Here is a 65,552-nt window from a genome sequence, read left to right as displayed (position 1 = left end):
GTGCGCATATACACATGTTTGCAACCCTTATGGTGTGTAGATTTCATGTCATCTAAACAAATCAGGCAAGGTTATTTTCCTTTAGTCTTATACCCAGATAAGTTCCCATAAGTTGGATAATCGTTCATAGTACAAAAAGCATGGCACGCAGAGTGAAAATCTCATTAACATACGCATCAAATACTAACACTCCTTCATTCCACATCTTCTGTAAATCTTCAACAAGCGGCTGAAGGTATACATCTATGTCATTTCCAGGTTGTTTGGGCCCTGATATAAGAATCGACAGCATCATGTACTTGCATTTCATGCACAAGCAATGAGGCAAGTTGTAAACCACTAAAACTACTGGCCATGTACTATGCTGCGAGGTGAGATTTCCAAAAGGGTTCATGCCATCCGTACATAATCCAAGCCTCAGATTCCTATCCTCATTACCAAATGACTTATGCACCCTGTTGATAGTTTTCCACTCAGGCGAATCAGCCGGATGCTTGAGCAGACCGTCTTTCTTCCTACGATCTGCATGCCACCTCAAATTCTTCGCATCTCCTTTAATTGAGAACATGCGCTTAAATCTAGGTATTATGGGTAGATACCACAACACCTTAGCTGGTGGTCCTTCACTACCTCCAGCTCCTTCACGCTTGTACCTCGACAATCCACAACGTCGACACTCATGTAAATGCTCATACTCATTACGATAAAGCACACAATCGTTAGGACAAGCATGTATCCGCTCGTACTCTAAACCGAAAGGACACATCAGCTTCTTCGCATAATAGTACAACTTTGGCAGTTCATTTCCATCAGGGAGAATCTCAGCTAAAACTTCCAACAACGATGTGAAACTAGAGTCCTTCCAACCAGCGTTCGACTTAATGTTGAACAGTGTTACCACCGCGGAAAGTTTGGTGTACTTTGTACAACCTGGATACAACGGCTTTGCAGCAGCCTGAGACATAGACTCAAAAATACGAGGTCGTCTACACGACTGATCTTCAACCTCGTGTATCATCTCGTCTATCCGATCCCTATCGTCATCTCCAAATTCATCATCCAAATTCTCATCCCCTAACTCCCTTCTTTTCTTCACATACATCATTCTTTACTCCAGAGCTTCCCATATACCTCCCCTGCTCACCATGCCAAACCCATACGTGGTATTGAGGCCTAAACCCACGGCGAAAGACATGCTCCCTAACCACATGTATACTACTAACCTTGCTCACATTTCTACAATCGAAAAAGGACAATAAAAGTCGACTGCTCCAGAGGATGTTTGATATTCTAATGTAGTTGTACAGAATTCTGAGACCCCATTCACAAACTCAATCGATTCACGACTACCATAACATCCAAGTACGATCCATCTCATTCAAAAGACACCTTAATAATTAAACACATCATTCATTATAATGCATCATCATTAAAGTACATACACTCACATATTCAAATCACACACGTATACAGCAAGCTAAGATAGTGACATGTTCAATTGTATGCATGCAGCCGAAGATCCTTATCACTCCAACCTAACCCATCATTGGACGTCTAATCTCACTAGTGAATATATGCCAACTTATCAATTCTAAGGAAAATCCGACAGCATTTCCGTACAGTTCTCCAAGTACACAATGTAGATAATTGCTTATCTACATATGTACCCAGAGAACAATGTAGAGAAACGATAAGCCAAGAATTTCCTCAGAATTGAAAAGAAGACACATATTCATCACCTAAGTGAGATCAAACGTCCAAGAACAGTCCCAAACGGGGGACTATTCAAGACTTACTCCTAAAGAGTAAGTCTTGAACGGGTATCTGGGCATATGATGATGATTCAAACAACTTGTAGATTTCATATATAGCTAAATCACATTGCATTTTCATACAATCTCATATCAATAAATTATGATATAGATTATAAGAAATACATATATACATCAATAAATTATCATAACTTAATTAATTCGAAGCACATGACAACTTTGTCTACATGTTAAACTAGTTATTACCTCTTAACACCAACGACGAGCAATGAAGAGAGAAGAGATTGTTGGACCTTTAATCAGCCTTCCTAAGCCTCTTCTTCCTAGTATTAACAAAACCCACATTGCACATTAATCATTAATTAAGAAAAAAAAGTAACTTAAAAACAAAATTAATTCATACCTAATTAACCACTCAAATGGTGGAGAAGAGAAGAGAAGGGTAGTGATGGGTGGCGCAAGGTGGTGGGCAGCAGTGGTGGAGCAATGTGGTGCGCAAGGTGGTGGGCAGCAGGGGCAGTGGAGTTAGGTTGCGCAAACCCAGTGGTGGTGGGTTTTGTTGGTGGAGCAATGTGGTCGTGGTCGTGGTGGTGGGCAGCAGTTAGGTCGCGCAAATTTCTCGTCGTAATTCTTTAAGGGAGGGAAAGAGGAAATAGAATTGCAAGGAATTCTCTATTGTACATGCGCATACTAATTTCATACCAAAAAAAAAATTTAATGTAGGGCTGCGCTTGTAAACAAAAGCGCAGCCCTACAAAGTAGAAGGGCTGCGCTTGTGAACAGTCAGAAGGGCTGCGCTTTTTTAAAAAGTGCAGCCCTTTGCTTAGTAGGGCTGCGCTTGTAGAAATAGCGCAGCCCTTCTGTATGTAAGAAGGGCTGTGCTTTTCCTAAAAGCGCAGCCCTTCACTAGTAGGGCTGCGCTTTTATGAAAAGCGCAGCCGTTGATGCGTCGCCCTTCCTTTTTTTTTCCCCTAGTGTTGTTATGTTGCTTTCATTTCGTTTCAAAAATTTGCTTTTCAACTTCTTAATTGTGTGATATGAGTGAAGTTTGTTTGTTGATGTGGGTCGATTCAGGAATTTGCTACTGCCTCGAAGGTGATGGAGCAATGTAATGGGGAAAAGCGGGGTCGTCCCTCCTACAAGATAATAGAGTTTAGCATTGTGTGGGTGCTGCCTACCAATTCAATGATCAGTGAGTTACTGAGGCAAACGTGATCTTACATGGGCTTTAACTGGCTTTTGAGCGTGCGTCTAGAAAAGTGATTCTGGGGAGTGATTGCAAGTATGTTATAAACACAAATTGTTTAAGAGAGTTTGAGAAGATTGCTTTTCATTTAATTTTGGATGTCGATGATTGTAACACTTCTTTTTTGCATTTAAGCTTTTATTAGGAACACATAACCTTTTCTTTTACTAAGATTTGTGTTTCTACAGACCACTCTAATCATGTGTCAATTTTCCTTTTAAATGCTAATTTTTGTTTCATGGTAAACAAGTACAAATTTGTAATATTTTTGGTTTAATAATGCTTAGGTGTATAACCTTTTTACAAAATTTCACTGTATACTTTTTCTATGAAGTCATAAGTTATTAAGTTAGTTGGACTATTATTAAGTTAGGAATCATAGTTTGTAAGAATATATTTGAAAAGTCAAGCAAAGACATTATTTGACAACATCTTGCTGACAATGGCAAAAATAGTTTTATGATGGATGCGCAAATAAACAAGAAAGGGTCAAATCAGGTTGTTGTTTCAATAGGCAAATAGTGTGATATATTTGACATTTCACCGTGTCACTGTCTTTTCATATATTAAAAAAAAACTAATATGAAGAGTGTGCACCCAATCTATTTTACAGAGTTGTAATGATTACAACTCTCATTTTTTTGTCGCGTTCATTCTTCCACTCTTTCTTCTCTCTCCTCTAATAATTTATCTCTCCTTCTTTCTCATTTGATAACTATTTCTAACTTCGTTCTCTTATAACTTTTACATTTTCCCTCTCATAAATTAATACTCCCTCTGCTTTTATTTATTTGCTACATTTTCAAAAAATGGTTGCTTTTTTTTTTTTTTATTTGCTACATTTTCTTATTAGGAGACTTGGCCCACCAAAAAATAATAGTATTATATTTGTTTCCCCTCTTCTTCCACCAAAAAGTACTACTCCCTCCGTTCCATAATATAGTGCCCACTTCTCATTTTTCACAAGAATTAAGGAAAATGGAAAGAGTTTTAGGATTTCACAAAAATATATATTTAAGTAAATATTTATTGGGTATTTTTGTCTTGGAACTAGTTTTTTTTATTCTTTTTCCTTAAAAATAAAATGAAAGAGCAATAAATATACCTTGGAATGGTGTAAAACAATAATAATGTGGTAGAAGGTATTTTGGAAAGTTTTATGTAGAAATGAAGGATAATTTTGTCCAAACAAATTGATAGAAAAGAAATAGGCACAACATTTTGGGACACCCAAAGAGGAATGCAAGCACTAATGCACTATATTATGGGACGGAGATCATGGAGGGAGTACTTTTTTCGCTTTTCCCACCCTATTTAATGCTAAAGGTGTCAAAAAATACACTAAAAAAGAATGAAAAGGACATCTCCTAAATTCTTGTGTAAACCAAAATGTAGCAAATAAATAAAAGCGGAGGGAGTATCTTCATTTCTCTCTCATAACTTCTTCATTTCCTCTCTGTTCAAGTTTGTAATATGTCTTTCAGTTTTTTCTCTCGTTTCTCTTATAAGTTCTTCATTTTGAAATAATATAGTGTATTTTGAAATAATACAATGTATTTCAAAATAATATAATGTATTTTGACATGATAGTGTTTTGCTGAGTTTTTCGGCTTTTGTTTTGCATGATATATTGTATATTGACATAATATAGTGTATATTGACATGATCTAGCGTGTTTTGACATGATAATATTTTGTTGTTTTTGTTGGCATTATAATATTCCATGATATAGTGAACATGAACATGATATAATGTGTTTTGACATGATATAGTGTATTTATTCTTTCCTTAATTCCCGTGCCCAAAGTGAAATGGAAACTATAAAATGAAACGAATTAGTTTATCATGTGGATAGAGTGCAACAGTCAAACAGGTATTTGACATCGAATTCAACATAATTCTACAACATAAGGTGCTCAATGCTCATCCTACATCATGTTCAATGCTCATCCTACATCTGATGTAGACAGAATTAACTGCTACTTTTTCCCAGTATATACTGGAGTAAACCACCCCTACCAAGTGAACAGGTTCTTAGAACTTACATTTCTAGATCATACAAGATAAGGTGCTCATCCTACATCTTCGCTTCCTCTTCCTTTTCACCCTCTTCCATCATCTAAGTTGCTGATGATACAAACTGAAAAGAAAAGGAAATGAAGAGAATAAATTTCTTCTCCAAGTCAACTCTATTCAATCTAACTTTGTTTCTCCAGTTACTTCCACTTCTCTGTTTATCTGAAAATCATTTTGGGGATTGTTTGCCAAAGAAATGCGGCAACCACAGTATAACATATCCATTCCATATTATAAACCAGCAAGAATCTTATTGTGGGTATCCTGATTTTGAGGTGTCCTGTAATAATGATAGAATTCCTTTGTTGAATATATCAGGGAATACTTATGTGATAAAGAATATTTGGTATGAGAGCATGAAGTTTCAAATCATAAATTCTGCTTTGGTTGATAGTATTGCAAACACAAGTGATTGTTTTGATTCGCTTAAGAATATGTCATTCAGGGACGAAAGATTCAAGTTCGCAACGAATCACAGTGATATATATGTGCTCCCAAATTGCTCAGAAAAAGTGTTGGAAGAGAATAAGGAAAAAAGGGTGAAATGTGGGAGTTTAGCAGTGTATAGGAATGATTCAAAACTGCAGGATTTGGTGGGACAGTGTAATGGTGTTGTTATTGAAGTTCCATATAATGATGAGGATATGAAAGATGGGAGGATAACAGATATGTTAGAAAGGGAAGTGTTGCTGAACTGGAAGACTTATAACTGCACAGCTTGTTTGGAAAGTAACGGGCAGTGTGGATATGATGCAGATAATAATCAATTCAATTGTTACTGCCCTGATAGAACTCATGCTCTTCGATGTGCTCTACCACATGTTCCTAGTAAGTCTCACTCTCCGTGCATGCAATAAGTTTCTAAGTAATTGTCTGCTTAGACATACAATATTGCTCTACCTGCGATTTTGTTGTTTTCTTTCCATTTTTTGATGTGCAGTTTGTGGTCTTCATACTGGCATCTGTATGAGAGATACTTTCCTAGATTTCGTTGACTTGTTTAATTGCGTATTAAACTTGGCATTTCTTTGATACAAAATGATTCATTGTACATTCGAGTGTTAGATCCCCGTAAACAAGCAGACAGTGTCACCTAATTCATCGATCCTCTCACGAACTGCTACCCAACCAAGGCGAATTCGTAAATCGAAGTGTAATTTAACAAACCTAGATAGCTAATTCCCCGTACCATTCAAAAGTCAGTTCAGAATTAATCCTTTGATGATCATTTTTTTGAATTAGCTCTTGTTTGTTCCTTTGATCCTCAATATTGCGGACAATAAAACATTTAGGCTCGTTTTTAGAGAGTCTGGGGTTGGATCTTCAACAAAAAGAGGTATTCCTAATATCCTCTGTTTGGATTGTATGGCACATTGTTGTCCTGACAGTAGAGAATAATTCTCCCAAGGGTAAGGAATGCGACGTTTTTCTTCCTATTCTTCACTTCCGCCTCCTTTCCTCCCATCCATCCTCTTTCGCTCCATTCCATTTTTCATTTCTTCTCTTATGTTTCTGGTAAGGAACCAAAGAATTTTCCCTTGGGAAATATGTTCGTGGAAAATCTATACTATACTGAAAATTGTTTTCCGTCAAACCAAAATAAACCTTAATCACAACAATTTGATCCTTTAACCCCGCAAATGCACAAAAGATATAATGTAGAGGTTCCCTGGGAAGGATAAGGAGACTTCCACTAACAGCCCGTCGTCTAGGATAACTTCTATTTCTTTTTAGCTAGACTATGCTTGCAGATGTGTCTGATACCTCTGGGAGTGAAGTTCTGGTGCCATTTAAAGGTCAGAATAACTATGTTGAATTCAAATGCTAGTTAGTAAATTTGGTTCCTACTGGAGCATTAGATTGGTGCTAGATGAATTAGTGAAGAGCATTCATCATGCTTGCTTATTCGCTCCTGATTGACTTAAGAGATTGTGTAGCTTGAAAGAGACCAATTCTCTTTTGTTTTTTTATATATTTTATTTTTTGCGAGTTGACCTGTTAGAGGCGCTGAAGTCATATCGCATATATAAATGAGGATATGATTAATTGTAAATTATACTAGTTAGAATATTCCTGTAAGTTTAAAACCAGTTATTGACCTTAGAGGCTTAGACCAGATTAATCTTATCATAGCTTATTGTGGTAGATTTCTATTACTGATAGGCTTTGCCAATAAAGACCTTTGTTTATTGAGATATCCATCAGTTATATATGTCCTACTATTATTTTTATTTTCTGATCCACATTTAAGAGCTTTTACATGACAGCATTGATGTGATAACATGAAGCGTCTTCCTTAAACTAGTCCAAAGTATAAGCTGTTCATACCAAAAATTCTATTTTTTTTTTTTAGCCAGAAAGAAAGAAACTAGGGAGGAACCCAATTGACAGGCCACCCTAAAGCATCCTTACGGATGATCTTGGAAAAAGCAATATCAGGAGATTCAACACCAATAACAGAGATTAGTAGTGGAATGGCCATAATGTGCCATCCAATCGGCAGCAAAATTAGATTCTCTAAAAACATGCTGAATATTATAATTATCAAATTTTCTCAAATCATCAGCTGCATCATTAATGAGAGCATTAATAGACCACGGAATTTTCCAGATTCTTTTGATAGCTTGAATAACTGAAAGATTATCACCCTCAATTGTAATATTATTAGCCCCCAGATAGAGAGCTCCCCTAATACCTTCTCTTAGACCCCAGGCCTCGGCAACTAAAATAGAATTATTATCAGCTATGGCGTTAGCACCACTAAGCAAAAGCTTTCCCACAGAATCGCTAATAACAAAGCCATAAGCTGTACTTCCATTCTGTAACTTGGAACCATCAAAATTAAGTTTAACAAAATCAAGAGGAGGGGGGGACCAAATAATATTCGGCCTAGGCTTTTTAGTTGCTTTAACAACATGCTGACTATAATCTAAAGTGGAACAATTAAACAAGGAACAATCTAGATTATGCATATAGGCTTTAATCAAAACCCCTAGTTTGGCTGGAGAAAAGCTTTCCTGACGAAAAATGATACTATTTCTAGCATACCAAATGAACCACCATACAATTGCATAGAAATTGAGGTTCTTCAGAGTCAAACAAGACTTAAGATTGCAAAAGTGCTCAATAAAAGAAAGATCACTATTATCAATAGGAAGGGGAGAAAAAAACCCATTGACATTAAAAATTTCTAAAACATCATGAACAAAAGGGCAGTCAAGAAATAAGTGATGGTCATCTTCTGAGTGGTAGTTACAAAAAACACACTCTAAAGGAAGGAAAATATGACTCATTTCTAACCTCTTTTTAGTAGGGAGACCATTCTGACAAATTTTCCACAGAAAGAATTTAATCTTGGGCGGATCTAAGCCATACCCTTGAAGTAGAGCAACACCCGATTTAACCGAATATTCTCCATCTGCAGTAAGGCCCCAAAAAATCCTATCTGCCATTTTATTATAAGGAATAAAGATTTTTAAAATATCTTCCACTACATTAATCGGAACATAGTTTAAGAGAAGTTCTTTATTCCATTTAGCAGCATCTGTAATGAAAAAATTAACCATCAAATCCTCTGACCCAATAATAGGGGAGTACTTCTTTTTAAGAGGGTAATTAAACACCCAATTGTCATTCCAAAATGAGATAGACTCCCCATTCCCCACCATCCATCTAAGACCTTGCTTAAAAGGTGTACGAAGCGTCATTAGTTTACGCCATTGCCAAGATACATTAGCTTTAGTTTTATAAGTGAATAAGGTGTCTTGTTTTAAATATTTCTGCTTAACGAGTTTGACCCATAAATTGTTAGGCATCCTAATTATTTTCCAAAGAAGTTTGAACTGAAGAGCTAAGTTATTAACTTTAGCTTTCTTCAACCCCAATCCTCCAAATTTTTTTGGTGTACAAATCTTATCCCAACCTATCAAGTTAGGAGCTTTAGAGTTCTGATCTTTATTCCAAAGAAAATTCCTATAGTTTTTATCTAAAGAGAGAGGATAGAAGGAGGGAGAATAAAACTTTGCATTTGGAAGCTAGCTTTAGAAGCCAGATTAGACTGGATTAAAATAGCTCTACCTGCTTGAGATAGTGAATTGGCTCTCCACTTGGTAAGTTGAGAGGAGACTTTTTCTTGAATAGAACTAAAAGTTGCATTTGTAACCTTGCTACTAATGATTGGGCAACCCAAATAGTAACCTAGTGATAGAGAATCATCCATCTGGAGAATATTCTGAAAAACACTTAATAATTCTGCTGGGGTATTTGTTGTACATTGAAAAGCAGACTTATGAAAATTGACAAGTTGGCCTGGCATCGAGCAGTATTTGTTAAGAATAGATTTTATAGCATGACAGTTTTCTACCTTAGCTTTTGCCAAAATCATTGTATCATCCGCAAAAGTTAAAAAAGGAATGTTAATTCTAGAATGACCAAGAGTAACCCCTATCAATCGAGAATCTATAGTACTAGCTTGAAACAATTGACGAGCTAAAATTTCTGCACATAGAATAAAAATATACGGGGAAAGAGGATCTCCTTGACGAATACCTCTAGAGGGGAAGAACATATCTCCAGGAATACCATTTACCAGAACGGAAAATGACACAGTTGTAATGCATTGACGGAGCCAATTAATCCATTTCTCACAAAAACCCAATTTTTTAAATGTTGCAAAGATAAAGCTCCATTCTAGTCTATCATAAGCTTTTTCCATATCTAATTTAATAGCTAACCACCCTTCTCTTCCTTTTTTATTCTTAAAAGAATGGAACACTTCATGAGCTAATAAATATTATCTTGAATTTGTCTTTCAGGGACAAAAGCCCCTTGTAAAGGATGAATAATCCGACCCAACACGACTTTCAATCTATTAGCCATAATTTTTGAAATAATTTTATAAATAGTTGAGCACAGGCTTATAGGTCGAAAATGATTTGGGTTAGATGGAGCTTCTATTTTAGGAATAAGAGTTATAAAAGTATGATTAATTTCTTTTAAGATTTTTCCTGAATGAAAAAAAAGCCTTAATAGCCCTATACACTGAGTTTCCCACAAGAGTCCAATACTTTTGATAGAAGAAAGGAGTAAAACCATCTGGACCCGGAGATTTATCCGGTGCTAGATCAAACAGGGCAGATTTGACTTCGTCTATCGATATATCAGCGCATAGGTCTATGTTGTCATTTTCAGAAATTATACACTCCAATAAAGATAGATCGGAATCATAATCAAAACAACAATCCATATTCTTAGAAAATCTCTTCTTAAACGCATTAGTAAAACATTCTTCTACTAATTTTGGTTGAGTAACTAAACGGTCTGACGGATCTTTAATAGAAGTAATTAAATTACGATTTCGTCTAATCGAGGCACATGCATGATAATACTTTGTGTTTTGCATCCCCAAATTTTAAATTATTAGACTTAGCCTTGATTTTCCAATAGGAGTCTTGAAAATCTAACAACTTTGTTTGCTTAGCTAAAAGCAAGTTTTGTTGTCTAATTAGATGAGGGCAATCATTATGTTCAAGTAGTTGATTTTGAATTCTACCCAACTTTCCCTCAACACTACTTAGTTGTCTAGATATATTGCCAAATCTGGTAGTGACCCAAGTTTTAACTTTCTCCTTTAAAAGTTTGCACTTTTTTGTTAAGCAATACATATTCGAACCTTGAAACCTTTGACACCAAGTTTTCTTGATTAAAACATCAAAATCTTTCGAGTTGTCCATACTTTATCAAATTTAAAAGGGGGCTTTTAGATTACTATGGTTTTGATTTCCAAGGATATAGGACAGTGATCTGAAGAAGAAAAAAGATGATGAATAATTTTTGCATTTGGGAAAGCATTTAACCAACTTATACTCGCAACCCCCTTATCTAACCTTTCCAAAATATTATTTGGACCACTTCTGATTTTCGCCAAGTATACGGGTTCCCTTCAAAAGGAAATTCTATGCAGTCGATAGCAGAGTAAAAATAATTCATAATAGCTAATCTGGAAAATCTAAATTCAGCCCCACCTAGTTTATCTAAATGGAACTTAACTCATTGAATCCCCTATATAATGAAAGGGCTTTCGAGCCTTCTAATAAAATCAATTAGTTCATCCCAAAATTCATACTTCAAATTATAATTGGAGGAGCATAGATGAAAATAGCAATAAAGCTAAAATTAATGGCTAATAGCTCAATTTTACAAGCCCAAAAACGAGAAGATTTACTAATGGATGATAGAACAAACGGATTACAATTATCATTCTTCCACATGATCCACATACCCCTGCTAACCCCATTGACGGAAGGAAGTCAAAATGAGTGAAGCCACAGTACCTAACACATCCCTCAGAAGGAGGAGTTGGCACTTTAGTCTCACATAGCATCATGATTTTTACTTTCTTGGATTTACAAAAAACTTTTACTTCTTCCATAGCTAAATGCCTCCTCGAACCTCTTATATTCCAACTACTTATAATCATAAAACATAGACTTTTGGAATACAAGACTTACCTAAGTCTTGCCCCTCGACAGACCTGATAACAATTATTTTCTCCGCACAAATACTACATGAGCAACAATGCAGATTGGCAAGCTCTCTGACATTAAAAACCATCGACAATGCAGTGACCAGAACTGGATGAGCACCATTACAAAAAAAATTTGATTTTGCTAATTTGATGCACGAAACAGCAACTTTAAAGACCCAAAGATGGAGAGAAACCAACTGGTTCAAACTCGCCTTTGCAATAGAGATTGACATTAAAAAGAAGGCTATCTTCGCAAGCATTACTGAACATTGAAATATTAGAGCATACGAGAAGATGCTAAAGACTAAATCAGGCCAACAATTCTTATCAATTAGAATTCTAATCCCCAAATAGGAATGACAGAGCCTAAAATAAAGATTTTGTATAGCAAACTTAACCAACTTCATAACCATCCACAAAAACTTCTGAGAAATAGAGCAATAATAACAATCAGACAACAGGAATACATATAATGCCAATTTGATAACAACAATCACATTCTCAATGACATTTTTCTTGACATAGATTTGGCTTAAGCAATAGCCAAAGCCTTCTATAGGCAAAAGAAAAGAAGAACAATCTTCTCCATTCCAATAGCTTCTGGGGCCTAGAATGGAGTAAATGAAGAAATTCTTGAAAGAGATAAACAAAAGTAACATTGTATCATACCAAAAAACCTTGATTACCAGTCTAAAAGTATTGAATAAATGGATTATAACATATAAGGTCAGATGTGAACAACACCATACCTTTGAAATGGAAGAGAGAAACTTGTAGAATAAGAACAAGAGGAAGATATAGAGAAGTATCTTCTCACTAACTGAAAAAGGAAGTGCTGTAATGAAGAGATGCAAAATGCCCACCCACGCCAGAGCATTAACAACCAGAAGCACCAAATGAACACCATTGACGAAAGACCCACTCGCAATAGAAGGCGTATAAAACACCCCAATTAGACCAAGCCTACAGCAAGAACCCACTCGCAACAAAAAAACCGACACCATTGACGAAAGAAATAGACCCACACCAGGAACTGAAAGAGGAACCCGAAGCGAGACACTTCGAAAAACCCTAGCCATTAATCGAACTTTGAATTTGAATGGAAGGAAAAAAAAACCTTTAATCCAATCAAAGGCTTGGACTTGAAATCCAACAATAGAAGAGAAATACTTGAATTGCACTATGACAAACACAGGAGGTGAACTTTTCTCATGAAAGGAGAAATTTTTTTGAACTTTATCAACCTTAATTTGGGGGAAATTTCTAGGCTGATTTGAGGAATTTGTTGAGGTTTGGGTTCTGAAAATTACTACTAGTATTATTAATAGCAAATTGATAACAGAAACTAAGAACAATTTGGCATTTTTGATGGTTTCAAGATTGAATTGAGATAATTTTGGGTGGCTAGGGTTATGAGATAGTGAATTGGGGCTTTTTCCTTCTCTCTTTTCTCTTTCTCTCTCTACTTCTTTCTCCCTCATCTTTTTTCTGTTTTTCTTGTTTCTTGTGAAATGTATACCAAAAATTCTATAAAAAGAAAAGAATCAAGGAAATCAGAGAAATATAGTATACAGCTGGTTTTGAATAGAATTTTTTACCAAAAACCAAGTCTTAAGAACTGGGATTTAGCTTTTAGAAACTCCCATTTTATAGTAAAGCTCATGTACTTTTCTGGTCCTCCTATCAATTCCACTCATTATTCTTTCCGAAATAATCCAATTTAAAAGCAATAAGCCGATCTTTCTCACTCCTCTGCTTTTCCTGATGTACCGTTCTTTGGCCTTGGATCAATACTTTAAAGACTGTGAACCTAGAGAGTTTCGCCACCCGATCGGGCCCGTGACAATTTCCTTGGCAGCTGTTTTCGTTGTTCGCCCAATGCCGTCAGGCAGGCTCGCTCGATCGGGCGCCTTTAGCGAAGAACGGCAGGGCAAGTTTCGCCCGACCGGGCCCCTAACGCATCTAAGGATTAGTAATTACCGCCCGATCGGGCGGATGTCCCCAACCCCAATCGGGCGGGAGCCCGGTTAACGCAGAAACGCGTGGACGTAGCCAAATTGGTGAACCACATAAATCTGTTGTTTGTTTTTCATTGTTTTACATTCATTATTTGTTTCTCTCTCACATTTGTTATAACAAATTGGTATCAAGAGCTTTGTGTTCGATATGTGTGAGAAAAGATGTCTGAGATGAATGTGAAGATTGATAAATTCACTAGGAAGAATAGTTTCAATCTGAGGCAAATCAAGATGCGGGCTTTATTGAAGCAACAAGGGTTGTGGGCGCCGTTGACAAAAAAGTCAACAGATTCAGTTACCGCTGAGATGACCACTCTAGAGGAGAAGGCTCATTCAACGATTATGTTGTGTCTGACTGATGACATAATCACTGAAGTCGCGGAGGATGGAACCGCATTTGGTCTGTGGTTGAAATTAGAGAGTTTATAAAAGACAAAATCTCTAACCAACAAGTTGCTTTTGAAGCAACGTCTGTTCAGACTGCGAATGCAGGAAGGTATGCCTCTTAGATATCACCTAGATCAATTAAATACAATTTTGCTAGAATTTGCGTAATATTGATGTTAAGTGGAGGATGAGGATGGCGCTTTAATTCTGCTTGTTTCTTTACCGTTATCGTATGAAAATTTTGTGCAATCTTTCATTGTTGGTAGAGATTATGTGTCCCTAGAAGAAGTTAGATCATCTCTGCATACTAGGGAATTGCGCCATAAGGCATCTGGTGGTAGTACAGGTACAAATAATCAGTCTTCTGGATTAGTGGCCAGTAGTAGTGGTAAGGGACATGGTAAAGAGAATTTAAAGAAACTGGAAATTCTTAAGGGAGTTTTAAACCTAATGATGTCTGTAATTACTGTAAGGAGAAGGGGCATTAGAAAAAGGAATGTCCTAAAAAGAAGCATCAAGAGAATAAATCTGGATCTGGTTCTACTGTTGTTGCAGCAGAAAATTCGAATTTTGAGGATGACCTTGCTCTAGTTGCTAATGAGCAAACATATTGTAGTAATGTGTGGGTTATTGATTCTGGAGCGTCGTATCATATGATTCCTTGTAGGGAGTGGTTTACTACTTATGAGCAGGTAGATGGGGTAATATTTCAATGGCTAACAGTGTAGTCTATAAGACAGTTGGAATAGGCTTTATCAAGATCCGGACACATGATGATACTTTATGCACTTTGAACAATTCCAGGCATGTTCCATAGATGACTAAGAATCTGATTTCGCTTAGTCTATTAGACAGTAAGGGGTTCAGTTACAGAGGTTGGGGTGGAGTTGTGAATGTCTGCAAGGGTTCAAAGGATGTTTTGAAGGGGATCAAGTGTGGTACCTTGTATGTTCTGCAGGGTTCTGCTCTCTCAGGTTCAATTGTTGTTGCGTCGTCTGAAATTCAGAAGGAGGATATGACCAAGCTATCGCACATGAGACTTGGGCATATGAGTGAGAGAGGGATGCAAATCCTCTCCAAGGCTGATCTTTTGGGTGGCCATAAGGTCACAAGCCTGGAGTTTTGTGAGCATTGTGTTTTTGGGAAACTACATCGTAGCAAGTTTCCTAAGGGCATTTATAGAACAAAAGGTACTCTGGATTATATCCACTCTGATTGTTGGGGTCCTTCATGCGTGGAGTCTTTGGAAGGTCACATGTACTTTGCTTCTTTCATATATAGATGATTATTCAAGAATGACTTGGTTAATTGTCCTGAAGTTAAAAGGTGAAACTTTCAAGAATTATGCAGTGGAAGGCATTGGTGGCAAATCAAACTGGAAAGAAGATCAAAAGGCTACGAACTAATAATGGTTTGGAATTTTGTCTGTTTGAATTCGAAGAGTTCTGTAAGAATGAAGGGATTACTAGACATCACACTGTCAGAAATACACCACATCCGAATGGTGTAGCAGAACGAATGAATCATACACTTCTAAAGAGAGCTCGGTGCATGCCCTCTAATGCTGGTATTACTAGAAGGTTTTGGGCAGAAGCCGTCAGTACATCATGTTATCTGATCAATCGTGGACCTCACTCTGGGATCAATCTCAAAATACCATATGAGATGTGGTCAGGTAAGCTTGTAGATTACTCAGATATGCGAGTTTTTGGTTGTAATGTTTACTATCATGTAAACGAGGGTAAGTTAGAACGAAGGGCTAAAAAGGGAGTGTTTGTGGGTTATGGGGATGGAGTAAAGGGCTATAGAATTTTGTCTCCGTCTAAGGGTAGTGTTATAGTTAGTAGAAATGTTCTCTTTGATGGAAAATCTATGTTTAATCCTACTGTGGAGTCCATTGTTGTGTTAGATAGTGGTAGTGCTGATAAGCAGGTGGAGCAGCAAGTCACTCATGATGAGAGTGATGACTATCAACACATTGTTTCTGAAGAACCATCATCTTCAATACCAAGTGAAGAGGCGCCTAGCCTGGCTCGGGAGCGTCCTGTAAGGGCAAATTTTGAGAAACCTCCAAACATATATGATTTTGAAGATATTAGCTTATGCACTGCAGGTTGCTGAAGAGGTGGATGTCTATGAGCCATCAACCTATAGGGAAGCAGTTACATGTACGGAGTCTACCCATTGGCTTGCTGCAATGGGGGAAGAGATGGAGTCACTTCATAAGAACGAGACTTGGGAGCTTGTGCCTAAGCCTTCAGGGAGAAAAATTGTACTTGTAAATGGGTTTTCAAGAAAAAGGAGGGGAACATCTGAAGAAGGGGTCAAGTATAAGGCTCGACTGGTTGCAAGAGGGTTCACACAAAGGGAGGGTGTAGACTATAATGAGATTTTTTCGCCTGTAGTCAGACATACTTCCATCAGGGTGCTACTAGCAGTAGTTGCACATCAGGATTTTGAGCTTGAGCAGCTAGATGTAAAAACAGCTTTCTTACATGGAGAGTTGGAGGAGGAAGTATAATATGGCTCAACCAGATGGGTTTCAGGTTCCGGGAAGAAAACAGTGTTTGCAAGTTGAAGAAGTCTCTTATATGGGCTAAAGCAGTCTCCAAGGCAATGGTACAAGAAGTTTGATAGCTATATGATGAAGCTAGGCTACAACAGGAGCTCATATGATTGTTGTGTGTATCAAACAAGCTGACAGATGGGTCTTTATCTACTTAGTGCTATATGTGGATGATATGTTGATAGCTGCCAGGAACAAGTCAATGTTCAGATTGAAGGAACTTCTCAGTGCTGAATTTGAATGAAGGATTTGGGTGCAGCAAGGAAGATTTTGGGATGGAATTTATAGGGAAGGCTCAAGAAAGCTTTTCTTGTCACATAAAGGCTATATTGAGAAGATATTGTCAAGGTTTGGCATGTCAACAGCAAAACCTATAGATACTCCAAGTGCTTCAGATAGTCACTTGTCTGTTGCATTTGCACATAAGTCTGTGAGGAGAGGAGTACATGAGTGGTTCTTATGCTAGTATAGTAGGGAGCTTGATGTATGTATGGTTTGCATAGGCGGATCTTGCACATGAGTCAGCAGTGTGGTTATAGGTTCATGGTGATCCTAGTAAGGAGCATTGGCAGGCAGTCAAGAGGATCTTTCGATATCTAGAGGTACGTCAGATGTTGGTCTCATTTACGGAGGTGATATGGCATGTTTAGTTGTAGGATATTCTTTTTCTGATTGTGCTGGAGATGTGGATGGGAAGAGATTTATGACTGGTTATGTGTTCACTCTTGGTGGTCCTACGGTAAGTTGGAAAGCAACTTTGCAGTCTACAGTAACTTTGTCTACTATTGAGGCAGAGTATATGGCCTTGACAGAAGCAGCTAAGGAGGAAATCTGGTTAAAGGGGCTAGTTAGTGATTTGGGTCTACATCATGATCATGCAACTGTGTATTGTGACAGCTTAAGTGCATATGCTTGGCAAGGATCAAGTCCATCATGAGAGGAATAAACACATTGATGTCAAGTATCATTTTCTGAGAAGTGAGAGAAGGATTAAGGTGAAGAAGGTAGGAACTGCTAATAATCCTGCTGATATGCTCACCAAGGCGGTTCTGTAGAGTAGTAAGTTTCAACATTGTTTGGACTTACTCAATGTTTGTGATTGTTAGTTGCCCTCTTGGGGCAATTCTGGGGTCTTAGGGACATATTATGCTCTGGTTGTCTTTTGGGACAAGTCTGTTTGTAGGGAGATTTTGGGCGTTGTGATCAATGCATCTGTTTTCTTGTTTATTGTGGGAGGATTCAAGTCAAGTTGGAGATTTGTAAGAATAAGTGCCTTGAATGTGTTCGACGAAATGCTTCAAAAGGTGGTTTTGGAGTACCGCTGATCGGGCCCGAGACAATTTCGTTGGTAGCTGTTATCGTTGTTCGCTCGATGCCGTTGGGCGCCTTTAGCGAACAACGGTAGGGCATGTTTTGCCCGACCGGGCCCGCAATGCATTTGAGGATTAGTAATTACCGCCTGATCGGGCGAATGTCGCCCGACCCGATCGGGCGGGTGCCCGGTTAACTCGGAAACGCGTTTTTCTGACGGGAGTATAAATAGGTTATTAAACTAATTGATTTATACGACGAATAAAGTCTAATTCTATCTGTAATCAAGTTTTCCTCACATAATAAATATTCTATCTCTTTGCCCATGGACGTAGCCAAATTGGTGAATCACGTAAATCTGTTGTCTGTTTTTCATTGTTTTACATTCATTATTTGTTTATCTCTCACGTGTGTCATAACAATTCCATTACTTACCCTTTTATATTCAAGGCCAACATAATTGTTCTGTGGCTACGGAGGCTTCCATGTCAATTGTAAGTTGTAACAGCAAATCAGCCAATCACGGTTCACTCTCAAGATACTTATGCCATAGAGGAAATTTCTTATAGAGATCAATCAGTGCGTATTATCAACACCACCTTCATTAATGCTACTTTCAATTGCATTTCTCCTATTCATATACTTTACCTTAGATGAGAAAAGATTCAGGTTTGCTGGTAATTCCAGTGAAGTATTTTTGTAGGGATTGTTAGTTGCCCTCTTGGGGCAATTCTGGGGTCTTAGGGACATATTATGCTCTGGTTGTCTTTTGGGACAAGTCTGTTTGTAGGGAGATTTTGGGCGTTGTGATCAATGCATCTGTTTTCTTGTTTATTGTGGGAGGATTCAAGTCAAGTTGGAGATTTGTAAGAATAAGTGCCTTGAATGTGTTCGACGAAATGCTTCAAAAGGTGGTTTTGGAGTACCGCTGATCGGGCCCGAGACAATTCGTTGGTAGCTGTTATCGTTGTTCGCTCGATGCCGTTGGGCGCCTTTAGCGAACAACGGTAGGGCATGTTTTGCCCGACCGGGCCCGCAATGCATTTGAGGATTAGTAATTACCGCCTGATCGGGCGAATGTCGCCCGACCCGATCGGGCGGGTGCCCGGTTAACTCGGAAACGCGTTTTTCTGACGGGAGTATAAATAGGTTATTAAACTAATTGATTTATACGACGAATAAAGTCTAATTCTATCTGTAATCAAGTTTTCCTCACATAATAAAATATTCTATCTCTTTGCCCATGGACGTAGCCAAATTGGTGAATCACGTAAATCTGTTGTCTGTTTTTCATTGTTTTACATTCATTATTTGTTTATCTCTCACGTGTGTCATAACAATTCCATTACTTACCCTTTTTATATTCAAGGCCAACATAAATTGTTCTGTGGCTACGGAGGCTTCCATGTCAATTGTAAGTTGTAACAGCAAATCAGCCAATCACGGTTCACTCTCAAGATACTTATGCCATAGAGGAAATTTCTTATAGAGATCAATCAGTGCGTATTATCAACACCACCTTCATTAATGCTACTTTCAATTGCATTTCTCCTATTCATATACTTTACCTTAGATGAGAAAAGATTCAGGTTTGCTGGTAATTCCAGTGAAGTATTTTTGTTGCAAAATTGCACTGAGGAAGCTAGAAATAGTACTGTACGATATAACATGTTTTGATGGTAACAAAAGTACCAATGTTCTTGCCATAAATGCACAACATATGAATTCGAGCAATTCCTGAAGAGTGTAACAACAGATTTGTCCCAAAAGATAACCACGCCAGATTAGCCCCTAAGGACCCTAGACTTTCCCCACGAGGGCAACTAACAATCACGAACATTGAGTAAGTTCAAACAATGTTGAAACTTACTTTGTGGAACCGGCTTGTTTAACATATCAGCAGGATTATCAGTTGTACCTACCTTCTCCACCTTAACCCTTGTCTCACTCCTCAGAAAATGATATCTCATACCAATATGCATAGTCCTCTTATGATGGACTTGATCCTTGGCTAAGCATATTGCACTCAAACTATCACAATGCACAATAGCTTGATCGTGATGTAAACCAAGATAACCGACTAGCCCTTTTAACCATATACCCTCTTTAGTAGCTTCTGTCAACACCATTTACTCTACTTCAGTAGCAGACAAAGTGAATGTAGCCTGCAAAGTTGCCTTCTAACTAACAACAGAGCCACCAAGAGTAAATACATAACTAGTCATGGACCTCCTACCGTCAACATCTCCAACATAATTAGAATGAGAATAACCACTTACTAAACATTGAGTATCATTCCCATGAATAAGACCAATATCAGACGTACTTCTAAGGTAACAGAAAATCCTCTTGACTGCTTGTCAGTGCTCCTTACCAGGATCACCCATGAACCTACTAACAACACTAATTGCATGTGCAAGATTCGGCTTAGCCCAAACCATAGCATACATGAAGCTCCCTACTGCACTAGCCTAAGGAACTTGACTCATGTACTCCTTCTCCTTAGCAAACTTGGGTGCAAAAGCAACAGACAAATGATTATTGGACGTACTTGGAGTATCTATAGGTTTGGCTGTTGACATGCCAAACCTTGACAAAATCTTTTGAATGTAACCTTTCTATGACAAGAAAAGCTTCCCCTCATCTCTTTCCCTATAAATCTCCACCCCCAAAATCTTTTTTCGCAATTCAGAGGTTCAAGGGTCTTCTTAGTGCCGAGTTTGAGATGAAGGATCTGGGTGCTATGAGCATATCATCTACATACAGAATCAGATAAATCAATGATCCATCATCCAGCTTGTTGTGATACACACAACAATCATACAAACTCTTGTTGTAGCCTAACTTAATCATATAAATATCAAACCGTTTGTACCACTGCCTAGGAGACTACTTTAGTCCATATAAGGAATTCTTCAACTTGCAAACATAATCTTCTTTTTCAGGAACTTGGAACCCATCATGTAGGAAAGTTGTTTTCACATCTAATTGCTCAAGTTCAAGATCCTGATGTGCAACTATTATTGCTAGTAACACCCTGATTGAAGTATTTCTGACTATTGGTGACAAAATCTCATTATAACCAACTTCTTCCCTCTGTGTGAACCCTCTTGCCAAAACCCGAGCTTTATACTTGGCTCTCTTAGAAGGCGAGGTCCCTTCCTTCTTCTTGAAAATCCATTTGCACGTGACAATCTTTCTCTCCTTAGGATGTTTGACTGGCTCCCAAGTCTTATTCTTATCTAGAGACTCCATCTCGTCTCCCATTGCAGCGGGCCATTGAGCAAACTCGCTACCGGAAACAAATTCTTTATAGGTGGATGGATCATGATTGTCCACCTCTACCTCTTCAGCAACTTGCAGTTCATAAGCAACCATATCCTTAAAACCATACCTCCTTCGAGGTCCCACACCAACTCTTTTAGCTCTATCAAGTTCTATGCTCGATCGATGTGCTTCTGATGAGGTTGACTGATGACTAGAAGATTCAGTAGTACCATGTTGATCTTCTCCACCTTGGTGTTGTGATTCACTCTCACCATGAGTGACTTGCAGCTCCACCTGTTTATCAACATTGCTACTAACAAACACCATAGTAGACTTCACAAGAGAGTTAAGCAGACTTCAGAGGAGAGTTAAGCAGACTTCAGAGGAGAGTTAAGCATATAATTTTCATCAAATGTTACACTTCTACTGAGTATAACTCGACTCTCCGAAGGTGACTAGATTATATAGTCCTTAACTCCACTCCCAAAACCCACAAATACACCCTTCTTAGCTCTAGGTTCTAATTTACCCTCACTTACATGATAATAAACAGTAGAACAAAAAACTCTTAACAAAGGATAATCTGCATGCAGCCTCACCAGACCACACCTCATAAGGTGTTTTACAATCAAAAACCTGTGTGAGGTCCACGATTGATCGAATAACAAGTTGTACTTACAGCTTTTGCCCAAAGTCTTCTAGCTAACCCAGCATTAGAGAGCATGCACCTCGCTCTCTCCAACAATGTCTGATTCCTGCGTTCTGCTACTCCGTTTCTATTGTGGCGTATTCCTAACAGTATGATGGCGAGCAATCCCTTTATTTTTGCAGAACTCATTAAACTCAGACCAACAAAATTCCAGATCAGTATCAGTACGCAACCTTTTTGATCTTCCTTTCAGCTTGATTTACCACTAAAGCCTTCCACTGCTTGAAATTCTTGAAAGCCTCACTTTTATACTTCATCATAACTACCCAAGTCATTCTTGAATAATCATCTATCATCGACAAAAAGTACTTGTGACCTCCAATAGATTCAACTCGGGAAGGACTCCAACAGTCAGAATGGATATAATCAAGTGTACCCTTTGTTGTATGAACAACCTTTGGAAAACTTACTTCGATGAAGCTTCCTAAAAAACCAATGTTCGCATAACTCTAGATCCGCACTGTGTGCCCACATAAAAGATCCATTTTTGACAGAATTTGCATCCCCCTTTCACCCATATGTCCAAGTCTCATATGCCACAACTTGGTCATATCCTCCTTGTGAATCTCAGATGACGCAACATCAGCAGAACATGTCATAGTATAACCTTGAATAAAATATAAGGTACCATTTTAATACTTTTCATATCCAGCTTCATACCTTTGTAGACACTCATAACACCACCTTCACCTTGAAAACTGAAATCCTTGCTATCAAGAAGACTCGAAGATATCAGATTCTTTGTCATCAGAGGAACATGCCTAACTCTGCTCAAGGTGCATAATATACCATCATAAGTCCTCAACCTGATGGAGCCTATTCTAACTACTTTGCAGGCAGCACTGTTGCCATAGAAACATTGCCCCCATCTATCTGCTCATAAGTCGAAAACCACTCCCTGCATGGACCAATATGATATGATGCTCCACAATCAAGAACCTACACATCCCTACAATGTTACTGGTTATTAGCAACTAGGGTCAGGTCTTCCTCAGAGTTACCTTCAGAATCTGCCAGAGCAACATAACCCTCATTCTTTTCCTGCTGCTTATTTTTTTTACGACATTCATTTTTCCAATGCCCTTTTCTTACAGTAATTACAGACATCAGTAGTTTTAGGGCCCTTAGAATTCGATTTTTATGGTTGGTTTTCTTTTTACTAGATTTTCTTTGTCCCTTACCGCCAGTAAAAACTAAACCCGATGCCTGATTTTTTGTACTAGAATCAGATGCCTGATGACGTACCTTGCTAGTATGAAGAACATATTTTATTCTCATAATGACAGAATATCTTTCCCAACAATAAAAGAATCCAAACAATTCTCATACGATAAAGCAATAATACTAACAAAATTAAAGCACCAACTCAATCATTTACTTTAACATCAATATTACGAAGATCTAATAAGATAATATTCAGTTTATCTAGATGGTCCCTCAGAGACGTACCTTTCTACATACGAAGGCTGAACAGACGTTGCTTCATGACCAACTTGCTGGTTAGAGATTCCGTCATGTATAGACTCTCTAACTTCAACCAGAGACCGGCGGCGGTTTCCTGCTCCTCGGCTTCAGTAATTATGTCGTCTGAAAGACACAACATAATTGTTGAAGCCTTTTCCTCTAGAATTTCCATCTCAACGGTAAGTGAATCCGTTGACTTCTTTGCCAACGGTGCCCACAATCCGTGTTGCTTCAGTAAAGCCCACATCTTGATTTGCCACAGATTGAAACTATTTCTCCTAGTAAATTTATCAATTTTCACAATTATCCCAGACATCTTTCTTACACAGATCGAACACAAAACTCTTGCTACCAATTTTTTATAACGGACGTGAGAAAGAAACAAATAATCGAATGTAAAACAATGAAAAACACACAACAGATTTACGTAGTTCACCAATTTGGCTACGTCCACAGGTCGAGAGAAAATATTTTATTATGTGAGGAAAACCAGACGATAGAGACAATTATACTTAATTCGTAGTCTAAAACAATTAGGTTAATAAACTATTTATACCCCCGGGTCAAAAACGCTTTTCCGCATTAAACGAGCCACTACCGATCGGGTCGGGCGATATTCGCCCAATCAGGAGGGAACTTTTTCCCAAACCCCAGACTGACGCGGGCTCGATCGGGCGACCACACCCGATCGTTGTTCACTGAGGAGCCCGATCATTGTTTGTTGACACGCCCCATCACGCCTGACGCCATTGGGTGCCCTACAAAACTACCATCGCTGAGACGTTTGTTTCAGGCCCGATCGGGAGGCTCTACCTGACCCGATTGGCCGAACCTCCATATTAGCTATTTCTACGCATTTCGTCGAACACATTCAACGTATTCTTACATAAATTATATTGGAAACTAATCCCAATAGTCCCCCTCGCGCGTGAGGGTTACAAATGACCAACTTGCCCAATGAAGAAGAAAACTATGTAGGTGCATCACCAAGAGCTTTAGTAAACAAATCAGCCAACTCCAAAGATGTGCGAATATACGAGCAACTCTAGAATAAAATGACAAGCAATGTCAATATGCTTTATTGGTCCACTCATGAAAAATGGGGTTAGCGGCAATATGAAAGGCGGCTTGGTTATCACAATAAAGACGGAATGGAGAAAAGTGAAAAACCCCAAGGGAGGCAAGAGCAAATCGCAACCATTTAATTTCAGCACGACAAAACGCCATGGCCCAATATTCGGCTTTAGCGGAAGAGCGTGAGATAGTGCCTTGCTTCTTACCCTTCCAATAAACAAAGAGGAACTAGACATACTAAAATATCCTGAAACAAAAACAATTATATATTGGTCACAAATTTGTGGTCAGAATTTCTGTATCTCTCAGCGTAGCCTAAGGCGATTTGCCCAAGTTATGTTGGTGCCATGGCAAGGGGGAGGGGAGCTAAGAAAAGCGCTCAGAAGGGGAAGGGAAACGCTAAAGCATCTGGACCGTCCTCATTGCCGGTAAAGAAAACAAAAAGTGTCTATGAAGTTACAGGGGTTACAGTTTTAAATGTGCCTAGTCCTATATTGGAGAAGACGATTATTGAGGAGATCAAGTTGGATAAGGTGACTGAAGTAATTCTGGGGCATCTACGGAGGACTGTGTTCAGCAATCAATGGAGAAAACTAACCCTAGGCATGGGACGTCCCGAGCCTGTTCACGGGCTCAGCCCGCGGGCTTGGGGAAATGGCAGGCCGTGCCGGGCCGGGCTTGAAATTTTAAAAAAAATTTCATGGGCCCGCGGTCTGGGCTCGTGCCTCCTGCGTGCCTGGCCCGTGTTTTGTGTTGTTTTTTTTATATATTTTTGATAGTTTTAGCCAAAAAAAAAGAAAAAAGAGCGTTCGGCCAGCGGGCCGGCCCACGCGGGCTCGTGCCGATGCAGGCGTAACATAAAATTTCTTGACCGTGATAGGCCCGCAATCCATGTAGCGGACAACGTGCTGGGTCAGGCCTTGTGCGGGTTCGGGCCGGGCCCAAATCTTGTCGGCCCGGCCCGGCCCATGCCAACCTCTAGAAAACTATTCTATCAGATTGGCTTAATGTCATCCAAAGTAGCACAAAGGAAGTTAGCGCTGCGAGGAGAATGTCGTGGGCAATGGAATCAGAATAATTGCAAAATACTGTAAGTATCCCTTTCAATGTTGTTATAATTTATTCTAAGGATATACAAGAAGAGGTTGAATATTGGTCATCGATTGTTGTTTCCTATGTGTTGGGGGCTAATCCATCTTTAACAGTAATGGAGGGTTATTTTCGATGTATTTGGGGTGTTTTAGGGATTAATAAAATTGCTATGGTGGGTAGGGGTGTGTTTATTGTGGGATTTAACACTATAGAAGATGACAACGTAGGGATTTCAGTTTTTTAAAAACGCAGCCCTTTATGGCTTATAGGGCTGCGTTTTTTAAAAAACACAGCCCTTCACTAAAAGGACTGCGGTTTTCTGTAAAAATGCAGCCCTTCCAACGCAGCCCTATTTTTTTTTTCCTCTAGTGAGGGTTCACTCTCGATCATGAACACGTCAGTAGGATTGTTTTGGCTATCAGACCGATCTGACATGATGCATGGAAATGAAAGAGTAAAAACTTAGGCGAAAACAAGAAAAAATGGAGGCATACTTGGCACAAAGAAAGCTCGCCGAAAAAAGCAAATAACTCATAGTCATCGGAAAATGAGAAACAGCCCAAAAGTCAGTTAGGAATTGCCGGAAAAGTATGAAAAATAGTCTCTGAACAAAAGATCGTAGAAAGACGCAAGCTTTCACCTAAAAATAACCGGAAAAGCAAAGTCCAAGCCCTCGAAATACCCAGAAAAGAAATTGCAGAAAAACACAAATTCTAGAGCCACATGCCTCGGAAAGTAAAACAAGTTTTTAGTAACTTTTTAGAGGAAACTTTTAAGGGAAGACCAAGTTTCGAGCAAAGAAAGGTTCAGTTATGGAGTCAATTCACCACAAAAACCAAAGAAAAATAAAAGGAAAATGATATACATAGCCCTTAGGGCTATGTATAAGAAGGTCAAAATAGAAATAAAAATTTGAATCAAACATTTATTACCGCAAATGATGTGAAATTTTGTCATGAATTCATAAATTGTTTCCATTTTAAGACATGTATTTAATGCTTATATGTAGCCCTTAAGGCTACATTACTACATATAACATTACCCAAAATAAAAAAAGAAGATGAAGAAGTTGGGAGAAAAAGTAATTAAAAAAAAAAAACAGTTTGTCCTATATAAGCGCAGAATATACAGCAAAGATTAAAAACCCCTCAACTTCCCTCTCAGATCTTTGCCAAGTGTTAAGGCACCGTAAAACCCTAAAAATGAAGTGGGCAAGATTTTCAGAAAAGGCAGTGATTAACTATTCGAAATTCTTGAACTCCTTGAAGTGACGTGACACGTGATATCTAACGGGTTAACCACCCAATATATTAAGTACGACAACACTGCTCGCGTCGAAAGCTACATCATTAGCAGTCAAGACCCCCAATGATTTTAGGGGGGTTATTTGTATGGATATAATCCAAGTATGTTAGTGGACCTATCATGGTGTCTGCGAACACCATATCACGTTGCGACCAAGAAAACATCATCAACAACCCGTAAGATCATTTCAATAATATTGTCTTGTTGGCTATCATCTAACAAGAAAAAAATAGGGGAATAATTCCTTATGTCAGGAACATCTAACCCATACATGTGTAAAAGGATTACGCACCATGTTACAGGAATAGTACTTTTATAAATAGCTTAATATGTACTATTATACGTTTATTCTAAACACTAATATTCTTCTCTCTCTTCTTTCTCTCTCTAAATCTTACTTAGACACAATATTAACTTGAGCGTTAGAGGGGCTTTCCTCGCATCTCCTGAAGTTATCATAAAGGAACTATTGAAATCCAAAGATTTATAGGTGGACAAGTTTTGCTGCAATATTATTTCATAGTACATTTATTTTTCCTTATTGCGAGAACTAACCATTGTTTGTTTCTTCCAGGAAGGGTGTCAAAAATAAATCGTGGATTAGGTATGTAATTTGAATTCCAAATCATCAAATAAATTATGCTGGTACTTGATAGTATATATCATTATACCTTATTTAGATGGATTTCATAACCTGAAAATTAATTGATACATGAATTATTTCTTACTATGAATCAATGGTACATAATCAATATTTGTTAAGCGTGATTGCTTCTATAAGTGGTAAAGTTTGGGTCCTGGAAAACGTCTATATATCGCTCATGATCTTTTATGGTTGAATTCGTGTAATAATAACTATAAATAGTGAGTATAATATTAGAGTTCATATATAATAATATAGCTATCTCCAATTACAGTGAAATGGGTCTAGAGAGAGAAACTCTCCCTTATCTCTAGAAACACTGTTCCATTGGTTTTGCTCTTTCAGTGTAGCTTAACACTAACGCCATGGCAAGAGGGCGAGCTAGGAAGAGTGCCCAAAAAGGAAAAGGGAAGAATAAGGGGTCCGGTCCGTCATCATCGCCGGTTAGAAAAACGAAGAGTGTTGATGAAGTCACTGGTGTTTCGGTGCTAAATGTGCCTAGCCCGATATCGGAAAAGTCGAATGGTGCTGAAAATGAAGTGATAGAGGAAGGGGCGAATATTCCGGTAACAACGGTGATGGAATCTAGTCAGAAGCTAGGAGAACAGTCGGTATTATCGGAATGGCTTCATGTTATTCAGAGTAGTGAAAAAGAGCTGGGTGCTGCAAGAAGGCTTTCATGGGCAGAGGATGTAGAGCGACAGGAACTCCAAGTGAGTAATTCTTTCAATCTTGCGAAAATTGATTCTGATGACATACAGGAGGAAGTAGAGTTTTGGTCATCTACTGTTATGTGTTTTGTATTGGGGGCAAATCCACCATTGTGAGTGATGGATGGGTACTTTAGAAGAGTATGGGGGAAACTTGGAATTAACAAAATAGCTATGGTGGGCAAAGGCTTATTCATTGTGAGATTTGATTCACTGGAATCATGTATTAAGGTGACGACGAGTGGATTCATGTTTTTTGATAAAAAACCATTGATCACTAAGCTTTGGGACCCAGATATGTCTATGGATAAGGATAATGTGTCGACTGTGCCTATTTGGATCAAGCTCCCTCAGCTTCCTTTCAAATACCGAGGGAGAGAATTTTGTTTAAAATAGCTGGTATGGTGGGGACTGTTGTTAAAATGGATCAAGCAACAAAAGAGAAGGAGAAATTGAGTTTTGCTAGAGTTATGGTGGAAGTAGGGATAAATGATGCTCTGCCTGATGCTTGCTTCTGTAATGAACATGGGAATAGGATGGAATAAAAAGTTGAATATGAATGGAGACCCGTTCAATGTACCCAGTGCAAGGGCTTTGGGCATGAACTGGAGGCTTGCAGGAATAAAGGAGGAAAGAAAATATGGGTCAAGAAAGGTGAAGTAGTGAAGGATAAAGATGGATTCCAGCAGATAGGGGTGAGGAATAAGAGTGTGAGGTAAAAAGAAACAAGTGTCCCAACCCATAACTCTTTTCATGTGCTAAATGAGGAGGAAGAGTCAAGCATGATGTGGAGAAACGAAAGTAGGGAGATGCAGGATGTAATGATGGTAGAAGGAAATAATGGGGATGATGGTATGGTGGATGAATTGGTTGATAAAGGGCAGGGAATGATGGTGGTAGAAGGCAATAGTGGGGATGATGGTATGGTGGAGCACTGGTTGATAAAGGGCAGGGGGTGATAACCCTAACAATGATGGATAACATCATGGCTTGGAACGTTAGAGGGCTAAATAACAGAAATAAACAAAATGAAGTGAGAAGGTTTATTGAGTCTCACAACATTAAGTTATTTGGCCTTCTAGAAACTAGAGTTAAAATGAAGAAGCTAGGGAGTATGTATATGAATGTCTGTAGTGGGTGGTGCTTTACTCACCATTTGAACTGTCATGAGAATGGTAGAATTATGATAGGGTGGTGTCCTAATGCATTTAATGTGGGCATTAAAGTGGTGAATAGTCAGTTTGTCCACTGCTGGGTTCAACCAAAGACAGGGGCTACTGGTTTTGAGTGCACATTTGTGTATGGTTTTTAATGACCAACAAAGCAGGTGTGAACTATGGTCTGGATTGAAACAAATCAATAGAAGGGTGGTGGGTGCTTGGCTTATAATAGGTGACGTTAATGCTGTAAGTAATACTGATGATAGGCTTGGTAGTCATGTAGAAGAACTGAGCTTACACCAATGCTGGAGTGTATTACTGAGTGTCAAATTACTGATGTGAAAGCTACAGGGAGATATTACACTTGGTGTAATAAGCAAGATGGAGATAAAAGAGTTTTTTCAAGAATTGATAGGGTGCTAGCTAACCAGTTATGGATGGATAGCTATGATAATGCTGAGGTTCATATTCTTCCTGAGGGTGAATATGATCACACTCCTTTGCTAGTTTGTGTGTATCCTGATATGAGCTTAAAGAAACCTTTTAGGTTCTGTAATTACTGGTGTCAACATGATTCCTTGCTGATGATTGTTAAAAAGGAATGGGAGACTCAAATTTCTGGCTGTGCTATGTATAGAATAGTGCAGAAATTGAAGAATATAAAACTTGCTCTTAGAAGGATGAAAAAGTAGGGATCGGATGATGCAGAGATAGTTGTTAGTAAAACTAAAGCTAGATTGGTAGAAATTCAGGATGCCATGCATGAGAATCCTAGGGATACTAGTCTCAGTACTGCAGAAAAAGAGGCTCAGAGTAGTTACAAACAAGCTCAAAAGATGTTGCACACTAAACTGCAATAGCAAGCAAAATTGAGCTGGTTAAAATGTGGAGATGAAAATTCTAAAGTCTTCTACCAAGCTATAAAGCTAGGAGAAGACATAATAGAATTCATGCTATACATGACATGAATGGCAGGTGGTTGAATAAAAAAGAGCAAGTAGAGGAAGCTTTTGTCAATTTTTACAAAAGCTTATTTACTAATGTTGAGCAAAAGGAAGCTGTAATGGAAACTATCATGAAAAAAGGAAAAATGGTGACTGAAGATCACAACAGGATGCTGCTAGCTGAGTTCACAAAAGAGGATGTCAAGAGGGTGATGTTTAGCATCCCTAATGACAAGGCCCCGGGATTGATGGTTTCAATAGTTGCTTTTTCAAGCACTGTTGGGAGGTGATTGGTGATGAAGTATGTGAAGCTGTACTAGATTTCTTTAAGACTGGTAAGCTTCTGAAGGTCATTAATGTTACAACTTTAACATTGATACCAAAGGTAAAAGTGCCTGAAAATGTTAGTGAATTTCCCCTTATTGCCTAATGCTCTATGATTTACAAGTGTATTACTAAGCTTATCAGTGAGAGACTGATTAATATTCTTCCAGAGATCATTTCTAGTAACCAGGGAGCTTTTATTACTGGAAGAAGTATACTCCATAATGTCTTGATTTGTCAAGACTTGGTTAAAAACTACAATAGAAGCAAGAATAGAGCTGGATGCATGATGAAGTTAGATTTGAAGAAAGCCTATGATTCAGTCAATTGGGAGTTTATACAGCAAATGCTAGAAGGAGTGGGTTTCCCTAGGAAGTTCATTGACATGATTATGGTATGTGTTAGAACTCCTAGCTTCTCTATTATGCTGAATGGTGTGCCAACTGGTTTTTTTTGAAGCTCAAAGAGGTATCAGGCAAGGGGACCCAATGTCCCCATTGCTTTTTGCTCTTTGTATGGACTACTTAGACAAAGTTCTATCTTATGTGGAGGATATGGAAGGGTTTAAATTTCACTCTCAATGCAAAAGCCTACATCTCAAGCATCTTTGCTTTGTAGATGATCTCTTAATGTTTTGCCATGGTGATTTCAAATCCATATACATGTTATTACAGGGCTTTCAGCTTTTCTCTCACACCTCAGGGCTAGAGGTTAACAAGCACAAATCTGAGGTATACTCTACTGGCATGACTCAGAGGGATATTCAAAGAGTGACAGATGTTAGTGGCTTCAAAGTTGGTAAACTGCCTTTTACTTACCTTGGAGTTCCCATATCTACTTCTAAATTGAAGACTAAAGATTGTCAAGCCTTAATTGAGAAGATGGTGATCAGAATAAGGATTTGGGGAACTAGACATCTATCATTTGCAGCTAGGTGTCAGCTAGTCAATAGTGTGCTCATGAGCATACACACTTATTGGGGACAGCTATTCATAATTCCTAAGAGCATCCTGAAAAAGATCAACTCAATCTGTAGATGTTTCCTATGGTCTGGTACCCATAATGATACAAAACCTGGTGCTGTAGCATGGAACAAGCTGTGCAGATATAAAAAAGATGGTGGTCTGGGCTTTAGAGACACAGGTATTTGGAATATGGTAGCTCTTAGCAAGCTTGCTTGGGGTGTGGCTCAAAAGCAAGATAACCTATGGGTGAAATGGGTGCATGGGGTTTATATTAAAGAGTCAAATTGGGCTAGTTATGTAGCTCCTAGTCATGTCAGGTGGGCTTGGAAGTATGTATGTCAAGCAAAGAATCTGATGAATGAGAAGACAAATGGTGTTCAATGGCTTATTAATGGAAAGTTTAGCATTAAACAATACTACCAGCTATTGATGAGAGGCAACAGGCAAGTAGTGTGGGCTAGATATGTCTGCAATAGGTATACCTTACCTAAACATCGACTGATTATGTGGCTGGCTATTCAGGATAGACTGAAAACAAGGCAAAGGCTGAAGTTAATGAATGTTTGTGTTGATCACCAATGTGTGCTTTGCCAACAGCACACTGAAACCATTAAGCATCTGCTGTTTGAATGTAAGTCCAGTGAATTGTGCCTGTCAGAAGTCCTACAATGGCTAGGTATCACTTGGATACAAAGGAGCCTAATTCAGCACTGTAGATGGACTCTGAATAGGTATAAAGGTAATAGGACTAGGAAAATGGTCCTGCTAGCTGCATTTGCAGCCACTGTTTATGTAATATGGAGAAATAGGAATTCTGCCCACTGGGATCAGGTTGTAATGACAGTTAGTAAAGCTGTTCAAACTATCAAAATGAGTGTTAAGCACAGAATCATTCAGATCTTAAGTGATAAGGTTAAAGATAATGATAGGAGATGGATTAATGAGTTGTATGGTTGGGCATGTCCAACTTTAGCTGTGGTTGCTGGCTTATCTAGCTAGCTTACGTTGTTTTTGTGGATTGAGCTATAAACCTCACTTATCTTCCAAAAAAAAAAAAACTATAAATAGTGGCAGAAATTTCACAGTTTATGTTGTTAAAACAGAAATTTAATTGCTCTTTCTCATAGTTGCAGTTGGGTCAACAGCAGGAGTCGTGATTTTGATTGCTTTTGTCATCATTTATGCAAAAAGAAGGCAAATTGTAGAAAATTTTACATTTTCGAGGACTAAAGGAACGATAATAAACCAGAATGTGGAAGCTTTTCTAAAAAGTTATGGATCTTTTGCACCAAGAAGATACAAATATGCAGAGATAACGAGGATAACCAATAATTTCAAAGAGAAACTTGGTGAAGGAGGCTTTGGTGCCGTTTACAAAGGAAAACTGCGTGATAACCGTTTTGTGGCTGTAAAGAAACTTAAGCCGCTAAAAGGTAATGGAACAGATTTCATCAACGAGGTTGTAAGCATCGGTAGAACTAACCATGTCAATATTGTCACCCTCTTAGGCTTCTGTGTTGAAGGTAACAAACAAGCTCTTGTTTATGAGTTCTTATCAAATGGATCACTTGAAAAGTTCATATATAGTGCAGCAAGTGGCCCGTCGTTATAAGCCGATACATTGTTTAGTATTGCAGTTGGTATCGCGAAGGGACTTGACTACCTACATCAAGGTTGTAATACACGGATTTTACACTTTGACATTAAGCCTCATAATATTCTTCTTGACGACGAACTTCGGCCAAAGATTTCCGACTTTGGCCTGGCTAGACTGTGTCCTACAAAGGATAGTTTGGTATCAATGTCAGAAGCAAGAGGAACAATTGGTTACATTGCTCCCGAAGTTTTTTGTAGAAATTTTGGCGGTGTTTCTCACAAATCAGATGTGTATAGCTATGGAATGATGCTCCTAGACCTGGTATGTGGTCGAAATAACGTAGTTGCTGAAGTTCACCACAGCAGTGAGTTGTATTTTCCCGACTGGATATACCGTCAATTGGAGTTTGGACAGGAAAATGAGCTTGAAGAAATTAAGAACGATGATGTGAAAAAATTACAAAGAAAGATGGTTTTGGTGAGCTTATGGTGCATACAATCATATCCCTCAAATCGACCATCTATGAACAAGGTTTTAGAAATGCTGGAAGGTCCCTTTGAGTCGATACAAGTCCCGCCCAAGCCACAACTTTCTTCCCCTCTGAAATCCTTGTTAAATTCTTCTGGAATACCTTTGTCGTTTACTGGAAATTGAACAGGTTTTGATCTCCTATACTAATTAAATCATAAGGTTGGTTATCTTTGTAAGATTTAATTATATATTACTCCCTCCGTCCCAATTTATTTGCTACAAGCACTATTTCACAAAGACCAAGGAGGGAGTGGGGACCATTGACATAAATGGAATTAACAAAAAAGCAAATAGGTAAATTGTGGGACCTATGTATTATATATGGAAACATTTACAAAATCAAGAAGGGAGTGATGACAAATTTGTAAATAAAGTGTGGGACCTATGTACTATATATGGAAATATTTGCAAATGTAGCAAATAAATTGAGACACATCTAAATAGCAAAATATAGCAAATAAATTGGGACGGAGGGAGTACAAGTCTCCAATATTTAATTTCCAATGTTACTTGACTTAATGATAAAGGTTTTTAACCTCCTAGGGTGTCTTCTTTTCAACTTAATAAATTAAGTTTCAGATCCAATCAGTTCAGTTCAGACAAGTTTCAATCAAGTCCAAATAGAACAATAAGTTCCAATCAGGTGCAATAAGTTCCAATCAGGTGCAATAAGTTATAATTCGGTCCAATCAAGTGCAATAAGTTATAATCAGGTCCAATCAAGTCGAATAAGGTCCAATAAGTTTCAATAAGTTTTAAATAGTTAATGATCAATAAGTTTGAATTAAAATCATAACTAAAGTACCACTATAAATAAACTATGAATACATTTTTTTAGGGAATCTTAAATTATTACATAAATACATATACTAGTGGAAAAAACCTTATATGTCACTTAGTAACAGATGCAGTTTTTGTAAAAACTTATCCAAAACGCAACCAAAAAAATGGGAGGGAAATTTGACCAAAAAATCTGATGCGGTCCTCAAAAAACCGCATCAGAATAAAAAACCGCTGCGGTTTTTAAAAATCTGATGCGCTTCGTTGGACCGCATCCCGAAAATTGCACGGCCCTAATACCATATTCACTTAAATATGCGCGGTCCATGAAACAACCCATGAAATAGAAACAACCCAAATCCCATATTCACTTAAACCTAATCCTTAACCCACCTCATTTCTAAGCCTTCTAACCCTAACTCTCTCCTCTCTACTCCTCCCTCACACACGATCCCCATTCTCTTCCCTCTCTCCTCTTTTTGTCCCAGTCACTCTCCTCAAACCCTAACTCCCTTCTCTCTACTCCTCCCTCACACGCAGCCCCCCATTCTCTTTCCTCTCTCCTCTCTCCTCTCTTCGTCCTAACCACTCTCCTCAAACCCTAACTCCCTCCTCTCTACTCCTCAAGCCAAAATTCTCACTCACCTCTCTCTCTCATCGAGCGAAAAAGAAGATCGAAAAAGTAGAACAAAATGAGGATCGAAAATTAAAGATCGAAAATGAAGAACAAAATGAAGGGCGAAACGAACAATGAAAAATGGAAGATATGTACACAAGAAATTGGTTCGTTTGAGATTTTATGGGATTTAGTTTTTGGATCTGGTTTTAGGTATTTTTTTCGTTTATTTTGGAATTTTGTTTTTATATCTGGTTTTGGGTTTAGGTTTTTATTTCATATTTTTTGGGCTTCCATTTTCGTTTTGTTTTTTTTGGATTCCAATTTCATTTGGTTTTTTTGTTCGAACTCTTAATTTTCGTTTTATCTGGGTAGTGCTTTTTAGTTCCTTCATTTTCTAATTATCGTTTTTTTTCGTATATATTGCAATTTTCGTATACTTACTGACTGGATAATTAGTTTTTTCGTATAATTTTTGTTTCGTTTCGTATATTGCAATTTTCGTATAATTAGTTTTTAGATCTAATTTTCGTTTCGTTTCGTTTTTATATATAAATTCTCATTATTGTCGTTTTTACTTCTTAAATTTCTATAGTCTCAATTTTTAGGTTTGTAATTTTCTATATACTACCTCCGTTCTCTTTTAGTTGCAACGTTTGACAAATTGCACTATTTATGTTCTCTTATTTGACCACATTTATTGATTTATATGTTAAGCAAAATATAGTCATGTGGGGTCTGGTTTGATTCGTTTCGATGTAAGCTTTCATAATATCAAATTTTTATAATTTTTACTTACATACAATTAGAGATAAAACGATTTGAAATTGTACATTGGCAAGCGTGAAAGTCAAAACGTTGCAACTAAATAAAAACAGAGGTAGTATATTATTCTTCTTTTTGTGTAATTGTGTAATTTTTTTTTTGGCTAATTAAGTAAGGTATATTGCTCACAAAACAACTTACAACCAACCTCAAACCTTGGAAGAGACAAAGCAACTAGGTTGGACCCTCTCAACCAAGGCTTGACAGCAACTAATTACAAAATAACATAGTATTTGCCCTTTCTCTCAACCAACATCTATCTCTATTTGTAACTTTGTGAGGGATCACACTATATATTCTATCTATACAAATTCTCTAGATTCTATTAACATGGCTAACAATTCTATCAACCTTGTAATTCCACACTGCATCATTTATGGCCAGCCAAATGATATATATTGTGGCACCCAACACAGCTAACATAACCTGCTTCTGGAATCTGGAGCTCCTACTATTGAAGATGTTCCTGATACTACTTTCAATACTCTCCCCAAACATATCAAACTGCAACCAAGCTGATACTAACTAACTTATAGCTAAACTGAACTGGCAGCTAAAGAGTAGATGTGATGAGTTTCTTCCATCATACCACACAATCTGCACATTGGATCCTCTGTGATACCCATCTTTCTCAATCTCATAGCTATATTAAGACTTTCCTTCATAACAATCCAGCATATAAACCTATGTTTGGGCATAATTAATCTATTCTAGACTGAATTCCTCCAGTTCACCTTCTCATTTTCACCAATTAACTTCCTGTAACACTCCTGAATTGAGAATTGCTGCTTGTTTGCCAGCTGTTGTTCTGTAAAAACCAACTTCAACCTTTCTTTTTACTTCACAAATTTTCCTCCAGTACTGTAATACCCCGAATTTTCAAAGGTTATTTTATTATGATTTATTAAGATTTAACATTATTTCCACCTAAAATAATTTTACGATAATGAGATTTAATTTGTTAACTATGTTTATTAAAATAATGATTTCATCTAGTTTTGATTTATTTTAACAAGTTTCAATTAAATCCTTTACTTATTTTATTATTTATTTCATCATTTCTAAATTAATTAAACTCTTTACTTTGGTGGTGAGTATCTGTGGTCAAGTTGTCCATCCATATACTTTTTTTAAGCCCAAAAGAAAAGGAAAACTAAAAACAAAAAAGAAAAAGTGAAAACAGTTTTCAACACCTTCCTCCCTCATTCATCTTCTTCTGATTCAGCACTAAATGAGTTAAATGGGTCATCAATTTTCAACTTTTGTCAGTAGAAATTCAATTTTCCCAACCACAATATCAGATTTAGGGGTAAATTTTCAAAGGCTAGACTCCATAGCCCTCTCATACCATTAATGGCCTTAACTAAGCTCCAATTTTCTGTCCAACCTTCACTATAAATACTGAACTCCACTCACTAAAATCGCAAACAATCTCAGAAAAAAAAGGTTTGCTTCAATTCATCTCTCTCCCTCTTTAATTTCTGAAATTCTGTTTTTAAAATAGAAATAAAAATTCCAATCCAAAAACCAACCTCCTCCACCTTCGAACCACCACCACCATTTCACCACCATCACGAACCGGCAGCCCAAAACCCCGTTCACAGCCCTTCACCCTCGCGACTTTGCGTCGCGACCCCGCCCAGCCACCCACCTGAAATTCGCCTTACCTGCTCGACTACCAATCTCCCGTCACCAGACTTCGCCCAAAACCACCGGAAATCGCCGGCCAAAGCCAGCAGCACCCACAAAACTCCTCTTCGTGCCTCGTATGTCGCCCTCCCCTGTTTCTCCCTCCTTCGTTCCTTTTTTTTTCTTTTGGTTAATGAAACTATTTCATTGAATCAGTAAAGTCGCCCTTTCCTTTTATTTAGTTTTTATTAGTTTATTTTTTTAAGAAAAAAAACCATAACCTTCCTAAAGTAGCTTACTTAATTAAGTTAGTATATTTAGATTGACTTAAATCCTTTATAACTTGATAAGAGCTTTCTAATTTTTCTAAAATAAATTAACGAGTAACACAAAGTTAGTTTTCTATGTTTAAAATAATTGTTTAAGTTAATAAAAATCAAGTTGAAGTAATTTTGTAAATATTTAAAATGATTTCACATATAGTATGAAAACCATAAACTTTGATTTATAAACTCTCTTAAGTTCATTAAGAATTTCTCTAAAGTTATTTTAATTATTTAAATTGTTATTTTATAAAAAGGGGTTATTTAGGAACTAACTTAGATCTCGTTAATATTTATTGTAGACTCCGATTTCGTAGACAAGGACAATCAAGAGCGCTAATACATTTGTGAACTTAGCTTTGGGCACGCGTCACGAGGTAATCTCCGATGTCCATCTAAACATAGATCCCGCTAGTGTAAAACAAATGATTACGTGATTATTATGTGTTTATAAAATTTATAAGTATGGACTATAATTATGAGTTCTCAACTTAAGGTGGACTATGAATACGAATGACAAAATGAACAACGATAATGGATTACGATTATGAATCATGACTATGGAAAATGTACGATATGACAAAGAGGTTTCCTATAACGTTATTAAAAACAACTAATGTCAATTAATAACGATATGATTGTTCTTACTAAATTACTATGATGATTATTATTATTACTATTACTATTATTGTTATTATCATCGTTATTACTATTACTATTATTCTTATTATCATCGTTATTACTATTACTATCGTTATTCTTATTATTACGATTATTATTGTTATTATTATTATTATGGGAATTTATGAAAATAAGAACTTGTGATAATGAAATGATTATGAATCAGAAGCGATAAATGAAATCAAGTGACGGTTGTGTTTATGAAATGAGTTATTGAAATCCCTATGAATGGATTATGATATGTTCACGCTAAATTGAACAAGATAACGTAAATGTATATGTGATCTATGTGATGACTTAATTAAAAGATGTAAATCACGTAAAGTGAAATATCGGAGGGAAATGATGAACAGGTTGCTCTGTATGCATGAGTGGTTCAGTGGCCCCTACAGGTCTTCTGGTTACTGTGCTGATTATTTTGTTACTGTCTTTCTTCTATCTTGTTGTGATCCAAGTCAAAAGGGGTGTGCACACTAGGGACTCTGTTATTATGGCCATTATGATTTCTCGTAGGTGGTTACAGGGGGTCTCCCCGGCCTACAAGTAGGTGGTACAGGGGGTTTCCCCGGCCTACTATGTTGAAGTATGTGGTTACAGGGGATTGACCCCGGCTTACTGGCGTTCTCTTGAATTGAATTAATGATATGATTATTCAGTGTATGCATATGTGTATATGTGCTATGACTTCCAAAACTATTAAATCTACTATTTTACAAAGTATTTTCAACATAAGTAATTTACGGGATGGAGTTGGAATTACTCAGTTTTTTTGGTTTTTGGGAGTTTGTCTCTCGTCTCTTTTCAATGTATTTGTGCAAGTGGGTGATCCATCGGGGGAACAAAAGGGAGATCACTTAGACTTGTCATCCACTTAGCATATGATTAGCTTCCGCTGGAACTCTGAAACACTTAATTAATTAGTAATGTTTAATGTACAATTTACTTAGTTGTAATGACTAATGAATTTGAGTTGATGTGATGTAACTTAGCCTTGCATTTATTTCCGAGGAGATAATTGCGGCGGTAGCACCACCCGTCGAGTCGAACCCTCGTGGATTTATTTTCTCCCTCAAACCCGAGTTTTATCGAATAAGGAAGGGTTCGGGTCGGCGAGGGTGTTACATAAATAGTATCAGAGCGGAGTTAGATTAACTAGGGAAAGATTAAAATTGTTAATATAGAGATTAAGGAAAATGAATCAAATAGGTTTAAAATTAAAATTTGATTAAGAAATCAAGATAATAAAATATTTAGGAGAAATGAATTAGGATTAAAACTTGATTTAAGGGTTTAGTATGGGTACGAATGGGTTATGTGTGCATGTACGAAAGTACTCGTTAAAGGTACTTATTAATTGTTTATATTTTATTAGATGGCCAGGACACGTTTGACCGCCAGGAAACGAACCAGAACCCCTCATCAAGGACCTTACCTTCTAAGAATGAGGGTAGGAGAGTCCATTTCAGCTTATATGTACCGGTTACGTTTAACCATGAAGTGTTACCACCTCAATGAAGGTCACGAGAATTCAGATTTCCTCACGACACCAAAACATGCCGATGTTTTAATTCACACTCTCCCCAACGATGGCCCTTATTATGCCGGACTCAAGAACGAATACTCTGATATTCTGAAGAATGGAAGGCCAAACTACGAACGATACACATGGAAAGGAAAGTGGTATCTCACATTGAGCTACCTGGAGAAAAGAATGCTTGATGCTAGAGCCAAGTGGCTTAATGACTACGCAACCTTCGATGATGATGAATCTGACTACAGTGACAATGAAGAAATAGAAAGAAGCCCTGCACCACCCATCAAAAGCCAGGGTGAAAACAAAAACGAGGATGAGGAAAAAGATTCGTCCGAGTATGAAGAATAAAACCTTAAAACCTAGTTAGACTTAACCCTTAAGAATCTAAGAAAAATCGTGGTGGACTTATTAACTTTAGTGTCAACTTATTTGCTTTGTGATGCTAGTATTTCTTAGCTATGAAAACTAAGATGACTTTTATGTGATGAATGAAATGTGCATGGTACTCTCCGAGAAAATGAACTGATGAACTTTTGGTATATGACCTGAGTATGCTGTGTGGAAATGAATGAATTGAATGAACCTTGATTATGTGTTTATGTGTTTATGTGAATTAGCCTTATTATTTAAGGATCAATGTGAATGGTGGGAACACCAATGTGAATAACGCGGGTAGCTTATGCAAAAAGTTGACACACGATCTAGAGCAAGGCGACAAGAAAACCAAATGGCCGAAACTCCTGATCAAGTTGCAGCACGACTAAGGACTCTCGAGCAACTAGCTCAAAACTTTGGCTTAGTTCTTCAAAACCAGCTCAACAACATCCACCATGGAGACAATCCGCAAGCCGCAATGGCGAAAAAGATTTCCTCTTTGAAACCACCAACCTTTGTGGATAGAGAAGACCCATTATTTCTCGAAAATTGGATAAGAGATTTCGAAAAGATTTTCACGGCTACGGGTACGCCTAAGGCCCAGAAAGTAGACCAAGCGACCTTTTATTTGCACGAGGACGCTGGTACTTGGTGGGAAAGTGTATGACCAATCGTTAAAGCTCAAGAGAACTTTAACTGGGAAGCGTTTAAGGTAGCGATTAAGGCTCGATTCTTCCCCGAGCACATTCGTAGGCAGAAATACAATGAGTTTAGTAGGTTCAATCAGAGATATAACATGAGTGTGTAAGAGTACGCTCAGAAATTTAATGAGTATGCTGCTTTTGCCCAACTGTAGTTCCAGATGAGGGAACTAAAGCTCAGAAGTTTGAAGACGGACTTAAGTTTGATCTTCAGACTCGAATGGGAGGTAGTACCTCAACTACTTTCGCGGAGGCGTATGCTAAGGCCTCAAACTTAGAGAGAATTCTACAGCGTGAAAGAGAAGTGGTAAGTAGGCATAAAAGAAAGGAACCTGCTAGCAACAGCAACAACTAAGGGTACGACAAAAGGCCCAACAACAACAATGGTGGACGCTACAACAACCGCAGTAATTAGAATTATGGACGACAAGCCCAACAAGGAAATAGGATCCAAAAAAACTTTAATTGCAAGAATTGTAACAAGAGCCATCCAGGATTCACTTGTCATGGTGAAAGGATCAAATGTTTCGAATGTGGAGAAGTAGGTCACAAATCGTTCAACTGTCCCAAAAAGCAAGCTCAAAATGGACCGAATGCGAACAAAAGTAATAATGGCAACATTGGAGGTGGAAACAGAATTCAAAACTTCAATAACAACCGCCTAGTGGAGGAAATGCCACCCAGAACGGAAACCAGAACAACCGCTCTTTTGGAAGTGGAAATGGAAATTTGGAAGGAATGACATAGAGGCTACACCAGTGGACGAATCAATGTCATGAGCCGAGTCGAAGCTGACACCGATGCCAAGTTGTGACTGGTACTTTTCTCGTGAACTCAAACCTGCTTATGTACTCTTTGATTCAGGAGCGTCTCATTCTTTTATTTCTAGTACTTTTGTTTAAAGTTTCCCTCAAGTCTACCCAGTCCTGTCGAGCCAATATATCTATGCCCACAGGTGAAACTATTTCTTGTAAATCTCTCTTCCAAAATATCCCTGTAGTCATAGCTGTATGATATTACCGGCCGATCTTATCCTTTAACCTAAAAGACTTTGACGTTATCTTGGGAATGGATTGGTTAGCTAAGTATAAAGCCAAAATCGAGTGTCATAACCAGAAAATATCTCTTAGAGGACCAAATGGAAATAGGATATCTTATAAAGGCATAATCTTCCAGCCTGATGTTAAAATAATCTCTGCCCTGAACCTTCAAACCTATCTTAGAAAAGGCTACCCAGTCTATCTATGCCAAGTAAGGGACGTAAGCATGGAAACGAGGAGTTGACTCAAATTCCGGTAGTAAAGGAATTTCCGGAGGTATTTCCCAAGGAGTTACCTGTAATGTCGCATGTCAGAGAAGTGAACTTCAAGATCGACTTAACCCCGGGAACAGGACCTATCTCTAAGGCTCCGTACCAAATGGCACTTGCAGAAATGCAAGAATTGAAGGTGCAGTTGGAGGAATTGTTGGAAAAAGGGTACATTCGACCTAGTGTTTCGCCTTGGGGAGCCCCAGTACTATTTGTTCGAAAGAAAGATGGATCTTTAGGTTGTGTATCGATTATAGGGAGTTGAATAATGCCACGGTGAAGAATAAATATCCCTCCGAGAATCGAGGATTTGTTCGATCAACTTCAAGGTGCAGCAGTATTTTAGAGATCGATTTGAGATCGGGTTATCACCAATTCGAATTGCTGAAGAGGACATTCCGAAAACAGCCTTTCGTACGAGATATGGCCATTATGAGTTCACAGTCATGCCTTTTGGACTCACTAATGCGCCAGCACTTTCATGGATCTCATGAATAGGACTTTTCAGTCATAACTAGACAAGTTCGTGATAGTATTCATTGACGATATATTGGTGTACTCGAAGGATAAAGAAGATCATGAGGCTCAGCTGAGGAAAGTATTGGAGATTCTTCAGAAAACAATTGTACGCCAAGTTCTCAAAGTGGAATTTTGGTTGGAAAAAGTATCATTTTTGGGTCATGTGATATCAAAGGAAGGCGTTTCTGTAGACCCATCGAAGATTCAAGCAGTGACTGATTGGCCTCAACCTAAGAACGTCACTGAAATAAGGAGTTTCTTGGGTTTAGCCGGATATTACCGAAGATTCGTGAAAGACTTCTCAAGAACGGCCCAACCTCTCACCAATCTGATGAAGAAAACAACAAAATTTCATTGGGATGATAAGTGTGAGGAAGCATTTCAAGAGTTGAAGAAAAGACTTACAACAGCCCCGGTATTGACATTGCCTCTGGAGTAGAAGCATTTGAAGTTTATAGCGACGCCTCGAAGAAGGGTTTGGGTGTGTTTTGATGCAACATGGCAAAGTAGTGGCCTATGCGTCGAGACAACTCAAACCGCATGAGCAAAATCACCCTACTCATGACTTGGAGTTAGGAGCGATCGTGTTTGCGTTGAAAATTTGGAGACATTACTTGTATGGAGTGCAGTGTAAAGTCTATACAGATCAAAGATTTAAGTATCTGTATACGCAAAAGGAGTTGAATATGAGGCAAAGACGTTGGCTAGAGCTTATGATTGACTATGATTTGAAAATAGTGTATCAAGAAGGAAAAGCGAACAAAGTAGCTGATGCGTTGAGTAGGAAGAGCGCTCATTCGCTAAACTTGCTGATTTTGGCAAATGATCTGTGTGAGGAGATCAAGAGATTGAATTTGGAAATAGTAGAACCCGGTTATGTGAAAGCTCAATTGAATGCTCTTACTGTTGGACCGGACATATTTGAGGAGATTCGAGAGAAATAAGCTGCCGAAAGTGGTAGAAGTTAAAGAGATGAAAGAAAGTGGTCAAGCACCAGAGTTCGAGATCGATGAAAATGCGTTGCAAAGTATAAACGAGATTGTGTGTGCCACAAGACGAGGAACTCAAACGAGAATCCTAAGGGAAGCTCATAGTTCGCCTATTCTATACATCCAGGAGGAGATAAGCTTTATAAGGATTTGAAGAAACTTTTGGTGGCCTAGGATGAAGCAAGAAGTAGCCGACTTCTGGCAAAATGTTTAACCTGCCAGAAGGTGAAAATACAAATATGAAGCCTGGAGGAAAATTGCAACCGTTGGAAGTGCCAGGATGGAAATGGGAATCTATCTCTATGGATTTCATCATGGGATTACCGAATACGAGATCGGAAAAGAATGCAATATGGGTAATAGTGGATCGTTTGACTAAGACGGCAAGATTCGTGGCAATGAAGGATACTTGGTCGTTGAAACAGTTGGCCGATGCTTACTTTAATGAGGTAGTTAGGCTACATGGTGTTCCGAAGGACATCGTTTCGGATAGGGATTCGAGATTCTTATCTAAGTTCTGGAAACGCTTCAAACAGCCGTGGGTACATCTATTGAAATTCAGCACACTCTTTCCACCCAGCAACAGATGGTCAAACAGAGAGAACATTCAGACCTTGGAGGACATGTTGAGAGCATGCGTGATGGATTTTGGAGGATATTGGGATGATCATTTGATGTACATTGAGTTTTCATACAACAACAATTATCACTCGAGTATAGGAATGGCACCTTATGAGGCGTTGTATGGACAAAAATGTAGGAGTCCTATATGTTGGAGCGATGTGAACGAATCGTTGAATTTAGGACCGGAAATGATAGAAGAAACTATCAACAAGGTGAAGCTGATTCAAGAGCGCATGAAAGCAGCTCAGGATCGACAAAAATCGTATGCAGATCAAAGGAGACGAGATTTGGAGTTTGCAATTGGAGAGAAAGTGTTGCTGAAAGTTTCACCAACCAAGGGAGTAATGAGGTTCGGTAGGAAAGGAAAGCTAAGTCCTTGTTATATTGGACCTTATGAGGTATTGGAGAGAATTGGGCAAGTGGCTTATAGGTTAGCCTTACCTACAGTGTTAGCCGAAGTTCATAATGTTTTTCATGTGTCTCAACTTCGTAAATACATCTCTGACCCCTTCCATGTTATCCAACCTGAAACCATTGAATCAGATGAAACCCTCACTTTTGAAGAACGTCCTATTAGAATCCTTGATTCCAAGACGAGAAATACCCGAAACAAGACAATAAAGTTAGTCAAAGTTTTATGGTCTAATCATCAAACCGAGGAAGCAACTTGGGAAACAGAAGATGACATGAGAAAGCGTTATCCTGAACTCTTTTATGAGGTACGATTATTGAGTTTTGGGGACGAAACTCCTTAAGAGGGATTGAATGTAATACTAACAAAGCGCAAAGATAATGTTTCGTTAATATTAAACATCTAACTTTAAAGTACAAGGACGAACTTTGTTTTAAGGAGGAGTTGATGTAAAACCCCGAATTTTCAAAGATTATTTTATTATTATTTATTAAGATTTAACATTATTTCCACCTAAAATTATTTTACGATAATGAGATTTTATTTGTTAACTATGTTTATTAAAATAATGATTTCATCTAGTTTTGATTTATTTTAACAAGTTTCAATTAAATCATTTACTTATTTTATTATTCATTTCATCATTTCTAAATTAATTAAACTCTTTACTTTGGTGGTGGGAATCTTTGGTCAAGTTGTCCATCCATATACTTTTTTTTTAGCCCAAAAGAAAAGGAAAATTAAAAAGAAAAAAGAAAAAGTGAAAACAGTTTTCACCACCTTCCTCCCTCCTTCCTCTTCTTCTGATTGAGCAGTAAATGAGTTAAATGGGTCATCAATTTTCAACTTTTGTCAGTAGAAATTCAATTTTCCCAACCACAATATCAGATTTAGGGGTAAATTTTCACAGGCTTGACTCCATAGCCCTCTCATGTCTCACATCCACCATTAATGGCCTTAACCAAGCTCCAATTTTCTGTCCAACCTTCACTATAAATACTGAACTCCACTCACTAAAATCCTCGAGCAAACAATCAAAAAAAAAAAAAATGTTTGCTTCAATTCATCTCTCTCCCTCTTTAATTTCTGAAATTGAGTTTCCAAAAGAGAAATAAAAATTCCAATCCAAACACCAACCTCCTCCACCTTCGAACCACCACCACCATTTCACCACTATCACGAACCGTCGGCCCAAAACCCCGTTCGCAGCCCTTCACCCTCCCGACTTTGCGTCATGACCCCGCCCAGCCACCCACCTGAAATCCGCCTTACCTGCTCGACCACCAATCTCCCCTCACCGGACTTCACCCAAAACCACCGGAAATCGCCGGCCAAAGCCAGTAGCACCCACAAAACTCCTCTTCGTGCCTCCTCTGTTTCTCCCTCCTTCGTTCCTTTTTTTTTTCTTTTGGTTAATGAAACTGATTCATTGAATCAGTAAAGTCGCCCTTTCCTTTTATTTAGTTTTTATTAATTTATTTTTTTTTTATAAAAAAACCATAACCTTCCTAAACTAGCTTACTTAATTAAGTTAGTATATTTAAATTGACTTAAATCCTTTATAACTTGATAAGAGCTTTCTAATTTTTCTAACATAAAATAACGAGTAACATAAAGTTAGTTTTCTATATTTTCTAAAATAAAATAACGAGTAACATAATTGTTATTTTAATTATTTAAATTGTTATTTTATAAAAAGGGGTTATTTAGGAACTAACTTAGATCTCGTTAATATTTATTGTAGACTCCGATTTCTTAGAGAAGGGCTATCAAGAGCGCTAATACGTTCGTGAACTTAGCTTTGGGCACGCATCACGAGGTAATCTCCGATGTCCATATAAACATAGATCCCGCTAGTGTAAAACGAATTGATTACGTGATTATTATGTGCTTATAAAATTAATGGTTTTTCTACGTTATACCCTTGTATTTTTTCAATTTCTACGTTGTACCCCAAGCTTTTTAAAATCCCACACAGTACCCTTAAACTTACCTTTTTCAACGGACAATGCCCCTACCGCTAATTATACATCATTAATTTCGTCTATTTTTTTTATTCCGGTGGAACGAATCTAATAAGTGAATAACCTTCTAAGGGTTAAACTATGTATAAGTCAAATTAGTTCCAATAAATTTTAAAAAATAAATGAAATTAATGACATAGAATCAGCATTTTGGGCATCGTACATTAAAAAAGGTAAGCTTGAGGGTACCGTGTAGAATTTCTAAAAAGTTGGGGTAAAACGTAGAAATTGAAGAAACACAAGGGTATAATGTAAAAAACCCTAAAATTAATAAGTATGGACTATAATTATGAGTTCTCAACTTAATGTGGATTATGAATACGAATGACAAAATGAACAACGATTATGGATTACGATTATGAATCATGACTATGGACAATGTACGATATGACAAAGAGGTTTACTATAACGTTATTAAAAACAGATAATGTCATTTAATAACGATATGATTGTTCTTACTATATTACTATGATTATTATTATTACTATTACTATTATTGTTATTATCATCGTCATTACTATTACTATCGTTATTCTTATTATTACGATTATTATTGTTATTATTATTATTATGGGAATTTATGAAAAATAAGAACTTGTGATAATGAAATGATTATGAATTAGAAGTGATAAATGAAATCAAGTGACGGTTGTGTTTATGAAATGAGTTATTGAAATCCCTATGAATGGATTATGATATGTTCACACTAAATTGAACAAGATGACGTAAATGTGTATGTGATCTATATGATGACTTAATTAAAAGATGTAAATCACGTAAAGTGAAATATCGGAGGGAAATGATGAACAGGTTGCCCTGTATGAGTGGTTCAGCGGCCCCTACAGGTTTTCTGGTTACTATGCTGATTATTCTGTTACTGTCTTCCTTCTATCTTATTGTGATCCAAGTAGAAGGGGTGTGCACACTAGGGATTCTGTTATTATGGCCATTATGATTTCTCGTAGGTGGTTACAGGGGGTTTCCCCGGCCTACAAGTAGGTGGTTACAGGGGGTTTCCCCGGCCTACTATGTTGAAGTATGTGGTTACAGGGGATTGACCCCGGCTTACTAGCGTTCTCTTTTCGATGCTTGAATAACTGGATGAATTGAATTAATGATATGATTATTCAGTGTATGCATATGTGTATATGTGCTATGACTTCCAAAACTATTAAATCTACTATTTTACAAAGTATTTTCAACTTAAGTAATTTACGGGATGGAGTTGGAATTACTCAGTTTTCTGATTTTTGGGAGTTTGTCTCTCTTGTCTCTTTTCAATGTATTTGTGTAGGTGGGTGATCGATCGGGGCAACAAAAGGGAGATCACTTAGAGTTGTCATGCACTTAGCATATGATTAGCTTCCACTAGAACTCTGAAACACTTAATTAATTAGTAATGTTTAATGAACAATTTACTTAGTTGTAATGATTAATGAATTTGAGTTGATGTGATGTAACTTAGCCTTGCATTTATTTCCAAGGAGATAATTGAGGCAGTAGCACCACCCGTCGAGTCGAACCCTCGTGGATTTATTTTCTCCCCCAAACCCGAGTTTTATCAAATAAGGAAGGGTTCGGGTCGGCGAGGGTGTTACAAGTACCAGCTACTGTCCTGAGAGGGAACATAGGACCACCAGTCAACATTTCTAACATAGACTACATTGATCCATCTGAGCCATAGGCTATCTTTCTTAGCAGCAACTGCCCAAACATATCTCCCTAGAGCAGCTACATTCCATTGAATAATTCTCCTCAGACCAAGACCACCTTCACCTTTGGGCATACAAACATGCTCCCAGTTAACATTACCAGGCTTTTGACTAAAGTAAACTCCACTCGATAGATATGCCCTACAAATGTTATTAATATCCTGCATAACTCTCTTTGGAATAATCATCAGCTGGGCCGAGTATGTATGCAAGCTCATTAAAACTGAATTGATGAGCAACACCCTTGCTTGATATGCTAAGTGATTTTCTCCACAAGGACTCCACACTCTCTTGCTGAAATTCTTTTAAAGCATATAGGTACCCCTAGGTACTTAAATGGAAGTGATCCATGTGAGAAACCAGACATATCTAGAATTCTTCTTGTCTCCTCCTGAGTCATATCAGCTATATAGATTTCAGACTTCTATTTATTGACTTCTAGTCCTGACACTTCTGAAAAGTGCTGGAAGCCTAGAAGCAAGCTCAACACAGAAGCAAAATCTCCTTTACAACACATGATGATATCATCCGCAAAGCACAAGTGGTTGAGCCTAACACAATAGCATCTAGGGTGAAACTGAAATAGAGTTCTCTCAGCCACTTGTTTCATAGTCCTTGAAAAATATTCCATGCGTATTACAAATAGCAGAGGGGATATGGGATCCCCCTGCCTAAGGCCTTTCTTCCTTTTGAAAAAACCCACTAGAGAGACATTTATCATAAAAGAATAGCTTGGTGTTGTTACACATTCCATGATAAGCTTTATGAAATCGTCAGGGAAGTTCAAAGCTCTCAAAACATCTTCCAGAAACACCCAATCAATTGAATCTTATGCCTTCTTCAAGTCCATCTTTATGATACAACTAGGCTGAGCATTTTACTGCGATATTGTCTTACAATATCTTGACATGTCAGTATATTATGGGCTATGAATCTCCCCTGAATAAAGGCTCCTTGATTTGGAGCAATTATATCAGGTAGAATCTATTTCAATCTAGTACATCATAGCTTTGTAATGCACTTGTAAAGCACATTACAACAGGCAATTGGCCTAAATTCTGTTACACTATAAGGGCATTTTACTTTAGGGATAAGAGCTAGGATGGTGTGATTAAGCTGTTTTAGAGTTAAAGAAATCTAAAACAGCCTCTATGCATTCTTCACCAATTATATCCCATGAATCTCTAAAGAAATGAGAGCCATACCCATCAGGACCTGGTGACTTGTCACCAGGAATAGAGAACATTGCTTCCTTTATTTCTTCTGGAGTGAATCTTCTTAGCAAGACTCTTCCCTGCTCTTCTAACACAACAGGCCCATCTTGTATCACTACATCTTGAATTCTCCTTCTTATTGTTCTCTCAGTACCTAACAATTTAATGTAATAGTGAAGAAAAGCATCATTCACCTGCTCCTGAGTATCAACCCACCTCCCATTACTATCTGTAATACCATACACTGTATTCTGGAGTCTTCTGGCTTTGATTGCTTGATATAAATACTCTAGTATTCTCATCCCCACATCTCATCCATTCTAATCTTGCATTCTGTTTCAGGAATGAATGATACATCTCAGCTAAATTTTTATATGTCCCAGCAGCTCTTTTTTCTTCCATTAACAGATTCTTATTTCTATGATCTTGATGCAAAGCACATTGAAGCTCTTTTAGCTCCTTCATAGCTCTAGTCTACTGGACATGAATCTGGTGAAATCCATCTTTATTCAACTGCTTCAAGGTTCCCTTAACCAATTTCATCTTCCTTACCACCCTATACATTGCACATCCTGTAATCTGAGTAGACCAAGCTTCTCTAATTCTTAACCCAAAATCATCATCTGTACTCCACATATGGAAGTACTTAAATGGCCTCTTACCATTATCCACCTGATTATGAGCTTTAATCAGTATTGGAGAATGGTCAAATATTCCTTCTGGCAGGAAATGAGCTTCTGAACTCTGAAATTTCTCCTTCCACATTTCATTCCCTAAAACTCTATCCAGCTTTGAGTAAACTCTATCTTGTCCCAATTGCTTGTTATTCCAAGTATAGAAACAACCAGAGCATTTTATATCTTCTAGATGACACTGAGCCAGATAGCTTCTAAAAGGAGCCATTTCACTCTCCCTTACTAGATTACCCACTCTTTCTTCTCTACTCCGAACACAATTGAAATCACCAGCCACAATCCAAGGCTTGTCCACCACAACAACCAACCTCAGATCCTTCCATAGTACATCCCTTTCTAAAGCACTATTAAATGCATATATCATAGTGCAATAAAATCCTGTGTTATTACCATGAGGTCTAATCCAGCAATGTACCATTTGAGCAGTCATCCACTCAATCTGGACCAGGAAACTGAGAGGGTTCCAGGCTAGTGTCATCCTTCCCCCTGGATGATAGGAGGAATTAGATGTGAAACACCAACCTGAAAACAAGTGACTATACAGACTACCCATATTCTGTGCCTTAACCTTAGTCTCAATGAGAGTTATCATTCTAAGGGATCATTTATTGACGATCTTTTTCACTTCTAATTGCCTAGACAAGCAATTGATCCCCTAGACATTCCACACCAATATACTATCCATTCTGATCAGGAGAGTCCCTTCCCCTGAATCCATCTGTATCACTCTTAGTACAAGCCATAGTACCCACCATAACTTGCTCCTCCAGAATCTCCAAAGCTGTGAAAGAGTTTTGAACATGGATAGGACACTCAATCTTCCCTCCACTCCTAGCTCTCTGAGTGACTGGCTGAAAATTGTGAGCATGATCCTTTTGAGATTCAACCACTAGTTTCACATACTTCTTAATTCTCCACTCTTTCTGAATTTTCTTCTTATTACATTCATCATCTGAATGTCCAATTTTCTTACACAGAACATTCAACAGGTTTTCATTCATAAACAACTCCAATTACCATCTCTAAACTCGTCTCGTTCAGTATAGTAATCTGATCAGGTAGATCTTGCCCAAACTTTATCTCAACTAAGACTCGAGCATATTGAAGTTTTTCTCTCTTAGCTGTTGCTCCGTCCACTTTTACAAATCGTCCAATAGAACTCACAATCTGAGCAAGACATCTCTCACTCCACTATTTGAAGTCCAGCCTTAGTTGAATCCAAACAGGGACCCATTCAAACTGCTCCTTGTTAATCTCCATATCCGGAATCCACTCCTTCACTATCACCGGTTTATTATCAAAGAAAGGATTCGATTCCTTTAACACTAGATCCTTCTTCTCCATTGAAGTAAATCGCACAATGTAGATTCCAGATTTCACCATTACTACCTTATCCACACCATAATTTCTCCATATCCTCCTTACAAATTCTTCCATCACATATGAAGGAGGATTCGCTCCTAACACATAACAGATTATAGAGGATGACCAGAAATCAACCTCCGATTGAACATCCTTCATCTCTATTTTCACTTTTGAATCCACATTACAAGAATTGACAATGTGATCAAAGGAATTAGATAATACCTCATTATCTGACATCTGAAGAATCGAAATCGGATCAATTTGGCGCGCAACTTCACTCCTACTCAGTTTTCCAATTTTTATCTTCTCAGCTGATGAATGAATCGACGTCAACCATTCCAAGAAGAATCTATGCGTATTCAAACTATTCTGAATCTCTCTCACATCATCTTCCTCAGATTGTTGCTCAGTTTGAAACTCCATTGCAGACACACCTAGAATTTCATCCATGGTTCTCGTTTTCTTAGCCTTCGAATCAGAGCTCGGGCCAGTTGGCTTTTGATTGCTAGAACTCATTGTCTTCTTCACTTTTGAATTTCTCGCCATGGTAGAGAGAATTCTAGAGTGAGAAACTCCTAGCTTGTGTCGTTTGTATATGTGTAATTTTCTTTATTTATATTAATCATGAATTTATGTTTAGTTTAGTTTATATATATATAATCTTATTTATATGTATTTTGTATAATTTTTGTTTCTGAATAATGTATTATTGTTGGTATATATGTTTGGTAATAATGTTGCCATAGCCCAGATGAGTTGAGAGTACTCACATTTAACATGGTGTGCCAAAATTGAGAGAAACGTTAAAGCTGCAGACTTGCAGCTGCACGTCTGCAACTTTTTTTTTTACCATCAATTTTAACATACTAATGCGGTTCGTAAGTAAAACTACATTAGTAAATAATTTGCTGGCTTGACACCGCATCACTAAATATATTGGATCTACTGTGACCCTATCCGATGCAAACCAAAATCGAGTCAGTAAGCTCGATTTTGACCGCATCGGATAAACTTATTTCACATGCATATTCTGTGATGTTTAGGAGGCAAAGCTTGTTTTTTTAAGGTTCGATCTCTAGCTTCATGTTCCTGTGGGGATGTGGAAGTCTTTAAAATTTCAAAATATGATGAGGTTAATTGTCATTAAAATAGTTACCTACAGAAGATGGCTGGTTTTTTAATATTACATACATATTTTGAAGATTAGACAAATAATTAGGATTCTAGTTATGCCTTGTATACATATTTTCATTATGCGTTATTTTGAACTTTTACACTATTCACACACTCTTATCTAACCATCTTGTAAAGTTATGTGATATCTTCTTAGATTTATCTCACTATATACTTTTAAATATTAACTTTTTATTTTACTAACATGTAAGAATGTCAATAAAAAAATGCACTGACAAGCATAAAATTCTATATGAAACGATTATATAAAAAAGGAGAAATTGTATCACAATAATTACGATGTTACGCTATAGTGATGTATTTCCTCATTTCTATAATTCTTACAACCCCTACATTTTCAAAGTCAAATTTCATAAACTCTAACCATAGAATCTCATCACCATCATATATGAAAAAAAAAGTCAGGTATGATCGTATTATATTTATCTTGATGTGTTGGTTTTAATCATTTTCTATGTCCCAAGATATTCTGAAACTTTTTTCTTGTGTCCTAGATTAATTTTATATTAACTCATTTTTCCTACTCTTTCGCTATCATTTTTTTTAAAAAAAATTAACCTTCTTCATGATTTTATAAATAAAATTCTCATTAACTCATATCACATCTACCTTATAACTGTATAACATTTGGTAACCCTATTGTAACATATTTCCTTAAACTATGTGTCCCCAACAAGTGCTTCTATATATCTTTCTAGGATAGAAGAATTAATAAATTTTAATATGTTCTACTACTATATCATTGAAGTATTTAATAATACAAATAGTGCATTGAAGATGATCGTGAAATTGCGATTTGCTAGCTAGTGTTACCAGAATAACGGACAGAGGAAGTTAGAAGTATAGAGACACTGCTCTTGAATCATATGTCTAGTAAATTAATATTTAATATGTTCTCAATAGATGCATCATATTGATTAGGGACACTTATCAATGCATAACTTTAACTACTAATATCTTTAGTTATATAGAACTAAAATTTGTACTACATGTGTCTGATACTAATTGTAACAAATTGACTTTTACTCTATTCACATGCTTACTTTGAATTGACTAAACTTTTAACTTGTATAAAAAACAGAGATCCTGGTACATAAGATGTTCTAAAATTTATTTCAATACGTATTTTCAATATATTAATGATTAAATTTATATATTGGCAAGTATGTAAGTCAAAATGCTTTGATTAATATGGGACAAGGGATTTAACAGATATTTCGAAAATGTAAATTGAGATTAACCCCAAAATCATATAATGATGTTTATGTTTACATATCTGTAATTGAATAGGATCAATCTTAACATCTAACTAGTATAAAACTAGTAAACATGATGCGTCTATTAAGAAATGAAGAAAGTATCATAGTGGAGGAGTAGGGAAAAAAGAGAGAAATTAAAATGAAAAAAGAGAAATTACTCACTTATAAATAAATAATTTAGTAAATAATATTTGAGTAATTTAGAAGTATTATCGATACGTGACTAACACGCTTTCATCAACCAACTAGTAACTAACTAAATATCTTGCAGCGGAAGTCTTTAACAAAAAATAATAAACTTCATTATCAATAAAATTAAATATTGTCTCAATATTCAAAATTAATAAATACACCCCAATTTAGGTGAAGATCTCCTTCCTAGTATGCTCTCATGCACATCCAAAATTCACCTATAAAACTGCTTACCAAATAAAAAAATCGAAATACGTGTCAGCATGAAACAGAGTACAAAATGTACTAGATAATTAACACATTTTTTCGTTCACAATACTTTTCATTTTGAAAAACTCACATCACTAATAATTCCAGAATAACTTTTAAGAATTAACTCATTCCAAACAGTTTAATGATAATTCAAGAATCACTTTTATGAATTAACTCATTCCAAACAGTTTACTAATAATTCCAGAATAAATTTTTATGGCCAAACTCTTCCTAAATAACTTCAATTGTAATAATTTTGAATATAGTTCCTCTTCTTATATCCCCTTCCTTTTCCTAAGTGTGCACACCCCCAAGCTAGTCATGTCATCACGGATCTATATCAATGGGTAAAAATAATTGCTAACAAGTGCACTTTGAAGCATGAGCCCTCCTTGATGTTAATCAAGCGGTAATAATAATAATATGACGTGTAAGGGCCTCTTCTCCCCAACTTATTTTCAGTTCAGTTATGTTCAGTTCAGATCAGCTCCAATCAGTTCAGTTCAGTTCAGTTCAGTTCAGCTCCAATCAGTTCAGTTCAGTTCAGTTCAGTTCAGTTCAGTCCACTTCAGTTCAGTTCAGTTCAGTTCAGTTCAGTTCAGTTCAGTTCAGTTCAGTTCAGTTCAGCTCAGCTCCATTCTTTTATAACCATTTTGTTAAATATTATTATTATGTTGGTATAATTTATTTTACTAATTACTCTTATTATTATTATTATTATTATTATTATTATTATTATTATTATTATTATTATTATTATTATTTTTTTTTTTTTTTTTTTTTTTTTTTTTTTTTTTTTATTTATTTATTTAAATATATATCATTACTATTAAGTATTATTATTATTGTTGTTTCTATATATTATTTTGTTTATTATAGCTTTGATCATTATTATTACTATTATTATTAGGAGGAACATGGTTTAGGTCAAAGCACAAATATACCCACTTTTTTTAGCCCATAAACCAATCAAATCGGGTCAAGACGGTTTATGATGTAATTTTCGCGGTCCAACCCAATCATTATTTTTATTACTAAATTATTTTATATTATTAAATCTAATTATTAAAATAGTAATATTAATTTACTTCTTAGATATTATTGTTATTATATATCATCATCATATATTAATATATTAGTACAATTAATATAAAATAGGGGTTTTCTACGTTATGCCCTCGTGTTTTTTCATTTTCTACATTATACCCCATCTTTCTGGAATTTCTACACTGTGCCCTTGTGTTATCTATTTTTAATACAAAATATCATTGCCGTTAAGTGGCTGTTATGTGTCCCGTTAGTGAAATTAATAATGATTAATGAATTGAATTAATTTGAGTAGCTGTTTAAAAAAACATGAGAGGGAAACTTTCCCACCAAAAAAAACTAGGGTTTGACTCCCTTTTATTAACTTCTTTCCCCTTCCCCAATTCTTCTTCCTTTTCTCTTTGAAGCTCCTCTCCATCATCAACAATATCAACTGCAAATTCTTCCTCAGTTGCGGCCTTGGAATGGGAATTCGTCAATCCCAAGTATAATTGCAGCCCCCCAAAAAACGCGAGATTGCACATCTCTGGATCTCAACGCCATCCTGGTAGGGCATATTTCAAGTGCGATTTTTGCAATTTTTTCTGTGTGGTTGCACAATGGACATATGATTAGAAGAGGAGATGTTGCAGATGTTTTTTGCTCTGGGATTTTGTTTTTGGGATAGAGTGCGAAGAAGAGGAGTAAGGAAGTACAATGATCAAAATAGGCGAGAGAGATGAGGGGTATTTTATTTTCTTTTTTTTTTGTTCGAAAAAATTATAAAATTGACGGTAGGTGACACATTTAATGCCAAACCTAACGTCCGTCATTAATAAACCCTCATTAATGGCATTTTGTTTTGAAAATAAAAAACACGAGGGAACGGTATAGAAATTCCAGAAAGATGGGGTACAACGTAAAAAATAAAAAAAAGGAGGGCATAGCGTAGAAAACCCTATAAAATAATTATTAGTAATTATCATTATTATCATTAATTACTATTATTATTAATTTATGATTATTAATATTATTTATTTATAACTATCATTCAAAAATATCCAAAATACTATTATTATTATTCATTATTATTACTTATCATTATAATAATTATTTAATATTCATATTATTATTGTTTAAAATATTATTTATATATTTATTATATTCAATTTAATTTATTTTAATTCAATTCAGTTCAGTTCAGTTCAGTTCCAATAAGTTCAGTTCAGTTCAGTTCAGCTGTTTTATGCCGAAGAGAACAGGCCCTAAGTCATGAATAAATCCTTCTTGATGTTAATCAAGCGGTAATAATAACATTATGATGTTTAAGTAATGACTAAATCTTATTTTCTAATATAAATAACTTTTTGAACATTCAAAGTTCATGAAAAACAGTCAAACCTTTCCTTGTAAAAATAATTTAATTTTTCAAAAAGGATAACATAACTTCTATATAAAAATGATTGATAAAATCACTCATTCTTTTCACTTCCAAGAGTGAATAATAAGATATTGTAACCATTTAAAACCAAATTTCTAAACTAATCCAACCATTAATCAATAAACAACTTTATCACATAAAATCACATTTCAAAAGATCTAGCTACATAACGTACCTTGACCTTACACAAAGAGTATACTAGTATCATCACTTATTCTTATGCTTGAGATTTCTTCTAACCAACCAATACATAACTTATCATATAAACTAATCATGATATTAAACATGAATAACCCATCATGAGTATAATATTTTTGAGTAAGAAACATGGAAATCTTTTTCTTAACCTAAAGAAAATTGGCGCTTGAGTAAGAATTATGAAACTAGAATAGATAAGAAAACAAGAAAGAACCTTGAAGTAAAAGAGTATGGATTCTTCAATGTTTTTGTGTCAAAAAGAAGGCTTAAGTTATGGGGTATTCATAGAAGTAAAATAGGTAATACTTAATTTCCAAAAATTAAATAGTTTGTAATGTTCACCAAAAATTAGGAGATTAAACCAATATTTGTAACCTCCTTCATAAATGTGGAAGGTTTCGGAAACAAAACCCATCCCCATTTACTCTATAATTGCGTAAAAAAATATGGCTAATTTTTTTTTTGTTTGTTTTTAAAAACTTATTCAATAAAACTTTTGACTAGGATTTAAAACCAAAAGCTTAGCTAATTTAATTTTGCCATCATCTCCCGCCAAAACAATTTAAAAACGAGTGGAGTTACTAAAATACCATTTTCTTAAAATGTTTCTTTTAGAAAATAAATATTTTAATTACTTGAATAAATACTCCGTACTGTCTACCTCCCTTAAAAGAAATTTTGGCCTCGAAACTTAAGATAAAAAGTCATAATCACTTTTCAAAACGGACTAAAATCTAAAATTGCAGCTTCTTACTAAAATGCTCATGTCTATAAAGCATATAATGACTCAAAAATGTGTTAAAATGCAATAACTATGCTAAAAGCGCTAAACTCTATCGCATTCTACCCCCCTTAAAAGGAGACCCCGTAACTCGACAACTAACCTCGTAAAACAACGCCAGATATTTCTTGCGCATACTCGCTTGCTTCAGCTTCCCAAGTTGCTTCCTCAGTTTGATGGTTTGATCATAATACTTTGACTAATATTACATCCTTAGCCCAAGTACTTCTAACTTTACTATCAAGGATTCTTACAGATTTTTCCTCGTAAGTCAAACTCTCATCTAGCTCAATGGTCTCAAGTTGTAACACATGGGACACATCCTTAATTTACTTTCTTAACTAAGATATATGGAAAACATCGTGAATTGACTTAAGTCATTTGGCCAATCCAACTTATGTGTCACTTTCCCGGTCTTCTTTAATACCTCATATGGCCTGATATACTTTGGGCTTAAATTTATCTTCTTCCCAGATGGTACCACCCCTTTCATTGGAGATATTTTCAACAATACCTTCTCTCCTACCTGAAACTCTTCATCCCTCCGCTTCAAATCATCCTAACTCTTCTGCCGATCTTGAGCTGCCTTGATCTTTTCTTGAATCACTTTCACTTGCTTCACCATATATTTGAGGAACATAACAAGCGAAAAGTATCCTAGAGTGAGAAACTCTCTCCTCTCTTTAGACCTCAATGGAATAGTAACTTTCATCACCATTTTTGTCCATCAGCAACGCTGAAGCTATGGCAAAAGGTGCGAAAAAGGGTAATGGAATTAAGAAGCAAGATAAGAATGGCCCGAATGTTAAGGTTGTTTGCAAACCACAATCTGAAGATGCTAGGAAGGAAATTAATGTCAATGAACTACAGGATGATTCATTGTTGAGTTGGAGCTCGGATGATGATCGATCACATGCATCTCTTGATTTTGAAGCTTCGAAAAAAGATAGGGAGGCATTTATTGAAGCGCGAAACATAAGAGAGAAGTGGATTGCATCGGTTCAAACTTCGGCAAGCTCGCTTCGTCCTATAGTTCAACCTTCTCCTTGTCCGATGCAACAACTTTTGAGCAATGCTGGAAACTCCTATGTCTCAGGTACTTGGTGTCACTCTCTGTTTCATAATATTATTGATGAAGGTCTAAATTTAGAAATACCTATGGTGGATGCTGGTGTCATTGTGGGAGAGAGTAGAGATGAGAATTTTGTTAAGATAACTATGGAAGATATAAAACCGGAATTAGAATACTGGCAGAGTGTTGTAATGTGTTATATCCTTGGGGTGAAACCTCCATTAAGGATTGTTGAAGGTTTTATGTGGAGGATCTGGAAGAAATTTGGTGTTGTGAAGGTGGCTATATGAAATCTGATATGTTTATGGTTCGGTTTCATAATGTTGATAGTAAGAATCAAGTACTGGAGGCTGGTCCCATTCTGTATGATAGAAAGCCTGTTATTGTAAAAGAATGGACCCCTAATGTTGATATTACTGCTGATAGTTTGAAAATGGTACCTACCTGGATCAAGTTGCCAAATCTGCCTTTGCAGTACTGGGGACAAGTAGCGTTGAATAAAATAGTAGGAGTTATTGGGAAACCTATTCGAACTGATCGTGCTACTACTCAGAAGGATCTCTTAGACTATGCTAGGGTATTGTTGAAGTTACTCTAGATCAAGAATTCCCTACTGAGGTAGTGTTTTGCAATGAAAAGGGAAATATGCAGACGCAGCTGATCATTTATGAATGTAAGCCATTGATGTGCAGTGATTGTGGGGGTAGTATAGGGCACAATATGGAGCAATGTAGACAAAAGAGAGTTGAAGTTGTAAAGGCTAAAATTATACAACAAAAGAAGTGGGTGCCTAAGGCTCAGCTAAAAGAGCTCAATAGTAATCAAATTGCTCCTATTAAGGTCCCTGAGACATTGGAAGTGGCTAAACATGTATATGGCTTAGCTACTATTGCAGAGGAAAGTGAAGAAGAGGGCCGTCAAGTCAATATAGAAGATGATGGTCATGCTACTCTGGAGATGCAGCAAGTTGATAGTAGAGAAAATGGACAAGAAGATGTGATACAGATAAATAAAATGAAGGATATGGAGAGGAGAGTTACAAAGGAGAGCCCGGCTCCTAGCTTGGTTCCTAATGGATAGAGTGGGGTTTTGGAATATAAGGGGCCTGAATAGCTTGAATAAACATGGTGATGCTAGAACTATTCTAAGTCATCATAATTGTGGGTTGTTTGGTCTCCTAGAGACGAGGGTTAAACCAAGGAATGTGGATAAGGTTTACCCTAGAGTATGTCCTAATTGGAGCATTGTGGCGAACTACTCCTTTCATTAGGGAGGAATAATTTGGTTGATTTGGTGTAACAACCCTTTTCCCGAGCTGCTAGCTAAACACACGTAATATTCACTAATCACAATCAACGCTTAATAAGCCTTGAATGAAATATTTACTCGCAGCGGAAACATAACCTATAAAACGATCCTGAACCTGCGGGTTATGGGCCCACAAAATAAAATCATTTATATAAGACTTCAATTACACTAATATCTCGACTAATATTCCCAAATATTATATACAACGGAATATAAATATCTATTCTCAAATCAACTATCTAGATTGTTAGTCTTGGACGAACACTTAAGCAACTACAAGAGGGGGGATGAATTGTAGTTGGAGAGATTTTCAAACTTTTTGCGGAAATAAAAGAATGAATAAGTAAGAAAGAAATAATTGCATGAATTAGAAAGAACTAGGAACACGGATTTTTACAAGGAAAACTTCTAGGCCCAATAGGAAGAAAAACCTTGACCACGAGGGATTTTGACTCAATTCTCTTTAATAACTTTTAGGCCAAAAGACTCTCTTTTGTACAACCTAAACTCGGACCAACTCTGTTCCTCTAGGAACTGGTTCCCTGTCAGCCTGTTCCCCCTGAACAGTTGACTTCTCCCTTGACTTCACTCAAAGCCTTTTCTCTTTCTCTTCTTCTTTCTTCTTTTTCTCTCAAAATGATTACAGACTTAGATTCACTCAACCCAATCTATAATACATCAATTTCTAAGAAGAAAAAACGAATGTACTTTCTCTAAGAATATTACATAAAATTCTGAAAGTATTCTAAAAGATCCTTACAAATGCTATTTGTAGAGACCTTAATTTTCTAAGCACTTCTCCAGATTTTCTTCAAAAACTTCTCCATGATCACACTAGCTTCAGCTACTTCTCCTATCTTTCCGTTGCATTTTCCGTTGATAGTTTGTTCAGTTTGGCTTCCACATCCAGCCACGATCTCAGCCACTTCTCCATGTTCACACGCCTCAAAATAGTTAGGTTGTTGCGGTTCCTAAATTATAGGAACTACTCAACGTTCTCTTTGTAAGCGCCTCTTAGGTTAGTGTTTGCGGCTCCTAGATTTAGGTAACCATAGATGCTGCACAACACTTAACTAAAAACAATATTATGGAAATCTTAATATTTTCATTTGTTACATCCATAATATAATCGGATAACAAATAAATAATACAAATAATTTACTTGATTAAACACTATAACATCTTATAAGTTATTTATATTTATTTGTGAAACTAAAGATAATTACAACTAATTAAAACTGAAAAAAAATAAAAAACAAAAATAAACTGAAGAAATAAGATCTAAGACATAAACAAATTACTTCTAACAAGAAAACTAAAAACCGAATTAATAAACTAAAAATATGTAAACTTTAATTATATGTCATTATCAAAATAGTGAAATAACAATATTCCCCCTTTTTGATTATGACAAATTAATTAAAAAAATTTTAAGTTTTTATTTTTTGAAAAAAAACACTCTAAACTAACACAGAAAAAACTACACAAACTATCACAAATCTAACCTAGTTAAACAACTCTACTGAGACTGGGAACAGATAGACATGTAGGAACAGAGATGAGCAGAATATACAAGGAACTATGATAAAAAAATTGTTTTGTACACACTATCTCTTCCCCCTTTGTCATTATCAAAACCAAATGTTGACCTGCAGCACTAGAGAGTCAACAGTCTAGGCACAAGCAAGTTGCTCAAACAGATATCTCATAATATTAGCCATCCAAACACAACAAACATAATAGGCAGCAGAGAAGTAACATTAGGGCAACAAGAATCAGTCAATATGCAGAGTAATGAAAAGAAAATGAAGAAAGCAAAGAATATTAAAGTACTTCATATGTCTCAGAAGGACAAAGAAGAGAATCCAAAAGATTGTTTAATAATTACAGCCCAAAAAAAATTGTTCAAATTATCCAAAGTAGAGAAGTTAGGATTTGGTTCGTTTAAGAGAGAGGAGACCACATAATCTATCTTGAGAAGCACACCATCCACCTTGTTCCTGATCCCAGTATCAGCATTCTTGATTGCAAGCATTTGATCCTGCTGCTGAGAGTCCAGAACATGACAGTAGCTTCAATGGCATTGATCTTGGTGTGCAGGAGGGTCAAGGAATCCTGAATTTCCCGGAGCTTGTTAAGCCCAGTTGTAGAAAGTAAGGAAAATCCACGCAGTAGAAGGGAAGGATCAGAATCAGGTGAATAAAGACGTGTCACCTTGATCCTGCTCCTTCTGGAACTTGGACCCAGCCAACCTTTGGCTTTTTCTGACAGACCCACTGGCAACCCTTCTTCATCCAACTTTCTCTTACTCCCACTTCAACCTTAACCGGAGTTTCTTCTCTCTCAAAATCTATCTTCCCATTCACCAACCTCAACTCAGCCAGTCAAAGTTTCTTTTGTAAGATATTTTCTGGCTCAAGGAAAAGGAGGGACTAGAAGGTAGTTTAACCTTGCATTGTTTGAAGACAAGGAAGAAGATTACCATAACCCACTTTGGTGTTATGGGTAATGCAGTGAGAGAGATGTGAAATTATCAGAGAGGAAGGTTGATTTTATGTTTTCAGCAAGGCAATACAATAATGGAAAGATCCATTAGCTTGCCTGGGTTCTTTTGGAGGACGAGGTAAAATAAAACGCCAAACCAACTGAAACAGTAGCTTATGAAAGGAGACAATTCTTTTTGATCTAAAGATAAAGCATTAGAATTGCCGTTAAAGAAGCAAGAATTTTAATTGGTGACTCCATTTATGTTCAACTTAGCCCTACCCTTAATGTAGTCCTTGTAACCCTCATTCGGAACATCAAACCATTCCCCAGTTTCTTCTCAGTAATGGTAACTACTGACCCATTAACAATCGACACGCACACACCCTCTATTATTGTAAACCCAGAACAAAAAGCATTTATCTCTTCTCATAAAGACCCTCATCTATGCTAACATTTTTAACACTTCTGAAATTTTAAAATTTTCAACAACTCATTCCATTTAGACTTTTTGCACCATGCAATGTCTACACAAAAACCCACAAGAAATTGTGAAGATTTGTTTTCTTACCTCGTTTTGTAGGTCAGCATTTCTTGTTCTTGTCGCTTTCAATCTATGATCACCTCTTCCTTTTTCGGGAGAGAGAAACTGGTGAGAGGATGCCGATTTTACCCAGAGAATCTGCGTCATTCTTGGATGATTCTTGAGCACTTAATTCTCAAGATGGTGTTTTCTCTTTCGGAAATTTTGCATGACATCAAGGTTTGAGTTTTGGAAGACATGTTGACAGAGTTTGGTGAGGTTGAAGATGAGAATTAGGAGAGAGAGAGAGACTGTGAATTGATGTGTGAGAAATTATGAAGGGCAGTGATTTGATGTGTTAGGTTTATAAAGTAATCATGATCCGTGTGAAAAGAAGTGGAAGAGGTTTAATGAAGCGGTTTATGGGTTTTCGGAAGGCAATTAATGAAGTTACTTCACTTAACTTAGATTAATTGAACGCTTAATTTTGGGCATAATTCAGATTAGTGTTTAATTTTTGGACGGAAGGTGTGAAAAGAAAAAAAAACAAGGAAATTTGAGGAAATAGAAAAAAAATTTACTCTTGCATATGATAAAAATGTGTCCATAATATACAAACCACATGCATACCAAATATGTGCAAGGACACTAAGGGTAATATTCAGAGACATATGTGAGTCCTTAACTTGACCCTAGGTGTATGAAAATTAATTCATGAAGATTGCAGGACATACTTAGTAAGAAACAATTTGGGGGAACAATATTGTGTACATTTAAACAATTTTATCATTCCTAGTTCCAAGCGTATCTTTTCAAACCTGTCCCTAGATAGAGGTTTAGTCAATATGTCAGCTATTTGATTTTCAGTAGGACAAAAATCAACTTTGACTAATCCCTTCTCTACATTGTCTTTTAGGAAATGATGTCTAATGTGAATATGCTTGACTCTAGAGTGATGAACTGGATCCTTGGGAATACAAATAGCACTAGTGTTATCACAAAATAGGAACACACTTGAATTTTATGCCAAAGTCACGTACCTGTTGCTTGATCCACAATACCTGAGAACACATGCAGCAGCTGCCACGTATTCAGCTTCTGCTGTGGAAAGAGCAACATGTTTTGTTTCTTTGAGCTCCAAGAAACCAAGCTTGATCCTAGGAACTGGATAATACCGATGTACTTTTGCGATTCACCAAGTCTCCAGCATAGTCAGCATCGGAATAGCTTACTAGATCAAAGATGTCACTTCGAGGATAGAACAAACAAAGTCATCACTTCCTTTCAAATATCTAAGAATCCTTTTAACAGCTGTCAAATGGGATTCCTTAGGATTTGATTGGAATCTTGCACATAAACCAACACTAAAGGATATATCAGGCCTACTTGCAGTTAGATAGAGTAAGGAGCCAATCATACCTCTATAGAGTTTCTGATCTACGGACTTACCACTTTGATCCTCATCTAACCTTGTACCTGTTCCTATAGGAGTATGGTTTTTTTTTTGCTTGATCCATTCCATATTTTTTAATAACTCTTTTACGTATTTTTGTTGATGGATCATTGTTCCTCTTTCAGTTTGCTTGATTTGCAAACCAAGAAAGAAGTTTAATTCTCCCATCATACTCATTTCAAATTCACTACGCATTAACTCAGCAAATCTTTACAAGAGATTCGTTTGTTGCACCAAAAATTATATCATCCACATAATCTGAACCACTAGGATGTCTGTTCCTTTGGATCGAAGGAACAGGGTCCTATCAACTTTGCCTCGTATAAAATCATTAGAAAGTAAGAATTTTGAAAGT

At 36.9% G+C, this 65,552-nt stretch overlaps 1 protein-coding gene and 1 pseudogene across 1 annotated transcript; both read left to right on the top strand.

The window, feature by feature from the left end:
• The first annotated feature begins 5,054 nt into the window (after positions 1-5,054).
• LOC125498868 (LEAF RUST 10 DISEASE-RESISTANCE LOCUS RECEPTOR-LIKE PROTEIN KINASE-like 2.5) lies at positions 5,055-34,135 on the top strand (annotated as a pseudogene).
• A 25,580-nt stretch (positions 34,136-59,715) lies between these two features.
• On the top strand, positions 59,716-60,509 carry LOC125498703 (uncharacterized). Its single transcript, XM_048646958.1, has 2 exons — positions 59,716-60,006; positions 60,069-60,509. The coding sequence occupies exons 1-2, from the start codon at positions 59,716-59,718 to the stop codon at positions 60,507-60,509; spliced, it is 732 nt and encodes a 243-aa protein (XP_048502915.1).
• Positions 60,510-65,552: the final 5,043 nt, after the last annotated feature.

The sequence above is a fragment of the Beta vulgaris genome, chromosome 6, assembly GCF_026745355.1.
Source record: "Beta vulgaris subsp. vulgaris cultivar EL10 chromosome 6, EL10.2, whole genome shotgun sequence".
In the NCBI taxonomy this organism is placed as follows: Eukaryota; Viridiplantae; Streptophyta; class Magnoliopsida; order Caryophyllales; family Amaranthaceae; genus Beta; species Beta vulgaris.
The sequence above is the reverse complement of the archived record's forward strand: the minus strand, read 5'-3'. Positions and strand labels throughout refer to the sequence as shown.

What these genes read in the sequence shown, in the direction of transcription:
- LOC125498703 (XM_048646958.1), top strand. Translation starts at nt 59,716, where the DNA reads ATGAAATCTGATATGTTTATGGTTCGGTTTCATAATGTTGATAGTAAG. An exon ending in ATCTCTTAGACTATGCTAGG is followed by an intron (nt 60,007 to 60,068) that starts GTATTGTTGAAG and finishes TGCAATGAAAAG; the next exon opens with GGAAATATGCAGACGCAGCT.